Here is a 70,552-nt window from a genome sequence, read left to right as displayed (position 1 = left end):
GTTCCGACTTCACGCTGCAAGTCCTCCCTCCACACGCAGACCGGGCGCCGAGAAGCTAAGAGCATCAACCAAAGGCAACGTCGTGGTTGAGACGAGATCCATTCAGCGATGCCTTCAATAAGGGCATGACGTCGAGAACGCCACTGTCGCTCGTCCAAGATGGACCGGGTTTTCACCCTGTGGAAGGCAGTGCTGGAGAACACGACGCCCTCAACAGGGGATGTGGCGCCCACAGACATCGCCGTTGTCAAGGCTTTCGCCCAAGGGTTCCCCAGCACAAACGTCCGACCAAGACCCGGACCCTATCCTGTTGTCGCCACTGTCGTCACTGCCCCGCCATCCCAACGAAACCCTTCCAGAGAGGCATCGACGCGCCAGCTGCACACAGCAGTCGCATAGCTGCGTCGGCCGCCACCCCCTCGGTCGAGCAACACAGGATCGGGCTTACCCTGCCGCGTGCGTCACACTGCCGCACACCGAAGCCCGTTGCTGAACGACGTCGCCGGCTCTGGCACCTGCAGCCGATGCTGCCGGGCACCGCCGGTCGCGAGTGTCCCACCACGGTGGGCGCCGCCCCCAGCCCAAAGGGCGTCGGATCTAGCCGCTAGGGCAGAGAACCCGGTGCCCCAAGCTGTCGCTGCCGCCCCCAGCCATGGGTCGCCGGATCCGGCTTTCAGTGCACCGGATCTAGCCGCCCAGGCCCAAGAGCAGCCCAGAACGTCGCCGCCGACGCTGCCATACGAGGAGGAAGGGGACGGCGGAGGGGAAGAAGGAGATCCCGCGGCCGCCACCATCGAGCGCCTGCCTGGGCTCCGGCCGGCATTGCCGCAGCCGCGGCCAGGCGGCTCCCCCGAGCCCCATGCGGCTCAGGCGAGGCCACGCCCAGCCGGCCCGCTACAGCCTGCGCCGCTGCTCTGCCAAGGCGCGAGGATGAGAGGCCCCGCCGCCGCCATCCCGGCGAGCTGCACGGCCTTGTCGGCGGCCTGCTCCGGCGGCGGTGCAGCAAGGGAGGGGGGAGAGGGGAGGGGGGGGGGGGCGGCGGCTGTGGTTGGGCCACCCGAGTCGCCCGCGTGGGAGGGGCGACGCGGGGGCGAGACGACATGCCGTCCAGTACGGGGATTGCACAAGTGCACACAGATCACGTTCCTTTCGAGAGCTAGCCTGTTCGGTTGGCTGATTCGTATCGTTGCTGGTTCGTGAAGAAGTACTGCTGGCTGGTTTGTGTGAGAGAAAAATATTGTTCCAGCTGGAAATTTACGATTGTTTACGACAAGCCACAGCCAAACGAACAGGCTGTCAGTTTCTTCACTAGCATGCTCAGTCAACTGTTCTCGCCAGGTTCTCCGTATAAATCTCAACCTTTCAGCCACTTCTGACATTAATGGCCGTTCTTCCCCTTTCATACTCAAGCAACTCTTTGCAATTTGAGCGACTTCTTTTAGCAGCTCCATTCGGACACCCAATATATTTCTGTCCAAGATAGATTCAAGTCTGCTCCCTTTCAATGCCAGAAGGAAAGATGATGCCAGGCTTTTCTTTTCTTCAGTACCTTCAGAATAAATCGCTGTCTTCCTTGTAATTAGCTCTATAAGTCATTGTGGCTTTTTAGGAGGAAAATCAACTTGTAATGGAATGAGCAGCAAATTCCTCCATATGCATGGATCATGGTCGACATGGATATGATCATATGATGATATATTAATAACGGCGATGCAGATGAGGCGGCCAGAATTGGGGTGGGCACTGAAACTGAATTGTTTTCTTGCGGCGATGACAACAATCCAGAGATCAAATGCCTTTATAGGTGCATAATACGGCCGGGCCTCTGCAACAAGTGCTGCAAGAAAGCGGGCTTCGTCAGCGGCAAGTGCGTGCACGGTAGCTGCTATTGCTGCACCACTTGACAAATCCACACCTGCTTGTGCCGGCCTCTACTCTATGCATGTACTCCAAGTAAAATAATAATCGGTGTCTTCCCTCAAAAAACAATAATAATCGGTGTCTTCATGAATAGATGGATCGATGTGTGATTCTCCTTTTTAATTTTCCCCTTTGTGTGATGATCCTCTGGTCGGGGAGGTGGTAACACACACTTCTCGAGAAGTCAAATTATTTTAAATTTGATCAGATATATAAAAAAAATGCTAATACTACGTAGTAAGTATGATGAGATTGATCGCATCATACACTTTTACAATAAAACTTATTTAGAGATGCATATATTGATGCTACTTTCTATATATCTAACTATATTCTAAAAGGTTTGCTTTCTCGAGAAACGAGACCGTGCAGGATAGGATACCCTCTCTCCAAGAAAAATGTTATTCTAAATTTGAGCTAAATTAAATGTTCCTAAATTTGACTAGGTTTATATAAAATATTATCTCCAAATAGATTTATTATAAAGATATATTTTATAATTAATCTAATGATACTTATAAGCATCATAAATATTAATATATTTATATATATTTGGTTAAAATTAAGATGTAGTGACTCCTAAAAATGAGAATGAATTTTTTTTGAACATAGTGAGTACTTAATTAGCTGAAAATAAAATCTTACATACACCTCACTATTAGAAGCTCAGCGCACACAAATCCTATTTTTGATAATAAAGGAGTACTAGTTTGACATAGCACCAACAACTCGATCTCAACCATTCCTCGCTTGCCATGTGCCCTCCTCCAACTGCCTCCCATAAAGACCTATGTTTGGAGCAGTAGACTCCGATCCATTGCTAGCCGAGCATCTCCGGCAGTTTTTATAAAACTACTCTCTATTCGATGTTTTAGCAAAAAGAGAAAAGAGCGTCCCTCAAAAATTTGGTAAAAGAGCTTCTTAGAAATGAAAAGTTGTCAAATATCCTCTAACTCGTAAATTTCCATCGTCGAGAGGAACTCTGTATCCACTTCCTATACCCGACATTTTTCTCTCAAGATAGGAGTAAACTGGATGTATGTGTAAATTAAGAAAATAAAGGACTCCAGATGAGATAGCGGTAAGAGACAAAGAAACTATTAAAAAGATTTGGTTAGAGCATCTCCAAGAGTACCAAAAATTCTTTCCAAAACCATTGAGTTTTCCAAGTGGCCAAAAAATATTGGGAGCACCAAAAGAAAGGTTTATCCAACAGTTTCTAAAAAATCACTCTTAAAGGGTAGAAGGTAATTTTACATCAGGAATTCCAAACTATTTCTAAAGCACCCTAACCACTTTTATATTTTTTTCTCTTGTACATTTGTATTAGGAACCCTGTCCTACTTCTTATCCTTTCTCACGTCCTTCCACCTTGGATTGGCACGGTGGATACACGCACGTAACTATCCGCGTGAAGGGGTCGATTTTTTCCAGTGCCAAAAGATTTGGAGGTGAGATTGTGAGTTGTTGGAGATGTATTTTTTTCAATCTTTCCAAAATCATGGATTGGGAGATTGTTTTGAAAACTCTTGGAGATGCTCTTAGTTACAAATAGTTTGGGGTCCCAATGCAAAATCGTTTAGAAAGCTTAGGACAAAATTTAATGTTGTTATTTTTATGTTAACTTGCTAGATCTATTAGTTTAGCAAATAAATTATACTAAACTCCTAGAGATGCTCTAGAAATTAAACATCGTGGTTGAGAAGTCAACAAAATAGACTTACATGTCAATTCCATGTGATTCAATCTCATTTCTTCATGATAATTCTAAAGATTTTAAATCTTCCGTTATAGCTGCCACTACCTCCATCAATAGCTGTTTGAGAAGGATCTAGCTATTTGTTCTAATGTACAATTGAACCCTTACCTGTCGCTATAACCAACTATTTTCTGTTTTAGGAGGTAGATCATTAAATGCCTTAGTCGGCGAGGCCGCGGTGGATGATGATGATGTTGGCGTCGTTCTTGATGATGTTGGCGTCGGTGCCCACGAAGGTGCTATGCCGACAGAGGCCATAGCCACCTGAACTCTTGGTGGTGTTACGCAAACATCAGTGCCTCCACAAAGATCTAATCTGTCGGAATGCTCTGCTCGCATGCAGGGGACGGGCCCTAACATCCCATTGGGTGCATTGCTTTCGTTGCTGTTTGTGGAGGACCCACCGCTGGTAGAAATGGAGGACCTACCGCCACTGCTGGTAGATGGCTTTCTGCAGCAGGTGTTGGAGCAGTGGCAACACGTGGAGCTTACCTCTCGATCTCCTCCCTCTCTATTAACTATCTCTAGCGAGAAGGTGGGAGGGCTTGAGCCCCCACGGCCCTCTAGCCTCATTCGACGTCCGTTGGAGGGACGGTCGCTACGTCGCCTAATCAATGCATGTGTGAGCAAGCATAACACCAAAACGGTACAACCCCCCCCCCCCCCCCCCCCCAAGGCTCAACCGCCTCTGGAATTAATCTAAGAAAAGAAAAATAAAGAATATTTTGAAATCCCTCTTATGACGCGATCCTCTTAATTACTGCACCCTTAATATGACTAATCATATTAAATTTTATTACTTTACTACTTTAGTCTATCTCTATATTTTTTCTTAAAAGTGATAAAAAATTTATGATACCCAATTACATTAAAATTGTACAACAATCACATTATATAGTCAATTAAAAACATGTTATATGTACGAAAAAAAGTTCGACGGCTAACAAGTTAATTGAGACGTGAACTTCAATGATTTAACATAATCAAGTTTGTAAGTTATGCTAACTCGATTAAAACTAAGTCACATAATTAAAAGGGGCTTCTAAAACACAATAAATGTAGCCTCTCACAGACCGTTGGAACACACTAACCATTCGATCTAATTAAATGAACGGCTCACAGTTATTTAGAAGTAACAAAGCAAAAACTGCAATGAAAATGTGTCACCTTTAATTGTGATCGACATAGTCCAAGTCCAGCAAGGTAAGTTAGTCTACACTACTACTAGCCTTTTCTTAAGTCTAAAACGCATGTGTATACGGACCAAAGTCCTACCTGGTACGCATAAAGGTCAAGTGAGCCAAGTCCCTCCCTGTGGTCACATCACGACGACACAGGTAAGCAGCAGCAATGTACCCAGTCGTGAGTCGTTGCTGCATGAAAATAATCGTCGTCAGCCCTCCCTGGTATGCGTATAAAAGTCAAGAGAGCAAGACTATATATAGAGACGTTCCGGTAGTAAGATCGACACACATCAGTACCTGCATAGCACACTGCACTGTACGTACATCGATCGATCGAACAGCAAGCAAAATAAACTAGAGAACACAAACGGAGCTACTACTCTGACGAAGGTTTGGCCGTCCTTGTGCCCATTGTGGTGCACTGGGCGTATTGTGGCCTGCATGCAACGCTTGGCCAGTCCATGTATATGGACAAATACAGGTTGCACCCAAGCACTCATGAAGATAGCAAGAACCATGTGTCGAAGCGACAAGTCATCAGCAACGTCCTCAAGCAGCAGCTCGTGCAGGTTGCCATGGTGACCATGGTGATGATGTTCAAGGTACGTGCCTAGTATATATGCTTTAAGATCATTATTATTTCATTGCGTGTGCCAGCATGCAAGATTAATTGTATGGCTCTTTTTTGTACGGTTCCTTGCTACATATAATACGTTGCAATTGGACGTACAATTTATTATGCGGTGCTTGTGACAATGATAATGAGTTAGCTATTTCGTTGAATTTAATTGGGATACAGCAGGTCAAAGAAGCAGAGAGCGCCATAAGTACGAAGACCTCCTATCTGAAGTTAGCCAGCCAAATCGCAGTGGCTATGGTCTGGTTCGACTTGTGGCGGTACGCATGGCACCGAGCCCTACACATGCCAACAGGTTCCTCTACCGGAACCTCCACTCGTGGCACCACCGTCTCGTGGTTCCCTACTCGTTCGGAGCCTTGTACGGACACCCCCTCGAGAGCTTCATCACTGACACCATCGGTGGCACGGCCGCCTTCCTGGTGTCCGGCATGTCGCCGAGGGCTTCTATCTTCTTCTTCTCACTCTACAGCATTAAGGTCATTGACAACCACTGTGGCCTGTCGCTGCTACCCAGCTGGGATCGCCTGAGCTTCTGGAACAACACGGCGTATCACGACGTGCACCACCAGTTGCGTGGTGGCAAGTATAACTACTCTAAGCTCTTCATGGTGTGGGACAAGATTTTTGGGACGTACATGCCCTTCCTCATTGAGGACAGAGAAGGAGTACTCTAGGTCTGGGCACCTGGCCTTGACTACAGGAGAAGCAACAAGTAGCTATTCTCATACATGTGTATCTCAAGATTTAGACTGTATATGACCCAATAAAATATATGCATACTGAGTATATGATCATATTAGATCACCCGAAGTAGTATTATGTTATAATGTTATATGTGTAAGTATGCATAGAGTATGTGGGCATATTTTTTTATATACTACTGTGATGATATTATATATACTAAAATATATGGGTTTGTTTGAAATTTTTTGTCACGTAGTAAGATTTAAAATATTTTAAAATGAGTAATATGTTTAAAGTGATAAATAAGTATGCATCCATACGCAGGGTGGTTTATTGACGAGAGTCCTGAAAGCCTAGGCCATAATCCACGCGAGCTAGTTGGGTGGCACCAAACACATTAGCTGTCCCTGTTTGTGGTCATCACAAGCATCATGACATAGGGTTGATTACAAGGGTACAAGGTGTTGGCTCTGTCAGAAGGTCAACAATATCTGGATCTGGAGTTGCCTCAAGTCCATCGAGGTAATCTCTGTCGACTGCATCCGAGGTTGAGGCACAGCTGCTCTTCCTACCACCTACAAGGCTAGGGGTGTTGGAAGGTGACTTCAAATGCACTCCTTGGTCACATAGCATGGCCATGATATCATGTGTGACTTCTTAGTAACTTCTTCTATCACTTGGCTTCTAACTTCTTCTTTGATGGCTTCCACATCCACATCACTTGTTGATTTCTTCCTCTTTCTGTATATGTCGCCGTAGTCTGGCCAATGCTTCCAACCACTGTAACTAGACACACCACGCCCGTGCCCTGTCTGTTATGGGCTGCCCAAGACCTCTGTGAGCACATCCTTTTCCCTAACCAAAGTGAGCCCTGAAGACTCAAGGGCTCCTTGCTTCTCTAAAATTTGCTTAGATACACTTTCAGCTGAATCTTTCACCCAATGAATCTCAACACCCTTCTGACTTAACCAAAGTACTCCATGCACGTAGCCAATTCCTTGGGCGGCCACTTGGAAACTTGTCCCAAGGATTATTGATGCTTTGGGCAGCTAACTCTCTGTCCTCCTGCTCCCACTTTGTAGCCTTTCCTTCATACCCTGCTGTCCCTAGGCAGTGGTCATGCAAGTTCCTCTCCCGAAGCTTCTTGTACTTCTCACTTGTTGCGTTTGCTTCTTCATTGTTCTTCAGTTTCACAAACGCTGCCCAATCTTCTTTTCGGAATGTATGTGTGCTTCATCGTGGCATCCAACCCTTTGTTGACAAAATTGCATGTAAGGTCGCTTTTGTGGGTTCTCCAACTCTTGGCTACCATCTGCATTATCTTCTTACACGCAATAGCCTTCAATTCTTCTAGAAACTCCAACCAACGCTGGACACACTCATCAAATAAAGTCATCTTGTCTTGTTCACTTAGTGAATTAAATGAAGGCAGGACCAAGGAGATCCTTTGTCTAGCAATCAGACCAACCAACCTCCTCATTCTTATCTGGGTGACAACTAGCTTGTCCTCTGGCCACCGGGTGACTATGCTCTTTCTTCTCCAGGGTTGATGAGGAGGTTCAGATTGCTGCACCTCTGCATTAGCATCTCTCTCTTCATCCTCTACAGTAGCATCTCCCTCTTGGTCCCTTGCATCCGCATCTCTCTCTTCCTCCTCTTCATTAGCATCTCTGTTGTGTTCCTCCTCTCCACTGTTAGTTGGTTCTTTGTCTTCTCCTCCTAATGATGTCGTAGATGCGTGATCAGACACCTATCAAACAAAGGTGAGCAAGGTTGTTTGTGAACTTGATAGATGCTCGATGCTTCGTTGGTTCCTTGAGGTTTCTCCACTGTATGAAGATTCAATGGACATGTCTTCCATTGACTCGTACTCATATGCCTCATCACATTTGGACTTTCCATACAAATCAACAAGTTTACTCCAAATGAGATGAGCACTCTCTGGAGGTGTTTGCCCATTGAAGATTGCCTCATCTAGAACATCTGCACTCAATGTACTCAACATGACATTAATTGCTTAAGCATTGAGTTGCACACATCTCTCTTCCTCTTTTTGAATATTTTTGTAGTTGCTCTAATCAACTATAGGAAGAGGGATGCTTGCATCCATAATATGCTCAACAAGAGGACTAATAGCCCTAAAAGCATTGAGTACATGAATTGACCAAGATAGAAACTTTGAACCATCATTTTGGAGAAGCACCGGCTCTGACTCGTAGGTGTCGACATCCTTTTCTCACAGCAGTGAAGCTTTTAGTGAGTCCTTGTTTTGATACCAATTGAAAGAACCGAGGATGCCGCCTAGAGAGGGGTGAATAGGCGTTTCTAAAAAACAACCCTTTAAAATGCGGAAATGATTAGTAGTGGAATTTTCGATGACTCGGGAATTCCAAATCAGAGAAATAACCCCTCATGAGTTAGCCAATAGAATAAACAAGGTGTATAGAATATATATATAGGAGCTACAACCCTGCAACACAAAGTTAGACTAATAGTTAAACAAAAACAACTCTGTCCCCCAATATTGGACGTCTCTGGTATCAATACCAGACGTGTTCGATATACACGTGTTGTGCAAATCAGCTCCCAACTTTTTCCTTTCGATTTCTCCTTTTGCACCAAGTTGCTGGCACCTTTTGGTAACCTATTTACAAGCTCAAGCAACACAAAAGTATCACAAATACCAAATGAAAAGAGAGATCGAGACACGGTATTTGTTTTTACCAAAGTTTAGACTCCGTCGAGTCCTACTCTCCATTGAGCGGGTTGCGAGCGACCCAACAAAGGTCAGTCCTAGAGGACCACAAAGGTCACCCTAGCCGGAGTCTTTTCTAACTTCTTTTCATCCTTCCACTAGTTGATCCCTTCCCTTATGGTAGTGGAATTGAATCGTTACAAACTTCCTAAGTGAAAGGTCCTAATATGGCTAGAGGGGAGGTGAATAGCCTATTTAAATTCTACAAACCAACTAGAGCAATTTGATTAGTAAGACAAATAGCGAAATGTAAGCTTGCTCTAGCTCTACGAGGGTTGCAAGCCACATATCCAACAATTCTAGTTGCAATGATTACTAGACACACAACTTGCTATGATACTACTCACTAAGAGCTCTCAATCTTGCTACACTAAAGAGCTCCACAAGATGAACTTAAATAACAAATCAAGCTCTCAATTCTAATAACACTAAAGAGCTTGCCACAACTAGTTTGCAAGAATATAAAAGAGTGAGTATGGTGATTATACCGCCGTGTAGAGGGATGAACCAATCACAAGATGAAGATGAAATCAATCACCGAGAGAATGCCAAATAGCAAGAGACAACCGATTTTCTTTCGAGGTTCAGTGCTTGCCAACACGCTACGTCCTCGTTGTGTCGACCAACACTTGGTGGTTCGGTGGTTAAGAGGTGTTGCACAAACCTTATCCACACGATTGGACACCGCAAGAACCTACCCACAAGTGAGGTAACTCAATGACACGAGTAATCCACTAGAGTTACCTTTCGGTGCTTCACCGGGGAAGGTACAAATCCCCTCACAATCACTGGAGATGGCCACGAACAATCACCGACTCATGCCAATCCTCCACCGCTGCACCAAGCTATCTAGGTGGTGGCAACCACTAAGAGTAACAAGCGAATCCTGTGGTGAAACACAAATACCAAGTGCCTCTAGATGCAATCACTCAAGTAGTGCACTTGGATTCTCTGCCAATCTCACAATAATGATGAATCAATGATGGCAATGAGTGGGAGGGCTTTGGCTAAGCTCACAAGGTTGTCATATCAATGCAAATGGCCAAGAGAGTGAGCTTGAGCCGGCCATGGGGCTTAAATAGAAGGCCCCCACGAAATAGAGCCGTTGGGCTCCTTACTGCACTAAACATGGCCCGATCGGACGCTCTGGTCAGATTGACCGGATGCTGGACCTCAGCGTCCGGTCGTGCGATGTGCGCCATGTGTCATCGGCTTCAAATGTTGATCACCCAATTTCAACGGTCAGGTGATGACCGGACACGTCATTTAGAAAGTGACTGGACGCTGAACCTCAGCGTTCGGTCGTTTCCAGTAAGGTTCCAAACGCGAATTTTCATGACCGGACGCGTCCGGTCATGCTCGACCGGACTCACCCAGCGTCCGGTCACTCAATGTCTCTTCTGTGCGTCCCATGTCAGCGTACATCAGCACTGACCGGACACACCCTACCAGCGTCCGGTCACTTTTAGCGCCAGCGTCTGGTCGAAGACCAAAACACGTGCTCACTGCTGCTACTGACCGGACGCGCCGGTCCAATAGAGACCAGCGTCCGGTCACTTATAGTGACCTCCACCTTTTCTATCTAGGGCGCCAGTAAAGTTTCCTACCTTTGCTCAAATGTGCTAACCACCAAGTGTATCACCTTGTGCACATGTGTTAGCTTATTTTCACAAATATTTTCAAGGGTGTTAGCACTCCACTAGATCCTAAATGCATATGCAATGAGTTAGAGCATCTAATGGCACTTTGATAACCGCATTTCAATACAAGTTTCACCCCTCTTAATAGTACGGCTATCGATCCTAAATATGATCACACTCGCTAAGTGTCTCGATCACTAAAACAAAATGACTCCTACAATTTTTTACCTTTGCCTTGAGCCTTTTGTTTTTTCTCTTTCTTCTTTTCCAAGTTTAAGCATTTGATCATCACCATGCCATCACTATCGTCATTATCTTCGCCATTGCTTCATCACTTGGAGTAGTGCTACCTATCTCATAATCACTTTGATAAACTAGGTTAGCACTTAGGGTTTCATCAATTAACCAAAACCAAACTAGAGCTTTCATCAAGGCACACCATAATCTCTTGGGTGCCCTCCGTCGAGTCCTACTCTCCGTTGAGGGGGCTACGAGCGACCCAACGAAGGTTAGCTCTAGAGGACCACAAAGGTCACCCTAGCCGAAGTCTTTTCTAACTCCTTTTCCTCCTTTCACTAGTTGATCCCTTCCCTTGCAGCAGTGGAATCGAACCATTACAAACTTCTCGAGGCACAGCACAATCTCTTGGGTGCTCTTCATCGAGTCCTACTCTCCATTGAGGGGGCTACGAGCAACCCAACGAAAGTCAGCTCTAGAGGACCACAAAGGTCACCCTAGCCGAAGTCTTTTCTAACTCCTTTTTCTCCTTCCACTAGTTGATCCCTTCCCTTACGGTAGTAGAATCGAACCGTTATAAACTTTTTGAGGCACACCATAATCTCTTGGGTGCTCTTTGACGACGCCTAGCCATTTTGGACTGAAGAGTCCAAGAGTAACAAATGCAAATCACGAGATCGACAAATATGCACAAATGCTCAAGGGTGGCTTGCTCTCAATTTTGAATCTCACTCGACCCACAAGATGGATTTTGCAAATTGGCTCAATCACTCACTAAGAGAGGGTTGGAGAGTGTTCTCAAGGCTAAAAAATGTGGATGAATGTCAGCAGAATCAGCAGCATCCAAAAGTGGAGGCTAAGAGGGTATTTATAGCCCCTTTGAAAAACTAGCCATTATAGAGCCATTGGGATTCGGTATTCAGTATTGCCCGTACAGTCCCAACGGTCACTAAGTCAGTGGCGTTGTGAGGCTTCGGAACTCTCGACGATTGCCGGAACTTCCGACTCCTGGAACTCCCGATACTTGTCGAAACTCTCGACGAACCAACCTGAGAACAACGAAGAAGTCGCTACAAGCCAGCCAATACCGGACACGTCCGATATCATACCGAACACGTCCGGTATCTCTAGCTGCAGGAAAGTGAGTTAGCACTTGTATCACTCTTTCACTCAGTCCTCACATGGATTGGCTTGAGCACTTATGAATAATCATCTATCGACATAATGCATCTCTCTTAATAGTACGACAAACCTATTAACTCAAGATCAAATGAAAAACGGAGTTTGAACCGCTTGAGTTGATTTCCTTTGAACCACATGCCATAGCTTTCAATCTTCGACAAGTGAGGGTGCCAATCATGTTAACTTTGATTTTCTCCTTGAGCAAAGCCATATTGAGCATGTGACTTGATTCCATTCAACAAATATGAGTTGACTTCAAATGTATCAAGTCACTTCAACAATTCATCTAAGGTTTGATCCTTCACTTCAATGTGACCAATGTAGTTTAATTGGTACCTCAACTAAATGCAAGTACTTTCTTCTTCACCCTAGCTAGGTTCCTCGGTCGTTAAGCCGTCGCTTGCCCTTCACTCTTGCTTAGTACCTCGAAGTCTTTCCTTGCTATCTTCACCATCTCAAACCATCAAGTCACACTTGGTGTTAAATCATTCATTAAGATCATTTGTATAATTATCTTTCAATGTAGCAAGCTCTAGAAAGTGAGACCATTCCATATGTAATCTCTCATGTCTCATTAATTATTTTTCAACGTGCTTGCTTTCATATGAATCATCAAAATCCCACAATGAATAAGCCTTGCATGAGTTACATTTACATTGTTGTCTTGTGTTTGAAATAGATTGTTTATACAACAACACATCATTTTGGCTTTCATCAAGTACCTGTGAGATAACCCATTTCCTGTCCAACACTTAGCACATAGGTTAGACCTTTAATCATGTTATCATTCAATTATCCAAAACCCACTAAGGGGCTTGATGCATTTTCATATATTTACTACGACTTTGATCTTAATTTATATTATGTTTCTATTTATCATGCTTAAGTTTACTCTAGGTTGAGTAGCCAAACCTTGTGTAAGTGTGGTGCTTTTACATTGTTTTGCATGTGGATGCACCCTGCATTTCGAACGTGTGGTAGATCGCGGGAGTGACCGTCTCGTTGGTCCTCTATAGTACACCTCCTGTCTGTAGGCTTAGTAGGACCTGTGTCACGACGGAGAAAGTATATTTTGCTATGTTCTGCCTTAGAGATGTCCCTTATGCATAGATCAGTGACGGACCTAGGTTTTTACCTCTGGTTATGCGCAGTAAAAAAAATTCTTATGCAATTCGATGAACCAAAAAAAAATTTATGCAATTTTTTTTACATTGAAAATTTCTACCTATCTCTATGACTGACGCACCCCATGGTATACGGTGGCCCACCCTGCATACCCTGTAGGTCCGTCCCTGGCATAGATGGAGAGTTAACTATAGCTGTAAAGAGTATATATATGCTTGTGTATGCTTTGACATGTTGAGTAGAAATAACTTAGGAATCTTTCTCTCTCGATTGTTACTTAGTCTAGCTATGCTACATTTATGAACATTTATCTCTACCTCTGAATTGTCATATATTTATCATATACATATTTTTTTTGTTTATCTCTGCTCAGAGTAAGTGTTTAGTTAGTGATTTATAATAAGTATATATTATCAATCTTTCCCTTGCCATCGTTATCTCCTCTCTTCTACAGCTAAAAAACGTCCAATGGACCCGTCTACCACCCGTGGTGAAGCCGAGCGCCAAAGCTCCCGGCGATACTTTTTACGCCGACATGTGGCCCCACGCCCACTAACCCCGCACGCCTCCCAGTCCGTGAATCCCCTTCCCCCTATCCCTCGCTCCTGCCGCGCCGAGCGCCCCGCCCGAGACCACCCGCGCCTCCTCCGGCGCCGCCTGCCGCGGCTGCCCCTCGACATCCAATCCATGGTCTCACCACCACCGCCGCCACCTCTCCAATCCGCCCGGGACAGGGGACCGCAGGTGGGGACAGGAGATGGGTGGGGGTAGGGGCAGGGGAGGTGCCGCCAATGCCCTCCTCCGACTCCCTCGCCAGCAACCGCGGATGATGCCACCTGCTGCCGACTATGCCCTCACTCTCCATGCCGGATCTGGGCTTCTCCTGGATGAATCCCGACGAGTTTGTCCGTGTGTCCTTCTTCCCCTCCGCGCTTCTCTCGCGCTAGTTGGGCGTGCAGGTGGCGGTGGCGATGACGAGGACGTCGACATGGGCGGGGATTACCTCCAGGGTGTCGAGATCATTGACAGTTCGTATGGCATGATCGAGCAGAGCATCTCTTCCACGGGTCACTACTCACTAGGTACGTTCACGCCGTCTTCTTGTTCCCACCTGTTGGAATCCTATCGATGCCTTGCCTTTGGCGGCTATGTTTGGTTCAGGCTAAAAAGGATTGTTTTTTTTTTTTGGTCTTATACTCGTTGTTAGTCACTCACTTGGATGTTGCAAAGGCCGGTATTTTACTTCATCTTTGTATGCAGTATGACTGTCCTAAATAAGTGGATGGTGTCCTAATTGTTGTCCGATTTCTTTCTTCGAACAGCATATGCAGAGAGGTGGTTTGTAGCAGAGAACGTGGTATGAGCCTAATTACTGATTATTATACGTGTGCATCTACTGTGGGTTTCTATTAAATACAAGCATACAAATAAATTGCAGCACAACGAGGAACTGGAGTCAGGAATGAGCTCCAGAGACCTGAATTGCCACCTTCTTCATACCACACAACATGGGTTTCTGTGGTGCCATATGGGGGCTCTCATCAGACTCCCTGCCTCCCAAATGTGTTGACTGGATATTGTAGAACCAGCATGACGATGGATCTTGGGGCGTCATCCAGTCTGACTCATCAGTCAACAAGGATGTTCTCTTATCCATGTTTTTAAGCTATCTCGCATTCAGGAGATGGAACCGTTGACAGAGGTAACATGTTGAGAGGTATAATTGAGGTTCCAAGTGAGAGAAGGTATTTTTAATTTTTTATTTCAGCGAAAGTTGATGCCGACCAGTCACCTTTTTTCTTTTGCATTTTGATTCTTGAACAGGACTATATTTTTAGTTGATCTTTGTATTCAGCGTCAACAATTGTCTGTTGTGGTAGATGGCTTAATCTGCAACTTCACAGAGTGTTGCTGGCAAGAGGTGATCGACCAGTCATGACTTATGTTTTCAAGACATTGCTTTTATTGGTAGCATTTCTAAATTTCAGGTTATTTCATTAACCTAGTGATTCACTCCTTGATTATTTATAGGCTTTGAATTGAATATATTTCTAAATCTAGGAGAAAGCTAGCTGCACATCAATACATTGTTCGGTCTGAGTGTGTGATGAAGTTCCTTCCCGGACCTTCGAATTGTCTCTATATTTTTGTGCAGCTAGCTTTCTCCTAGATTTAAAAATATATTCAATTCAAAGCTGTTACAGCAGTACTAATCCCTTCTAATAGAAACTAATCACTAACAGCATCCATTCAATGCAGTAGGTAACTGTTCCAGAGAGTTGTTTGAGCTGCTAAGAGCAGAGGCTACACCAAAATCTGAAATATTAAGTTTCTGTGGCCCATATGGTTTGGCACATATGTTCAGAGATTTTCTATTATTCCAATCATTTTGGGTTCCATATATAGTTGTCTGTTTCCAATTTCTTTAGGCACTACTGGAAAGTGGAAGATGCTTCAGCAAGCAGTTCAATATCTTTTATCTTTGGTCCAAGAACTCAGGTATTGTATGTTCTCCCTTGCGTCAGACTTGCAGTACAAGCAGATTTGTAGTGTCATTTTGGGAATTATAAAGGGCAGAGATACTCTTATGTGTCTTCACTTGTCATTTTTCCCTGCTATACTTCTGGGGAATAATGGTGGCAATACATAATGAAATTCAACACCAGGCTTAGAGAATTATTGCAACAGGTGGAGCTGTGCTATTTTTTAAACAAAGAGATTAGCACATGTGCAGTTGTGAGTTATTCTAAATGAATTCCTTGCTGCATGGGTTTACATACTTCCTTTTGCCCTCTTCCCATTTGTACAATGTTAATGCCTTCATGCTTTGAATATTTCATCTTTTTCTGATAAAAAATCATGGGTATGTTTGATTACATTTGACTATTGAATTGGATGCATCACCAGATTCACTCTTCACTTGTAGCTATTTTTTTCTTTGTTCAGGGAATGGATATGGCACTTTCAAAGCTTAATAGTGGTGGATGGGTTCATATATTTCCTGAAGGAAGTCATTCAACGGATGAAGGGAAAATCATTGCTCCTGCCAAGAGAGGTGTTGCAAGGTTAGAAAATTATTTTCCTCTCATACTGTCCTTTTTCTAAAGAATACTAGACAACTGATCGCCATCAGTTTGTTTCTGTCTGCATGGCAAAACCTCCGCTCTGCTTATGCATATGCGTTATAGACTTGAGTTTTAAGGTTCTTACTTATTGATCAGTTCTGAGTTATACTCAGTTTGATTGCCTCTTGTTTTACCAGATGCTGACAGACTGACAGCACTCCAGTTGTAATACCCTTTGTCAATACTGGGATGCTGGATACAATGCCTGTTGGAAAACACATCCCCAGAGCAGGAAGAAAACAGGGGTGGAGCTAGGCCACTTTGTTGGGGTCAGCCGACCCCGATGGAATTTACCAAAATTAGTGAAAAAATACTGTTTTGCATTGTTAACAACACTAATGCTGTAATGTTGAAGACTCCATCGATTCTTTCGGCTAGCTTCACCCCCGAAAAGGGGTGTGTGCTCCTAACCTATACGACTCATCAAATTCTGTCAAAATATTTGCACAACTCTAGACTATTTAATTGATTTCTAGGTGATTTTGGTTGTGGATGATGACACCAAACATATCTCTAGAGGGATCTTGTACGACAGAGCAAGACAAAGAATTGGGCAGCGATTGCAGGATCAAGGTAGAAGTTCATAGACTGGCTGCAGAGCAGCAGTCTGAACTCCAAAACCACAACGTGTGATGATGGATACCAGCTGTGGCAGTTGGTTGATTGGGAAGGATTTGGCATAGGGAGTTTATCAAACAGTTACTGCAGATTTTTTTTTTTGAGAGTTACTGTCACTACAAAATTGATGTCATTACAATTTTTGTTGCGAGTTTTGGGTGCAGTCTTACATGGAAGGGGTTCTGAACAAGCTGTTCATTTTGGCTCCATCTCTTGCATTATTGTACCCTATAACATTTGTTTTTTAAGATAAAAAACTGAAGGTAAAACGTGATGTACATGGACCTTACAAAATATGACATACCTCTTATTTCCATCATCTTTGCCTTTTTTTTCCTGAAACCGTATCCACTGAAATGTATGTTCTGTTCCACTATTTCTCATTCGAATTTTACTTGCACTTAGCAAAGTTTTGGAGCAATATTTTGTTCCTTGATGACAATGGATGATCTTTCGTGTACTTTTTTATTCTTCATCATGTTAACGACTTTTGTACCCGGCGAAGTGCCGCAAGAGTCTGGAATTGCAAGTGTATCCTTAGTGTCAGGTAACCCACTTACCAATGTAATCAGGAGAAGTGCTGCAATTGCACAAAACATGGCGTTCACAGGTTAATACAAGTTTAAACTTAAAATTAGTTTGTTTCCGTTGCAACGCACGGGTATGATCTTAGCGTGGTAAAAATATAAATAACGATACCTAAAATACTTTTGGTGAAATGCTACGATGGTAATCTGTATGCTTGCAGAATTCTTATTTTCTAATTTGTACTTACAAATACCAACAGATGTCGAAGGTGTCGACAAAGGTCTTGAGCCGTTGTAGTGGTCGAAGATGATGTCGAAGCCCATGTTGCAAAGTGTTGGCAGAGTTGAGTCATAGTGCTTCACCAAAGGTGTTGGCAAAGTCCCTCACGCAAAGGTGTTTGGCGGAGGCGATGTTGGCGTAGACGCTGAAGGTGTCGACAAAGCCCCTCGTGCCCAATGTGTTGAAGGAGGCAAGTTGTTTCGGTTTGGCGAAGATGTCGTTGAAGTTCCTCTTGCCAAGGATGGATAAGTAGCATGAAACTGCACCACACCTGAGTTGATAGGGTGCATTTTTTAGGGACTTAAGTTAAGCGTTGTAGCTTTATCGAATATCAACTTGCTGGTAAGTTTGTCAACACTAAAAAGACATTGGCTTTCTACTTGCTACAAAAGATAGTTAATCGTTTCATATAATATGTGAGGGTAGTGCGAAGGCTTTAGCTTCACCTCCTGGTGCCCATGTATGTTCGTGACTTCTTCTAGGTTTCTGTTGAGTCCTAGTGCCTATGTATACTCAGGATTTCTTCTAGGTGGCTCGGGCCATGCAGTGCAATGCATGTATGTAGTGTATGTATGCATGTGATGATGCAAATGAATGCATTTGCATGAAAATATTAAGAAGATTAAACATACCACGCACTCTGCAAGAAATGATGGTTGTGCTTGTGCAAAAGATAAACTCTGCACATAAAGAATAATACCCTCAAATAAAAGGGTCATAGTTTCGGATGGCTGGTGAAGGCTGTTATTTAAGAACCTGCATGATTATAGATATGACTTATAGTATTGAAAGTAATAAATATTAGTTTCCTACAAAGGTTAGCTTAAATCAATAAGCTTTGGCTAATTGCGTATTATGAAAGTGTAAAATTATTAAACAATACATCCAGAAAAAAAGATACAAAGTGTTAGTGTTAGAGGGATGAGAGGTTTAATACCTACCAATGGTTGATAGTTGATGGAGTTTGATGGTTCATGAAGAACACTAGCGACCGTTGCACTGAAGAGCAATCATTGACAGATTCTGATAATTTCCAACGACTTGGCACTTGATGAAAACCCAATGCGAAGGCCAATATTTGTGAAATCTGAATGCCATTAGACCAAAATCTTAGACCAACTGCCCAATGAAGGTAACTTGAGTGATGAAAACCCCAGAGCCATTTGAGAAAGATATAGCGAAGACCAAGTATTCTATGAAGACCACTGACTAATGATAACCACTGACCGATGAAAACTACAGTGATGAAAACCATTGATTGATCAAGACCATTGACTGATGAGATCCACTAACTCATGAAAACCACTGACGGATGAAAATCCACTAATTGGTGAAAGCCACTTACTAACAAATGCCATCGACTAATGAAAACCGTTGACTGATGAAAACCACTGACTGATGAGATCAACTCACTGGTGAAATCCACTAACTAACGAGAACCACTGACTGACGAGGAGGTGGAAACCTGCATACAACAAGGCAAATATATTCTATCGGATGGTTAGCTTGGGAGAGTATGAAACACTCACAGTGGTGGTAACCAGCATGTTAGTAACAAAAAGAGATTCAACATAAAAAAAAATATAGGTGTTTTAGTTAGCCAATTGAGGACAAGCATGTATAGTCACTTAGGTCACGCTTTTGGTGTATTGGCGGTTACAACAGCTTTTCTAGTCACCTTGGTGACTTGTTTTGAGCGAAGGTTATTAATTTTTGAAATTTGCCTTGAGAGTTGTGATAAAATAAATCACAAGAAAAAAAATTGTTAAGCATTATAGGTTTGTGAGAAATATTCACTTGAATTGGTTTGGTTCCTGCAATGGGGCATTTCTAACATGTGTGTAAAAGGTTAGTAGCAGTCCATTCTTTGTAGTGGCCGCAGTAGTATGGTATGGTATGCAATAAATAAATAAATAATCCTAGCTTGTTTACGATATGCAGATGTTTTAAGTGGTCATGAGATTAATGAGATTGGTATTTTTTAACAATAATAACAAATGATGGTCTTACGAACTATGTATGACTCTTATAATCTACTTCTTTGTACAATTAAATGTCCATTTATACCCATTATTTATGATATATATGCTTAAATTTACATGTAATTATCATATGCCGCTATTGAAACTTAGTGTCTACAATAGCAACCGTTATCCGTGATCCGCTACCTTAGCACTAATTTGCTACCGACCCACTGTACGCTATTTAGTACCTTGAATATGACATGCAAAACATGTTGGCATGCCAAATTTAAAGAGAAAAATAAGCATTAGTCCCGAGCATACCTATTTTGGGTGCCAACAAGAAGACGTTGCTACATCCTTGCTTGTTTGCGTGGCTTGACATAGATCGGAGCATAGTAAAAGGCAGTGGTGCCTCTCTACTCTCTTCCCGCTTCCTCTTTGTTTCTCCTCGAGCTCTTGTCTCCCCCAACCGCTCTCTCGCCAAGCACCAAGGCGGCAAGCATGCCACACCGTGTTGGCCCCTGGTCACCGATCACGATCAGTTCCTCCGGTCGAGGGTCCACTTTCCCCTCCCACCGCTCCACATACCGCGCACCATCCACCTACAAGGATCACCACCGAGACGAGCAAGAAATCGATCAACAACAAGGTGAGAACAATCCAAGGATTGGACAATCAGCACCAACAATGGATCGAGTAAACAAATGCCCAACAAGTCGTAATCAAGAAATCACCATGGTGCTCACAAGCCTCTAAAATGCGCACGGACAGGAGGATGAAGAAGGCAGATCAGTATATCATAAATTCTAGCATTTTTTTATATAGGTTTGGTTAAATTTGAAATTAGTTGACTTAAAAAAGCAAGATGCGGACTGTTTTTTTTTTCGAACCAAGAACAAGAAGTACATGATATAGAAGCTCAACCTGTAATTCCGTGTTACACTACTAGTAATACAGATTTTTCCCAAGCCTTGTTCATATATATTCAAGTGCGGGAGATCGATACAACACCACCCCTGCTTTTACAACCGGACGCGGCTAGTGCCCGTGCGCGTGCGCATCCCCCGACTGCTTGACGACGACGGCGATGTTGAGGACGTTGTCCACGAGGCGCCAGACGTTCCGTTGCATGGCCAAGAAGGGGTCCTTCATCTCCGGGAAGTCCTGGAAGGCGTTGTCGCAGTCACCGGCGCTCGTGACGGCGTCCGACAGCTGGGTGTTCATGTCGACCTGGGTGCCCTGCTTGGCGACGATCTTCTGCGTCTCCTCGAGCGTCTGCACCACGTTGTCGTACCCGGTGCTGCAGGCCCCGAGGATGGACTCCATCGGCCGGCCCTCGTGGGACCTCGCCGCGTACACGTCCACCCGGCTCTTGGCCTCCTTCGCCTTCTCCGCCGCGACGCGCATCGACGCCAGCAGGAGCTCGCGCGGCGTGGTCACCTTCGGGAGCTTCGTCAAGCTCTGGCACATCTTCTTGAAGCGCACCTACATGCGCGCGATGCGGCACAAAAGAAACCGCAGCATCGATCAGCAAATCCCGTGCCATCCACAGACTGACAACCAGATCGATCGACCTATGCAAAAATTCTCATGCATTGCACAGCACAATAAAAAGGGGATGTAGTGCGGCGGTGCCTACCTGGTTGCATGTCTGCCGGCATGCGTCCTCGCCAATCAGCTCGCGGACCACGCGGGCCTCGGCGGTGGTCGCGAAGGCCAGGAGGAGGAGGAGGGAGGCGACGATGATCCTCGAGCTCTCCATGGTGTCTGCCGTTCTCGTTTATCTTGACCGCCCTCGATTGTTATGACGAGAAGTGTAGAGGGCGGTGGTCTAAGAAACAGACGCGAAGGCCGAGAGAATGTACAGGCTGATGGTTCTACTTCCAAACGGCGTGTAGTTTATATAGGAGAGGCGAATGGGCGAGGCCACAGGTTTGACCATGGCTTTTCGGCTTTTCCTTGGGTTTCGTGGTTCCCCGCCATGGTCTCTCACCTTGGTTTTATTTAGCCTCCCCCTAAACATAGCTGCTTGCGTTGCCAACTTGACAACAGAAAGATGTGTATTCATGCAATGATCGGTCCATCGAAGCCTACTGAGCTAGTCCGATATGCTCTGAACGTGTATTCATGCCCTATCACAAGAATCTGAATCGTACACAAAAATGGTACTCCTAGCAGTCTTAGCTGGAATTGTATAGGAATACTGAAAACCACAGTTGGCAGCAACATGGTTCTTCAGTTCACACAGATCTGCACTAGAGGACTAGTCCTAGGGTAGGGGTAGGGGGGGGGGGGGCGGGGGTAACGAACATCTATAGTTCCAAAATCCAAAGCAACTAGCATCAGAGATCCCGTGACAAAATTACGTATCTCTTTTTTTTTTTTAACGAACTGGAGGGGCCGAAGCCCCTACAGAGAAATTTTACTAAACCAAAAGAGTCACGAAACAACGAGATTTACAAAGGAGCAGAAGGAGGGGAGCAGGTAGCAAGAAACAGAACATAAGAAACAAAAAAAGACACAAAGAAAATGAGGGCTGCCAAGCAGGAACTGCCACAGATTCACGAATCTGAATCTTCTTCTCGGTCTTCTTCAGAACGCTGCGGGACGTCGTGCTGGACGAAGTCCTCCTTGGAGAGGCAGGACTCCGGGATGACGGTGCCGATGCTCCTCCCGAACGCCTTGCGGCAGTAGGACGACGCCTTGTTCCCGTCCACCCGGCTAAGGTTCACGTTGACGAGCGACAGGTGCCTGCACGGCTTGGCGTCGCTGCACTAGAACTTGACCGCATGCTTCGACGCTGACGTGCCCGTGATGTCAATGTAGTTGATCTTCTCTACCTGCACTGCCGTCGCTGCAGCCTGGGCGGTGCAAGATTTCCAACGTGTAAGTTCAGAGATACTGGATACTCGTATGCTGCCCATCATCGTAGCTATGAAAACAGACAGTGATAGAAGTTTGATCAGCGTGTGTACCGGTGCTACTGCTTCAGATGAAGCTGGCAGATGGTCGGAGTTCCCCTGATCGACGATGATGGGGTTGGTGACGTTCCTCTTCACGATGCTCTCGAACTTCACCCCTTACGGGCGAAGCCGCCACCGCCACTCTGAAAACGACATGAACCGCACAGGTTTTACAGAGTTTTCACCTGAGTTCCTCACACATATGAGTAGACTGTTCTGGTTCAGGTGGAGTAACGGTCAGTTGCTGTTGCTGTTACCTTGATGGTGCGTACGCGTACACCGTTCTCGTCGTTTGAGATGAACAAGGTGTCAACTTTGATCTTCTCCACATAATCAACGGAGTTGTTTACTCCTAGGGTTCCAATACTGGTCGCAATCCGACACTGTTAGTTGTGCTAGCAATCGAAGAACATGTGGAGAAATGAAAATCTGAAGAGGCAACCGTCAGTTAGTTACCTGATACCATGGCCAGGTCCACATGAGATGGCTCTTAGACGAGCATCCTCGCATTTGCCCACTATGGAGACACAATCTTCACCTGTGGAAAAAAAAAGTAGAAAACATGGACAAATCATATGACATGCTTAACGAATTAGCAGCACAGTTTGTCCGTTTGTGCAATGCGCAAGTGTTTTCAGTTTCCACTCTCCAGTGTTCATTCTACTGAATTTTCTGGCCACTTGACACATCCACTTTTCCGAAATTGTGTTCTGAAAATTAAGCTCCTATTGCTGAACTCCCGTGATGACGCAGGGCTAACAGAAAGGGCACGTACCTGTGGAGATGAGGTTATCCATGACGTGGACATTGAACGAATCAACGAGGTGAATGCCCTTGGTGTCGATGCTGTCCTCCGGTGAGGTCACCCTCAGGTAATTCGCCTCGACGTCGGAGCTCCGGGTGAACGTCAGGTGGTACGACTGGCTGTTCTGCAAGGTGATGCCCTTCACGCTGATCCCCTGGCAGTCCTCGAAGTGAACAGCCTGCAGATGACACGGCGGTGAGTTGCTCCCAACTCTGTGAGTGGCGCATAAGCTCACCTTGGGAGCGGGCTGCGCGCGCATAAGCGACGACTGCGCCCACCACTGCTGCCCTCTGCCGTCGATGATGCCCCCGCCGGTGATCTTGAGGTCCTGAACCTTGTGGAAGTGGAGCCACTGGCTGCGCTGGCCGTGCCCCCAGTCGCTGGGGCTCTCCGGCGCAACGATGTCCCCGGCAATCTGAGCAACCGCAAGTCAAGAACGGAAGAACCAGTGCGCGTGAGCAGAGAGACGATAGCGGATGGCGGTTAATAAGCGTGCTTACGAGCAGCTTGATCTCGCTCCTGCAGGGTCCGGCGAGCGTGAGCGGCCAGATTTGGAAGGTCCCGCCGGCGGGCACGTTGAGGATGACGTTGTCCGCGGCCGTCCACGCGTCGGCGAAGGCGTTGGGAAAGAGCCGAGGCGTTGGTGGTCAGTCGCAGTCGCATTGGGGTGGCACTGTAGCAGGCAAACGAAAACGTACGTACGGCAGTGCTGCGGGAGTACCTACCTTGGATTGGTGTCATCCGCGACGCCGTCGCCGACGGCGCCGAAGTCGTGGAGCGTGAGGAGGATGCGGGACTCGGCGGCGTCCGGAAGGAGAGCCGCAGCGAAGGCGCCCGCGAGCAGAAGCAGCACGGTCCCCCGCGCCATCGTCGAACAGAGCGTCCGGCACTAGTAGCAGAGCAGAGTGACACTTGTACACCACTCACTTGACTACTTGATCGGCGCACGGGCAGGGTACTTGAAGCACGCAGACGACAGCCTCGAAGTGGGGCGCGGACGGATAGGTGCGCGCGCGCGTGTACAGGGCGCCAGGGAGGAGCGCGTACGGAGGCCGGATGGGCGTGCTAGAAGCTCAGAACGGCCAGAGGTCCCCAGAGCAGGTAGGTGCAGGTGCGCCATCGAGCAAGGTTTCTGAATCTACATTCTCATTCCGTCAGGGATGAGATCCGGTTTTACAGGGAGTCTCTCGAGTCTGGAACGTGCACCGAGCTCATCCAGTCATCCCATCGTGCCATCTGACAAAATGAAATTGGTATTAACAAGGTCAGCGCTACTGCTGCACTGCAGATGATCCATCGTGTTCGTGTCAGAACAGGTGGTTTTAGTGACATTTTCTAAGCGATCCGTTAATTTTCTTTGCTCACACGACGAGCTCACGTGTTTTTTTTTAATTGTACTTCCATTGCATCAACATATAATTAAGAAATGGAGATGAAAACATCCAATTCGAAATGTTTAAGCATATATTGCCTAACGTTACAACTCGGCTAAAGCCTCCCAAGAGAAAAAAGAACAAGTGATTGGTATCATCAATAACCACGCCCTTAGCAAGAGAAGCATCCAGCTTGTTTGAATGTCTTCTTATTTTGCGCACCAGCAGTCTCCTCACTTCAGTAAGTACTTGCAATTCTGAGACGAGAGGTCCCAAGGACCAATGTTCAGGGTGAGTACGGAAATCCTGCAAGCATAACACTAGCAACGATAAGCAGGGTCCTCTCTTAGAAGGCCATCGCCAACTTTGCACCAAGAATGAGGGCTTGTGCTTCTGCCTCTGAGAGCAAGGCTAATAATACAGTCGGCTTGCTGGCTGTAAGGTTTTTTGTAGCCTTCTCTCAGCCCACTCATATAGTAGTTAGCTTTTTACAGTTAATACATGGTCCACTTGTCTCTCTCACAGACTTTCTTGGTTCTTATGCCCAAGCCGGCTGTAAGCTTACAGCCCGTTTCTCCTTTCTCTCCCCCCTTCTCTCCTCCACCTCCGCATTTAGTCAGCTTACATCCTGCTATTATACTTGCTCTGAGGGATCCAAAACTTTTGGAATAGTCATGTGAAAAAAAAGAAAGCATGGCCTCGTGGGAGGCTTCTAGCATGTTGAGTTAGAATTAAAACATCAATGCATGTTTTGCTGTTTGGATTGGTGTCTTTAATAGCCATCGAGGCATCACAAAAAGTTTAGACCTAGACATTATTAACCTTGACACACAATGTCAGACACAGGAAGATCTTTTTTTTTTAACCTAGACACATGAAGATCTTGTGTCTAAGAATTTGAACCAGAGTCAGCCTCAGCAACTAAAGAGTAGCCCCAATCAATTGCTTTAGTCTGATGCAAGACCTTTTGCACCGGCAAATCTCTGTTATTGAATCTTATATCATTTTGTTAGCCTTCCAAATGCACCACGTAATGGAAAAGATCAAACCTGCTGAAACCTTTTTTAGAAAATCAGGAGGGGCAAGCTTGCAATAACTTGAGATGGTGATAACGGCCTACGAAGCCAGTTGACAGTTACGTGGGCCAACGAAGCCTTCTCAACAAGCAAACGGCCCAATTATTCTCTATGGCCCACGCCATCTAAGAAACAGTTGTTGCGGGTGTTTGGAGTTCGCCACTTGACGTGCTAGATCATTTCCAATGGTTTCTAAAAATATAATTGGTATAATTTTTCAAGTGGCTAAAAAAGTTGGGAGCATATTTGTTAAGTTCATCCAACTGTTTCAAAAATCTCATTCCCAAAAGATAGAAGACAATTTTGCATCAAAAGAATCTCAGACTATTTTTAAACCACCTCAACCATTTTTATACTTTATTTCTCTCTTGTATATTTGCGTTGAGAACCCTGTCCTTACTTCATATTCTTACTCACGCCCTTCCTCCCTCCAAATGGCCTACTCGATCTGCGCGTGTATATTTCCGCACGATTGGATCAAATTTTTTTAAGTGCGGAAAGATCGAGAGTTGAGATGAGAAGTCGTTGGAGAGCATTTTTAATCTTAAAAAAATCAAGATTGGAAGCGGGTTTTGAAAACATTGGAGATCCTCTTAGGCATGGCGGCCCCGCGTAGGTTCTCTTTCTCTCCATGGCCACGTCTCCCTATTCTCTTGTGACCTCACCAACAGTCAGAGAAGTGGAACTCGTTCTCTTCATCGATAGTTTCTTGTAGGTTCTTTTTAAACTACGATTCAGTTTCCCAACGGCATTGATTTTATTTCTTGCATTTTCAACTGGTATTCGGTTTCTAGGTGGCATTGAATTAGTATCTTGTATGTTCTTTTTCAACTAGGATTTGGTTTCCGGCGGTATGGACAAAGTGGTGGGAGCGATAGTACTGAAATAAAATCTCTTCGGTCTCTCCACCTCAATGATATTCAATTTTGTGTTGGCAAAGGCCTAGAGAGAGTACGTTCTGTTAAATACATTGGTTCTCTTTAAATTTGGGCAGTTTGTTATGAGAAACAGTGGGTTAGCTTTGGATGTGGTGATTTTGACATCTCTTTTTAGTCTATTATCTGGTAAGGTCTCATTTTCTCCAATACTCTGCTTTGGCTGTGAGGCCGTATTCCTTAGAGGTTCCCTAGACCGATGTTCTTTCTATAAGTAGATTTTACATCTTGTTGCTAGCGGTGAGTGTCTTCTTATGGTCTTTAAAGCTTTGTATGTTGAGGATGTTTGCCTGTGTGTATTTCCCTTGCCCATGCAAAATGTTGTGTGCTATGATGTACTCTTATTTCTCCGTAGATCGTTCGGTGACAAGTTATTCTACCTACTACAGTTTTTATTGGGTACCTTTTAAGTGTCTTTTATATTAAAAAAGAAACTTTTCCTATTCTTTCTGGAAACAACAATGCAGGGAAGCGGGCGTCCGTCCACCCGGACGTCCTGTTGGTGGGCCGTGCGACACCAGCTGAAGACCCCCGCTCATTCGTTTCTAAATAAAAAAATCCGTTCGTTCATGTACTCATTCATATCCGCTCGCCTACCGCCTCTAGCACTCAGCGACTGGCCCAGCCAGGTGCGACGCGACCGTCTTGGAGGCGCAGTGCTCGGCCGCCGACCCTGCCAGGCATGACGCGCGGTCACCTCCGAGTCGCGATGCTCGGCTGTCGGCCCTGCCAGAAGCCGCATGCGGTTGCCTCTCCTAGTCGTGTGGCCAATGCCTTCCCGCCACGTCGTGCAGCCGCCTACAAGCGTCACCAGGCCGCTGGCTCTGGTGGACTCTACACGCTGACGAGACTCTATTCTCCCAAGCAGCAAGGAGATGTTACGCTGAAGCTGTTGACACCGTTTTTTACACGTGTCAAAATGATCAGAGTGGGCTAATCGGCAGGAGGAAAGTTACTGTATACGCTGACAGTCGATGAAAATCAGCTTGTAAAGATGGTTGCCGATGAATGGTGGTGATCGATGGAAAGGTTGATTTAGACTCGGGCGTTGCCGATAAGGTTGGAGATGTTATTGTCGATGCCGATGAAGGAAGGCTTGAAAACTACTGCCGATGAAACAGGAAGTATGCCGATGGAAAGGAGGTCGGTGAGAATTTCATTGTAATTGAGGCGGACAGGGAAATAGATAGGAGTTGATTTCCTTTTCTATATTTGTTAGAGTATGATTCATGTAAGAGTCACGTGTTTCCTTAGATATGGACTTGGTGTCCTAGTCGTATTTGGTTATGTCTCTTTAGATCAGGGTATAAATATAGATTGAGGGACAATGTAATAAAAATCAATCAATATCAAAACCAATTTTTACTCCTATTTGCATCTACTTACTTTTCGGCGACTTCGTCAATTTGCATATTTTTTTCCTTTTTACGAGTTCTCATTGATTCGGCGAGTTGCATCGCTTCAGTGCGACCTTCGGCGATTCTCGAGTTCCGCGTGAGTACCTCTTGGCCGTGACTTCCGGGCGTATCGCTGTTGTCGGGACCAAAGTGCTCGTATCTTCATCCTTGTCGATTAACAGATCAAATCGACTGGCACGCTTTGGATATCGATTCGGGTATTAGCCCTTTGTGTTTGCAGATCTACTTTTGCATCAACAGAAGCGCATGTTGTAAGCATACATTTCAATTGTTTAAGATGTTTTAGAAGTATGTTGCAAGTGTTTTATATGGATGTTGTAAAAGTAGATCGAGATGTTGCACATGTTACGGTGATTATACACGTATATTGCAAGCATCTGTTCCAAATGTTTCATCTGTTTTTTTTCAGACTACGTCGCAAGTGTGTTTCTTTGGATGTTGCATATGTTTCACACATAATATGTTGCAAATGTTTTATGTGGATGTTTCATATGTTTTGCAATGACTTTTTTAAATGTTTTTGTGTTTTTTTTAAATGTTTCAGACGTATATTTTAAGTTTTTTATCTGTCTTCAGACGCATGTTGTAAATATTTAATCTGGATGTTTCGTAGATTGGGTGTTGTTGCTGGAGACTCACCTGCCGCAGTCCGCCTACTACGGGGCGCCGCCGAGCGGGCGTAAGCATGGCCCCTGTGGGCGCGGGCCCCTGTGGGCGTGCGAAATAGACTGCATGCACAGATGTCCGGGCGCGTGCGTCCGTTCGGACGTCCATGTGGAGCAGCACGGGCGACATCGAGCGACGAGGGCCCGTGTGGGCATGCGAAACAGAGTGCAGGCACAGCCGGACGCTAGCACCGGAAAACAGAGAGAGAGAGAGAGACAAATAGCTCTCCTTCTCTAGCACACAACATTATGCACGTAAACTCCAATATTTCTTCTCTGTGTTTCCTTGTCGTCAACAACGGCGTGTACAATCGACAAGCTCGTTTGGGTATGACAACAGCTCCAAATCGACAATCATGTGTGTGTACATGTGCTTCCGCCACTGCTTCGCTAGCTGACTCTCATGACTTGGCGAGGCAGGACGGCGGGACCACGGTGCCAACGCTCTTCCCCGACGCCCGGTAGCAGAGAGCGGTGGCCCGACCGCCGCCCTCCACCGTCAGGTTGACGTTCGCCAGCTCCAGCTCCCGGCACGGCACGGTGTCGCTGCACGCGATGCTGATCGCCTGCGCCGTCGCCGACGTGCCCCGGATGTTCGTGAACTCCACCTTGCGCACCTCCACCGCCTGCGTCTGCAGCACATGCAGAGCTAGTTGTTCAGAGTTCAGATACCACCCGAGATAGGAGACGACGAACGGACGATGCAAGGAATGTGCTCTGAATATTCAGAGAAAACGTGAAATGGTGGCGGGCCGGGCGTGCCTGGTTGGCGCAGGGCGTGGGCTGGTCGCAGTAGTACTGGTCGACGATGATGGGGTTGGAGACGTTCTTCATCACGATGTTCTCGAACCGCAGGTCCCGCGCGAAGCCCATGCCTCCCTGAAAGCACACGACAAGTAGCACGTGTTGGAGTAAACGCTGAAACGCAGGTGTGGTTCTGACAGAGTGAAGGCTTACGTGCAGTGTTTGTCACGGTGTCAGGTGTTTACCTGCCAGCTCTTGATCCGTACGCCGTTGGTCGTGTTGGTGAGCAAGCAGGTGTCGACCCTCACGTTCTCCACCATGTCGGCGGTCCGGTTCTTTCCGAGGCTTCCAATGCTGACACGAGTGACACGCACGTGCCGTGTGTGTGGCATTGTTAGTCCCAGTGTCAGAGATCAGATCTGGAATAGAAGCTGGAAGAGCTGGTAGAGATTTTCTTTCACCTGATACCATGGCCAGGCCCACATGAGATGTCTTTCACGTGGACGTCAGAGCAATTGCCGACCATGGAGACGCAATCATCCCCTGCAATGCAAAGTGTGAACTGTTTAGTCAAATACTGCTAGTTGCAGCCACGAATATTCTTGAATAATTGATTTTGGAAATTTCTGCGATGCAAGGAGCCAATCGAATATTTATCAGCAGCAGCCAGCGGCAATTTTAGACTTGGGTCACATCAGCATTAGTGTCAGTTCGCCGCTACGATCTTGTCCAAACTTTGTCCGGTCAACTAGTCGCCGGCGGCTTTGATCTTATCGCATGCCAGGAAATGCAATCAAACAGCTGAGAAACAAAACTGCGTCACGGAACGGAGACGTTCATCTCATCATCACATGATCACTCAACACCCAAAATATAAGATCCATTCGTTCTTTGGTAGCACTACAGACAAAAGGTTCAATACCTATTCGTCATCTTCTCCAACAACAAGATCTAAAAAAGAATTCTTTCTGCAAATAAGTTTTCAGGAGAGATGATACCCATATTTAGGTTGTGCCTCTCAGAGAGCCCAAAATAGATCTTCCGTATAGGTATTATGTTGAAGACTGATTTTGAATCTCTTGCTATGTATTTTAAATTTGGCTGCCCGTATGAATTCCTTCGTGGAGACAGTCTAAGCGTCACCGTCTACCGTAACAACGAAAGCTTACGTACGCTTACTAATCAGTGCCTGTGCCTGCGAATAATCGGGCAAAGTGTGGACGAGGACGACGACGGACCTGTGGAGATGAGGTTGTCCGTGATGTGGACGTGGGAGGTGTCGTTGAGGTGGATGCCGTCGGTGTTGGGGCTGTCCGCCGGCGCGATCACCCGGAGGAAGCTGGCCTTCACGCTGGAGCAGCGCGTGAACGTCAGCTGGAACTGCTGCGCGTTCTGCAGCGTCACGCCCTGCACGCTCACCCCGCGGCACTCCTCGAAGTGCACCGCCTGCATGGCATCATGCAATGCAAAGAGAGAAGAGAATTGAACCCAAAAGAATAAGGATCATTCCCCGGCGTACCCTCGCCGCCGGCCGGCGTCGAGCTGGCATGTCTGAACGAACCCGTAACGGAGAGGGAGCACAGAAAGGCGTTGTTCACCTTTGGACGAGGCCCCGAGTAGCACGGCTGCAAGAGTAGTACGAGCAGAGCAAAGACGACAGAGAATTCAGGTGGCTTCATTGCGAAAGGTGCAGTGCAGGGCTCAGACGGGTTGGGTGGTTGGTGGTTAAACCGGCCCACAAGCTATTACCTGGGTCTTCTTGCGCTTGCAGGTGCTGGCCCACCACTGCTGCCCCATGCCGTCGATGGTGCCGCCGCCGCTGACGGACAGCCCGTCTACGCCGTAGATGTAGAGCCACTTCATCGGGTCCCGCCCGTCCCACTCGTCGGGGCTCGACGGCGCCACGATCGCGCCGGAAATCTAGCGCGCACACAACGGCCGACGGCACCACACCAGCGTGAGTGTGAGCGAGCAACGAGTACGTAACGCACGGCACGCGACACAGGGATCGATCGACAGGACGGGGCAGGGCACGTGACGTACCAGCAGCTTGAGCTTCTTCTTGCAGGGCCCGGAGAGCTGCACGGGCCAGATCCGGTAGGCCTTGCCGACCGGCACGGCGAGGACGGCCTCCTCGCTGGAGGTGCACGCGGCGGTCCACGCGTCCAAGAGAGCCTGGGTGTCGTTGGCAATGCCGTCGCCGACGGCGCCGAAGTCGTCGAGCGTGAGGAGGACGCGGGCCTCGGCACCGCCGCGGCATAGGAGAAGCAGCTGCGCCGCTGCCACAGCCGCGAGCGCGAGCGGCAAGCGCACGGCCATCGTTGCCCGACCAGCTCCAGCCGCCGCCGCTGCTGCGCACAGGCGGTCACTCGGGGGTCGGGGAGGTCAGAGGTTGACGAGAGGAGAGGAGAGGACGGGAGAATGAAGCGCCAGCTTGTGCTGGAAAAAGCAGGTGGTGGGGTGGTGCACTGTGGCAGTAGTAGCAGTACGACACCTAGCAGGTAGCATGCATGTGCGGCCGGCCTTTGTACTACCGGCGGGTCTCTGCCTTTTCCCGGAGGAAGCTGGTGAGTTATGCGCGACGAAAACGAGATTTCTGCATGTGGCAAAGAGGGGAAACAGTAGCCATCTACGGATTGGGCAAGGCGCCCGTGATTGTCGATGGAAACACCTCTCGTCGATTCATGCTGGTAGGCCAGTGTGGCATCTGGTAGAATGGGATCACGGCAGCTAAATCTGACTACGCCGGAACTCGGAAAGGAGCCTTTCCTTTGCCGTTGCCGGTTACTGGATGGTAGTAACAGACGTGCCATGAAGTCTGGAAGAGTTTCTCCAAATAAACGGGAATGAATTCAGGGGGGTTGGGTGCTCAAAGGTATGTTCTCAAGGACAAATTAAATGGGTATCAATGTATCATAGATTGGTACAGGCAAAACTGTTACTACTAGCCTTCCCATTTGCAGCAGAGTAAAAGGCTGTTGTTTCGTTTAGTTTTTTTTTTTTCCTAGACCGGGAGAGATAAGGACCGGCACATTGAACCTGAGGACCGGAAATGTCCATCAATTCTGGTTTCAGGTACGGTCAGGGATTCATTTTAGTCTAGGGTACGTTTAGGTTGGGTCTTTATTATCCTCAATCTAAAACCCGAATAGATACATCCAACAAGTACTGGAGTGATCATACAACATGCTCACCTTTGTGTTTTTCCTTTTTGTCTCTCATCCAAAGTTTTCAAACTACATCAGGATTGCTACCTGGACTGGACATGTTTGGTGTGGTTGAAGTAGAAGAGGCTAGGGGAAAAATGACATACACTTACCGATAGGTTTGAGGAGTATATGAAAAAATGTTCCTTCATCTAGATGTTTTTGTAAAACCTAAAACATGATCTCTAGTATAGAACTAGCATGTCTACTTGCACTTGGATAAACTATGAGTCTAGAACTTCTACTAGTGCAGTAACAGTAGATAGAACGAGAGAAAGAGAGGGTGAAAGGTGCAAACCATCGGCTGCCTTGGAGGAAGATGGGCTCGCCATCGCAATGCTTGACGATAACCCGGTGGCAGTGCAGTAGCGGTGTCGTCCGGGGTCGGTGTAGACGTCGTAGGGCAGCCCGGCGTCGTAGCAGTCCTCTGGCGTGATACAGAGGCGGTGGCGGCGCTTCACGTCGCTGGCAGTGCCCCCTCTGTGATCGACTAGGGTTTAGGACTGTAGGTGGGGTGCCAGGCAGCTTAGGCGAACCTCGTGACTCGAGCGCCCCAGCCCCCACCTATTATTTATGGCGTTGTGCGACGGGGGCCCACCAACCATATTAGGGTTGGGCGCCCCCGATCAGGGCGCGGATCCAAGGGCGTTGGACATGTTGGTGGAGATCAACTAACATTCTCCCCCTTCATCTCACTTATATCTTAAACTTAACTTACTTACTTTCTCTTGTTCCTATTCCATCACAGATCAGTGCATAGAGCGTGCCTCATCGTCATGGTCTTTTGCCATTAGATTAAACAGTTACAATGCACCTCTCTGTTTTAAAACAGATTCTTAACTAGGCCCTTATTGTTCATGAATCATAGGCTTTCCCTTAAACCCATGCCAGCTACGTGTTCTCTGAACACACTTGGTGGTAAGCCTTTTGTAAGCGGATCCGTGAGCATCTTTTCTATTTTTATATGCTCAAGACTAATTATATGATCCCGAACTTTATCTTTCACAACATAATACTTTATATCAATGTGTTTGGCAGCACCACTTGACTTATTGTTGTGAGCATAACATATTACTGGATTATTATCATAGTATAACTTAAGTGGTTTATGTATGTCGTCTACCACTTTCAACCCGGGCATGAATTTCTTTAACCAATTCACCTGCCCTGTGGCCTCAAAACATGCTACAAACTCGGCATACATTGTGGACGATGTAGTGACGATTTGCTTTGAGTTTTTCCACGATATAGCTCCTCCTACGAGAGTGAATATATACCCTAACGTGGACTTTCTTTCATCTCCCGCATAATCAAAATCTATGTACCCCTCTATGTGCAGGGAATCAGATCTTCTATACGTTAGCATGAGACCCTTCGTACCTTGCAGGATTACTCTGATATCTGCCAAGCAACCCGGTAACAAATGCTAAGTCAGGGCGAGTACACACTTGAGCATACTGTAAACTTTCGATAGATGAACTATATGGAACCGCTTTTATTTGATCGATCTCATATTGGTTCCTAGGACATTAAAATTCCCCATATCTATCGCCCTTGACTATGGGAGCAGGTGATGACTTACAATTTTGCATACTGTATCTCTTTAGAAATTTTTCTAAGTATACCTTTTGTGATAATCCTAAAACCTCTTTTCTCTATCTCGATGAATCTCCATTCCTAGGACGAACGAAGCTTCACCGAGATCCTTCATATCAAACTTTGAGGACATAAACTTTTTTGTTTCTAGTAGTAGACCAACATCACTGCTAGCGAGCAAGATGTCATCCACATATAAGACTAGGAAAATGTATTTCCCATTCTTGAACTTTGCATAAATGCAATTGTCCTCTACATTTTCTTGAAACCCAAACTTTCTTATTGTACTATCAAACTTCAAATACCACTGTCTTGAAGCTTGTTTTAATCCATAAATGGATTTCTTCAGGTAGCATCCCATGCGTTCTTTTCCTTCACAACAAAACCTTTCGGTTGTGCCATGTAAACGTTTTCCTCCAAATCCCCATTTAGGAATGCCGTCTTTACATCCATCTAATGTAATTCTAAGTCATAATATGCTACAAGCGTCATTATGATTCTAAAAGAATCCTTACATGAGACTAGAGAAAATGTCTCATTATAATCTATGCCTTCTCTTTGCGTGAAATCTTTCGCCACAAGTCGCGCTTTAAACCTTTCTATATTCCCTTTGGAGTCATGTTTAGTTTTGTAGACCCATTTACAACCTACTGTCTTGGCTCCTTTAGAAATTATTTCTAATTTCCAAACTTCGTTGGTTTTCATTGATTTTATTTCATCTTCCATGGCTTCAAGCCACTTGGATGAGTGAGCACTTCTCATGACTTCTTCACTTTGAGACCTTCTAGGGGCCTCGCTAGATGACGCTTGTTCTATTTGAGGCTGTTGTTGCTCTTCCTCATGTGTAACAATAGGTTTTTGGAGATCCTGAAGGACAGATTCCTCATGCTCATTCATTGTTGTCACAGGAGAACTAACAACATGTGTTGTTACTATTGTGTCTTGCACTATTGGTACAGCAACAACAGGTAGCGTGAAAAATGATTCCTAAACCATAGGAGTGGGCACGTATACCCGCTTCTCTTTAAAACTAATTTCTCGCGCTACATGCTCCCCCTGATCATATCATCCTCCAAGAAGACAGCATGTCTTGTTTCTATAAACTTCGTTTGTCTGTCAGGACAATAGAAGCGATAACCTTTTGACTTTTTTGGATAGCCAATGAAATGGCAGCTGACTGTCTTGGAGTCCAGCTTCCTTATATTTGGGTTAAATACTTTTGCCTTAGCAGGACAACCCTACACACATAAATAGTTTAGTGAGGGTTCATTTCCTGTCCACAACTCATACGGTGCCTTGGGCACCGACTTACTTGGCACTCGATTAAGAATATGAATGGTGGTTTTTAACCCCTCCATCCATAAACTTATCGGTAAGGTAGAGTAACTTATCTTGCTTCTCATCATATCCATTAAGGTATGATTGCGTCTTTCAGCTACTTTATTCTACTGAGGCTCGCCCGGTGTAGAATACTGGGCTACTATATCATTTTCCTATAAGTACCTTACAAAGGGTCTAGAAACTTGGCCATATGGGGTGTGTCGACTGTAGTACTCTCCCCCGTGGTCGAACCTTACTACCTTAATCTTTAAGTTGTGTTGATTCCATACTTCAGCCTTGAATATTTTAAATTTATCCAATGCTTTCGATCTTTCTTTAATTGGATAAATATAGCTAAAACGAGAATAGTCATCTGTGAATGTTATAAATGAATCATAACCATCCACACTCTTCACAGGAAAAGGACCACAGATGTCTGTGTGAATTATTTCTAAAATTCCTGCGCTTCGTTTGGCATCTTTCTTTATTTTCTTAACATACTTTCCTTTTATGCAATCTATGCATTATTCTAAATCTGAAAATTCTAAGGGCGGAAGAATTGATTTCTTAATCAATCGCTCTATTCTCCCCTTGAAATATGGCCTAAATGATAGTGCCATAATTTCAAAGATACATCATGCACTCTCTTCCGCTTATTTGTCGCATTCATAGACGAGGAAGCATTCTCATTACTTACATCATTCACATTCTCATAAAGTGATAATAAATAAAGCTTGTCTTATCGGAAGGCAAGACCAACATATTTATTATTATAAACAATCTGACATTTGCCATTACCAAAATGGCAATCATATCCATCGTCATCTAAATGTGACACACTTATTAAGTTTCTTCACAAAGAGGGTACAAATAGAACATCTGAAAGCTTAAGTAGAAAAACATCAACTAATTCTCGAGAAAGATCTCCAATGGCTTCAACTTGAGCTTTAACTCTATTTGCTACTTTAATTCTTCTTTATCCTCTTTGCAGGGTCCTCCTCATATGGAATCCCTATAATGAATTTGCAACATGAATAGTTGCACCTGAATCAATCCACCAAGTAGATTTTGCATAACTTAAATACAAGGATTCATCTATGAATGTAATAAAATCCTCACATCTCTTTAGCAGGCTCATCAGGAAGTCTGGATAATCTCTCTGGTAGTGTCCATGCTTCTTGCACCATTTGCACTGATCCTTCTCAACTTGAGCATTGAAGTTCTTCTAATGGTGCTCAGTCTGAGGGGGTTTCCCTTGAGATTTGGCATTCTTATTGAAGTTCTTTTTCTTATCCTTGACAAGGTTAGCAGAGTCACCCTGTAAGGACTTTAGCCTTTCCTCTTCCTGAACACACATTGCGATGAACTTTTTTATGTCCCACTTGTCAGGCTGCATGTTGTAGTTAACAACAAATATTTCATATTCTTTTGGCAAGGAAGCAAAAACCAAATGAATCAAGAACTCATCCTTGAGCCCCAAATCCATTGGTTTTAGCTTTGAAGCCGTGTTGCTCATCTTCAAAATGTGCTCTTTAATACCGCCACCAGTATATTTTTCATTGAACAATTTCTTGATCAATGTACTAGCATAAGCCTTTAAAGAGTCAGTGAACTGACTCTCCACCTTCTTTAGGTACTCAGTGGCGGTATCACAGTCTAGGATAGACCCCCTTATAGCATCTAAGATTGTGGACTTAGCCACCATCAAGCACTTGTGGTTCGAGATGTCCCACTTCTTGTGCTCGAGATCATACTTCATGCACACTTCTGCATGATCTCCCTGCCGAGCAGTGAAATTAGCATCAGACTCATTTTCTTCCCTCACTAGGTCTACTAGCTCAGTAGGACATGGGGAGGTGAGCGCTAAGTCATTCTTGGTGTAAGAAAAATGGATCCTTGGCCCATTTACTTTGGTTTTTAGTGTTTGATGACCAACACAACCAAATTGGACTAATAAATTTGCAAGTGATTATTTTGTAGTTCAATAGGATATAAGACGTGACTTGGACAAAGGCGACATGATGATCCAATGATCAACACCTCAAGCAAGACCTCAGAAGCACAAGAGAAGACCCAAGATATCAAGCAAAGTCCAAGCATGAAGATAGGAACCAAGCCATACGCAAGATTGCGAATAAATGAGCTCACAAAGGTGACCGGATGCTGGACCGGATGCTGGAGGAAAGTGATCGAATGCTCCGATCAAGAGGCTCGACAACAAGCGTGACCGGACGTTGGACCGAATGCTGGTGGCAAGTCGACTAGACATAGGACAGTAGAGTCCGATCGAGTACAGAGAGGTTCCAGAGTGGCGAAATTGCGACCGGACGCGTCTGGTGGCAGGTGATCGGACGCTGGCAGCATCCGATCAAGTGTTCGCAGCTCCAATGGTCGGGACGACCGGACTCGTCCGGTCAGGATGAGTTCAGCGTCCGGTCAGTAGCAGAAAAGCAGGATTTCATCTCCAACGGCTACTTTCTCAGTGGGGCTTATAAATAGACCCCTCAACCGGCCATTTGGAGTGGGTGGAGCTGAGGAAATATACCAAGGGTGTTGATACACCATTTTAGTGATCTCCACTTGCATAGTGCTTAATGATTCATTAGGTGATTGGTGTAGGTACTTTGCGAAGTGCTTAGGTTGATTAGACCACTGCTCATACGCTTGCTCTTGGTTTAGGCCTAGTGTTTAGTGAGGTCTGTATACCTCTTACCACACAGTGCTTGCGAGCACCATTATTGTACATCGGAGGGGCTTGTAGTCTTGCGAGATCATACCAACCGCGTTTGTGGTGTGGCCGCCACCGTGTACCGGAGGGAACAAGGCCCGTGGCGTTTTGGCCGAAAGCTTGATAGTGAAGACAGTGGGGAGCATCCGGGAGAGCTTGCCAGAAGGCATGTCGGAGACCCACTTGCACGTGGGGAAGGCCCGAGGCTATTCACGGAGTTACCCGACCGGGAGCTTGGCCCTTGCGAGGGATTCCTTGTGAGGGGCTCCAACGAGGACTAGGAGGAAGCTTACGTGTTTCTCGATACCTCGATAAAAATACCATAGTCGTCGATGGGAGTTTGCATATCTCTACCTTGCTCTTTACCTTCTGCATTTACATTTATTGTATTGCTCCTTTTGCGGTAGAGATAGCAACACTCTTACGAAACCGTAGTTACACTTTTAGATAGTTTATCTTTTGCATAGGTTTTGCTAAGGTTAGAAAAAGAGGCCATAGTTTAGAATTGAAGTAATTAAGTTGCCTAATTCACCCCCCTCTTAGGCATCATGGTCTCTTCAATTGGTATCAGAGACGGTTGGCTCAATTTGGACCTTTGGCTTAACCGTCGTTGAGCCAACGCTACTTAGAGTGGTTGGGATGGATACTTCTAGGCCTCCACACTTTGACGGCACTAACTTCCTCTATTATAAAGCTAGAATGGCTTGCCACCTTAAAGCGGTTGATTTGGGTGTATGGAGAGTCACTCGTGATGGGATAAAACCCATCAAGAATCCCAAAAACCCCACAAAGAGTGATAAAAAAGAAATGCATTTTAATGCTAGAGCTAAAAATTGCTTGTTTGAATTATTTAGCATGGATATGTTTAACCAAGTGTTCACTTTAAATACGGCACATGAAATTTGGTTAAAACTCCAAGAGCTCCATGATGGCACAAGTAATGTCCATGAGCAAAAACATTGTCTAGCTAAATAAAATTATGATTCCTTTACAATGAATTATGATGAGCTTGTTCATGATATGTATTCTTGTTTGAATCTAATTATCAATGAGCTACATTCAATAGGATTAATAAAGCTAGATGATGCGAACATCGTGAGGAAGATCATCTCTGTGCTACCACAAAAGAAATATACAAGCATCATCACCATCCTTCACAATATGGAGGACTTGAGCACCATGACCCTAGGGATAGTCATTGGCAAGATAGTGGCATTTGAAATATCACGTAAGATGGGTCAAGAAGAAGTTTCTTCATCAAGCAAAGGCAAAGCTCTCGCATGTAGCGAGAAAAAGAAGATGAAGGGCAAGCAAGTTGAGACAAGCTCAACCTCAAGCTCCTCAAGTGAAGATGAAGAAGAAGATGAGGACGACGACGATGATGATGATGATTCAAGTGATGATGATTAATCTTCCTCCTCCACCTCCGACCTTAATGAAGAATCAATCAAATTAATCAACAAGGTGGAGAAGATGATCCAAAGGCTCAATGTCAAGGGTGTGCCCATCCAAATTCAAGATCTCATTTTCACCAATCAAAGAAATGAGCAAAGAAAGAGAGGATGCTATGGATGCGGTGAGTTGGGGCACTTTATGGAAGTTTGTCCAAACAAGCCCACACCCAAGACAAAGAAGAAGGCATGCAAGAACCAAGCCCTCACATCAATAAGATCATGGGATGATTCTTTAAGTGAGGAAGAACCCCATCACAAAAGGCAAGGCCACAAGCACTCATCATCACGCTCTTCTCATGTGTGCCTTATGGCACAAGGTAACGAAAGCTCATCCTCCAGTGAGAGTGATAGTGATGATGATATGCCTTCTTATCATGAAATTATGCAACAAAATCTTAAATATGCTAAAGTTTGCACTAGTCAACAAAAGAAGCTCCAAAGTTTAAAAGAAAAGCTAGATAGTTCACAAGAAGCTTACAAAACTTTGCTTGAACAATATAAAAACTTTGCTAATCTAAATGTTGAACTATCTACTAAAGTTGAGCAACTTGAGGCTAGTACAACAAAAAATGAATGCACAAACAATGATGAGCAACTTGTAACGAAAAATGAAAAATTAAAAGAAAAGTTAGCTAGCTCACAAGATGCTTATAAAAGTTTGCTTGCTAAAATGGAAACCATGTGCAAACATTATGATGAACTAGTTAATAAAGTTGCTAATCTTGAAGCCGCTAGTAACACCCCCGCAAAGGCATCTAAAAAGAAAAGTTCTATTTCTAAAAAGGATACCTCTACTTCTTGCAATGATTTATGTTTAGACTCATCTTTATGCAACCAAGTTTATGTTGAGAAAGTTATTGTAGATACATGCACACAAGAGGTCGCAAAGGAGAATGAGCAACTCAAGCAAGAAGTAGCTCGCATCACCAAGGACTTGACTCAAGTGAAAGGCAAGGCGAAGCAAGCCCAACTTCATCAAGATAACACCGTCAAGAGAGTGAAAAAGCTTGATGAAGGACAAACCGTGGTTTGCTACGTGTGCCATAAGGAAGGCCACAAGTCCTATGAGTGTAAGATAAAGAATGGGGGAGGAGCAAAGAAGAAAGAGAAGAAACCAACAAGCAAGCTCTCCAACACCTACACCAACAAGGTGGATAAGAAGGCCTCCACACCTTATCTCTTGAAGAAGAAGAAAAATGACAAGGTGGTGGCCATTAAGGTAAACAAGCAAGCCAATAATTAGGTCAAACGCTTTTGGGTGCCAAAGGAAATTATTTCCAACATGAAGAGCACCAAGAAGGTTTGGATCCCAAAAGGGAAGTGAGAAGTCCGATGAACCTTGGGGAATTTAGAGACTTGGCAAAGTATGGATGTATTTCATGGGGTGCATCATGATGGACAAAATCATTGCCAAGTGGGTTAGTGAATACTATGGATCCAAATTCCTCTTTCCATGTTAGGTAACTAGATTTAATTTATTTCAATTGGCATTTGATTTAAATTTTCCTACAATTGGTATCTTTAAGCATCTAGTTACTATTCATGCCTAGGTTTGCATTTGCATACTTATATCTTTTTTCATGTATACACTAGGTATTTCATATGGTAGGCTTGCTTAGTTTTATTCTTATTCCTTGGAGCAATCCTACATGGTTTAAAATTGTTTAGGAGCACGGCACTTAGCTTGTCCTTCAAGTGTTCATCTAATATGTGCCAAAGTTTAAATTGTAGATAATTTCTCCCGAATATCATCTTCGAAAATGATTCTCACATTCATGAGATATCATCTTTCAAGTGGTATTATTGATTCTAAAATCAATGTGCATGTTTCTAACAAGTATTCCATACTTGTGTGCACAAATTTAGGGGGAGGTTACTCTACAAGTTGGATGCTTTGAGACTAATACCCTTTTCAAGCTTATCATGTGTGTAGTAGTCTCATTGCAAGAAAAATGGAGTCCCTGGAGTTAAGCATCTCACTTCAAATATTCACCACTCATTGCAAGTGGTAGAAATCAATTTGGTTTCCACATGTGGTATTTCTAAACCGATATTATCATGTTGATTTTATTTTGATATTTATATGCTTTCTCCATGCATTATATAGATTAAATTCCCTTGGGCAAAAATTTGCCAATTATGCATATGCTTTGTCTTCTACCATATGTATACATATATTTAGGGGGAGTTTAGTCTATATAATATAAGAGTCAAAATTTGTGATCTATTCCACTATACACATAAAAGATCACAAAGTTTGACCCTCCCTTGTGCTACTAATGTCTTCCTTTTCGGTGTTTGATTCCAAAGGGGGAGAATTTAGAGGACCAAAAGCAAGCATTAATTTGTAGTAATGGTTCGAGAAAGTGAGGATAGTGGATTATGGATTAGCCTATGTAATGGGAAAATGTATAGGAAGCAAGGCTTAAATCCATAATACCACATGGAGATTTTGCAAGGGCAAGATAAGTTTTTATATAGTCTTACAAGTAGTATCTTTTAGCATCATATAATCTTACCCCTTGCATTGTATCCTAGCAAGTAGGTAGTTTTTAAATTTCAAAATTTTATTATTTGCTTGCTTTGGTCATGTTGTCATCAATCACCAAAAATGGGGAGATTGTAAGGAAAATGAACCCTTGGCCCATTTACTTTGGTTTTTGGTGTTTGATGACCAACACAATTAAATTAGACTAATATATTTGCAAGTGATTGTTTTGTAGTTCAATAAGATGCAAGACATGACTTGGACAAAGGTGACATGATGATCCGATGATCAACACCTCAAGCAAGACCTCAGAAGCACAAGAGAAGACCCAAGATATCAAGCAAAGTCCAAGCATGAAGATAGGAACCAAGCCGTACGCAAGATCGCGAAGAAATGAGCTCACAAAGGTGATCGGACGCTGGACCGGACGCTGGAGGAAAGTGACTGGACGCTCTGATCAAGAGGCTCGACAACAAGCGTGATCGGACGCTGGACCGGAAGCTGGCGGCAAGTCGACCGGACGTAGGATAGCAGAGTCCAGTCGAGTATAGAGAGGTTCCAGAGCGGCAAAACTATGACCGGATGCGTCTGGTGGTAGGTGACCGAACGCTGACAGCGTCCGATCAAGTGTTCACGGCTCCAACGGTCGGGACGACCGGACGCGTCTGGTTAGGACGAGTTCAGTGTCCGATCAGTAGCAGAAAAGCGGGATTTCATTCCCAACGGCTATTTTCTTAGTGGGGCTTATAAATAGACCCCCCAACCGGCCATTTGGAGTGGGTGGAGCTGAGGAAACATACCAAGGGTGTTGATACACCATTTTAGTGATCTCCACTTGCATAGTGCTTAATGATTCATTAGGTGATTAGTGTAGGTGCTTTGCGAAGTGCTTAGGTTGATTAGACCACCGCTCATGTGCTTGCTCTAGGTTTAGGTCTAGTGTTTAGTGAGGTTTGTATACCTCTTACCACACGGTGCTTGCGAGCACCATTGTTGTATATCGGAGGGGCTTGTAGTCTTGCGAGATCACATCAACCGCGTTTGTGGTGTGGTCGCCACCATATACCGGAGGGAACAAGGCCCACGGCGTTTTGGCCAAAAGCTTGATAGTGAAGACGGCGGGGAGCATTCGGGAGAGGCTTGCCGGAAGGCATGTCGGAGACCCACTTGCGCGTGGGGAAGGCTTGAGGCTATCCACAGAGTTACCCGACCAGGAGCTTGGCCCTTGCGAGGGGCTCCAACGAGGACTAGGGGGAAGCTTGCGTGCTTCTCGATACCTTGGTAAAAATACCAAAGTCGTCGACAGGAGTTTACATATCTCTACCTTATTCTTTACCTTCCGCATTTATATTTATTGTATTACTCCTTTTGCGGTAGAGATAGCAATACTCCTGCAAAACCATAGTTACACTTTTAGATAGTTTATCTTTTACATAGGTTTTGCTAAAGTTAGAAAAAGAGGCCATAGTTTAGAATTGAGGTAATTAAGTTGCCTAATTCACCCCCCTCTTAGGCGTCATTGTCCCTTCACTCGGACAGCGCAAGTGAGAGCTCATACTTCTCTCGCCATACACTGTAGTTGTCCCCTTCTAGAGGTGGTATGTGCGAGATGAATGCCATTGGGTTGAGTCCTGAAAAACATCGTCCGAGATAGTGAGAAAATATATCACTATAATTGCATGCTTTAATTTAACGTTAGTCAACATTAAAATATACAATATTCTTATACACTAATTCTATATCACCGTTGGGCAGAAATAGAATTAATGCATGAAAAACTTATGATTAAACATTATAATATTGCTATTATCAACATTGGTCAGAAAAATAACAATATTATAATTTATTGATTAAAATTTGACTACCCTTCAAATTAAATTCTCCCGTTTGTTCGAATTTAATTAGAAGATTATTAACTTTAATATTGTGGCGGAAACATGAAAAATTCATTATCTATTTTTTAGAAGCATTGAACTTTTCTCAACTATTCTCTGAAAATTATCCCCTTGTTCAAATTTTAACAGAGATATTAAACTAGACAAATATTATCAAAATTGCTTCTGAAAAATAAAACTTAAAGTCGTATGAACACTGTTCATTTGGCCCAAACCAGTTGAAACATCGAAAATCGACCCAACCTGTACTGTTCGCGCTGGCGCTGTAGCTTCCCAGGCCGTAACCTGGGCCTGGGCCGGCAAACTCGTCCGCCGTGCGCGTCCGCCTGGGCCGAATGTTGGCCTATTCGCTCTCGTCCGTTGATCTACATCGGACGGTCACGCGCGCACGTCGGTCGATCAAAACCCCCCGGCGTGGCAGCCTACCCGGAACCCTAACGCATTCGTTGCCTCCCTTCCTCTCTCTTCACCGCTCTCCTTCTTCCTCAGCGCAGCAGCAGCAAGCGGTGACCGAGCGAAAAAAGGAAGAGAACATGGCGCCGTTGCCGGCCCCTTCACTGGCACTCGCGCTCCCCATGCGGGTGAGTGCGCCACCATCGAACGGACTAGTGGCGGCACCCTTGGCCGGACTCGCACGTCTTGGCCGTCTTCCCGCGCGTCGGCAGCGCGGTGCACGGCGAGGTAGGCCCCTTCCCCTCTTCCCTTTTCTCCTTTTCGTCGTCTCCTTTTGGATTTTCTTCTCTATTCTTCTCGGATTTCATCCAATTGGGGATTAGGGTTAGGGTTAAGTGAAGTTAGGGTTAGGGTTTGACTCACTGAAGTCACTATTCATCTTCCCCAGTGAGTTCTTCATGGGTTTGAGCTCAGATTTGGGTTCTTCTTGAAGCTGAGTCCTTCTTCTTACTTGTTTCTTTCACCCTATTAGGGTTAGGGTTCGATGACCCTCTTTTAGATCCGAAAACTGAATCTCTCACCTCCTTCTAGCTACTACTCGTTTTTCTCATCCTATAGGCCAGATCTATACCCAGTGAGGCGCTCTGATACCATTGTTAAACATAAAATAGGATATCTAGGTATAGAACTAGCATGACTACTTGCACTTGGATAAACCATGAGTCCTAGAACTTCTACTAGTGTAGTAACAGTAGATAGAACGAGAGAAAGAGAGGGATGAAGGGTGCAAACCATCAGCTGCCTTGGAGGAAGATGGGCTCACCATCACAATACTTGGCGATAACCCAGTGGCAGTGTAGTAGCGGTGTCGTCCGGGGTCGGTGTAGACGCCACAAGGTAGCCCGACGTCGTAGCAGTCCTTCGGCGTGATGCAGAGGCGGTGGTGGCGCTTACCGTCGCTAGCAGTGCCCCCTCTGTGATCGTCTAGGGTTTAGGACTATAGGTGGGGTGCTAGGCGGCTTAGGCGAACCTCGTGACTCGAGCGCCCCGGCCCCCACCTCCTATTTATGACGATGTGCGACGAGGGCCACCAACCATATTAGGGTTGAGCGCCCCCAATCAAGATGCAGATCAAAGGGCCCAATAGGCCGTTGAGTCTATTGGTTGAGATCAACTAACAATTTTGACTTTTGTAGATGCATAGTGTATATCTAAGTACTCCCACCGTTCTAAATTATAAGTCGCTTTGACTTTTTGGTTCATCTATTTTGCTATATATCTGGATATATTATTATATCTAGATGCATAGCAAAATGAATATACCAAAAAAGTCAAAGCAACTTATAATTTGGAATAAAAGAAGATACGTATATAGAAAAGTCCAAACATATGATAATTTAAAATTGAGGGAGTATACATTATTGTTTCGTCAATTCGGTGGACCGAATAGATCTAACCGAATTGTTCTATTTTTTCTATTTGGTTCTAGTTTTTCTTTCCCTATAGGATCTCTTGGTCAAAACCTAAATTTCCAAAGACCAGAGCTAACCAAAGTAGCCGAAAAAGACCGAATGCGAGCGCTAGAACTTACGCCATGCATCCACCTGAGGCAATCCCCAACACGAGTATCTTTTGTTCTGCCCTTTTCAACCTTGTCCCAGGTAGTTCAACCCCTTTTTCTGACCTTTGGCAAGCATCGCTACCATCAGACATACTGCCTGCCTTTTGCCTATCGAAATCAAGTACCTCACACTTTTCCGTCTCTAGATAAAAATGTGGCCATTGGTCATCATCGACAGGATTAAAGATAAACGGCATTTGTTTTAAGTTTTATGACTTTTTTCTTTGATTAGCATAAGTCAGTTTTTATCCGTATAAACTGACTGCGACCTGACAAGTGAAAAAAATTCTGAATGAAAATGTTTATCGGAAGCATGGTAACCCAGACGTCGGACGCTCCTGAAAATATGGGACATAATCCACGCTCGTTTATGGGAAAAGTTGTAGCCTGAGCATCCGACGCTCCTGAAAACATCGGATGCTCCACGCTCATCTGTCCCACAGATAGCCACTCCCTGATTAATTCTTATCCACTCATTTCTCAGCCTCCACCGACACCGCCTTCTGCTCTGCTTCTTCTTCAAACTCCTTTCATCCTCATCAGGTGAACGACACAACGAGCTAGCATCCTTGTTGGGGTTATAACCCCAGGATGTCTCAAGACATCGATTAGTTAGCAGGCAATGCGGCCCACAATACACCAGCTAGCGAAGGCCCGAGCGACCGAGACCCAGCTAAGCCAAGTAAACTAGGTCGGACGCTAAGGCCAAGGTTAGCCATGACCCCTTCTTTCAACCTTAGTCGCACGACGCATGAAAGACGCATGACCTCTCCACCATCCTGACCCCTGGAAGGAATGGGGAGGGGTCGAGCCCAGCCAAGTGTGCCTACTCTGATAAGAACAAGCACGCTGCACTAACCCCACAAGGACCAAGGGGACAGCGGTCACCTCAGTTTGGTCAAATGCCACCCATGTGCCACGCTACGTAGACAAGACAACACCACACGACGGTGACTACCAGTATGGTGACCCAGCGTCCAAATACGGTCTAACAAGACGCATGTACGATCTCAACCACTATGGGATGGGATCCACGAAGAAGGCCTTGACTTAGAGGCCACCTAGACCGGCGGGAGCCACGACCCCAATGATCAGGATCGTGGCCCTCAGCACCACAAGCCAACATGGCGATCGACAACCCGAGGACGGCTACCAACTCCTGTACGATGTCCTAGGAAACTAGGAGGTGATGACGAAGACCACGGCACAGACCACGTCGCACAGGACGGTTGGCGAACCACCACCGTGCCTACAGTGCCGCCACGGCAAGCATAGTAACACCACTCCACACCATGCCGCGACGTGGTCACAAGACCATGACGACAACCATGCCCGGACGTACACCACAAGACGGCATAGCTTGCAACCAAGTTAGCTAGGTCCTCCTCAGGCTCATGACCCTTTGGTCGGAAGAACCTTCCTCTTTGTACATGCCCTGTCCCCAAACTATATATAAGGACAGCTAGGGCATCATTCCCGTTCATCCTCTACTATTTCACACATTCTTCATTATAGTAGGGCTCCTGGAGCTTCCCTTCAAGTAGTCCATCTCCCAGCTCTAGCTCTCCTATGTCTTCCACCATTCTTGCACCCCATTGTAATAACTTCAGAGCATTTAAGCGAGGAACACGCAATCGATCATCTCTGAAACTGGACATAGGGCTTCGGCCTGAATCGGTATAAATCCTCGTGTTCTTTGGATGCTACCATCGTCTTCCTAGAGCAGCACGGCAATCGTTTAAATTTACTAGTCCGGTTTACAAAACACCGATAATCCTCCTCTCACATTCACCAGGTAGACACCACAACAAGCTCCTCATCAATACCCCCATTTTGAGCTCCTCTCACCCTCACCACCTAAGCAGTTGAGCGCCCCCCAGCGGCAGAGCATCATGACGCGTGGGTGGCGCCCAGTGAGCTGCAGTAGGCATGGCTGAGCCTGACAAGCCACATCACATGAAGTCGAGCCCCTCAAGACGAGCGGCACGACGAGTTGATCTTCCACCCGATGCATTAGCCTCTCCACATCCGAACTCATGACCTGCGCTGCTGACGACCTCTCTCTCTCATGTGTACGGACTGCAGCCGAGCGCCGCTTACTGGCTACCGTAGTTCCCCGCCAGGTAGGCCATGGTTGTCGGCAATGCCGTGTTCCAAGTGTTTTAGGTGTTTTAGACGTATGTTTTAAGTGTTTCATCTAGATGTTGCGAATGTTGCAGTGGCCATATACGCATGTTGCAAGCTTATGTTTCATGTTATAAACATATGTTTCAAGTGTTTTAGACGTATGTTTCATCTGGATGTTGCAAGAGTATATCTGGATGTTACATAACATGCATGTTGCAAGTGTATGTTTCAAGTGTTTCATATGTATGTTGCAAGTGTTTCATCTGGATGTGGCATGTGTTTGCAATGGCTTTCAAGTGTTTTTGCAAGTGTTTCAGTCGTATGTTGCAAGTGTTTTAGCTGTTTCGAACATATGACGCAAGTGTTTTATTTGGATATTACAAAAGTAGATGTGGTGTTGCATATGTTGCAATGGGACCCACCAGCCACTGTCGCGTGCTGCAGCAGCTGGGGCACCACCGAGCAGGTGCAGACGTCCGGACGAGGGAAGTGGAAGGGTAGCGAGCGTTCCCTGTGTGGGGGTCGAGCGGTGTGGGCGACGTCTAGGGTGATGCGGGTCCCCGTGTTGGCGCGGGAAGCGGAGTGCAGTCGGCAGGGGAAATGGGGTGCATGTAAGGGTGTCAGGCCAGATGCTAGCGATGCAGGACATTTATTGGTGAAGATTTGAGTTTTGGCCCAAGTGATTGAGCCAATGGCTTTTACCAAAGGATTTTCCTTTTGGTACCAAGTTTCATGTATGATGTATGACTCGTTTCAGAAAAAAAGTTTCATGTACGAATATGATGATGTCAAATCTAATCTACGGGTATAAATATAAATCAAGACGAGAAACACGAACTTCCGGGGGGTATTCCAGCGATTTTAATTGTGGGCACTGTATCTGTATGTACGGGCTTGGGGCTTTCATTATTCCCGTTGAGACCAGCTTCCCCAGCAGCCACCAACTAATAGAGTGCGCTAGATTTTTTTTTCAGTACTGAATTACTGATGCAGGAATTGGAAAGTTTGAATATGCAGAAAAGGGAATCATATTTTTTTTTGCCTTTTCTGCCTTTTCTACTACGTTGGAATTGGAAAGTTTGAATATGCTGCCTTCTGAACTCGATCCCGCTGCAGATAGAGAAATAACGCTGAACGAATTTTGAGCTGGAGTCCATTTTTCAACTCGTCAAAGAAAGCATGCCACCGACCCACACCGTGATCGTCAATGGCATGCGGCCCCAGAAGAGTGTGGAAGGCGACGATTCCTTGCGTAACGAAGAAACGGAAGAAGCGTGAAGAAACATCTGTTCGTGATTCCAAATTGAAGAATCAGCCAAACAAGCTTATCTGGAAATTGCATGTCATCTTCTCCCTCATATGTGCAGAAGTAACTAAAGCCATTCAACTAAACAGGTAGCAAACTTTTCCGAACTCCAGCAGGAATCGAACTGCTTTGCGTGAAAATTTGTGTCCCAAAGTCCAAACCTTGTGTTTGGTTCATGGAAGGAAGAACAGAAACCACACAGCACGATCAAATTCAAACCACAGAGCAGGATCAAATTCATGGGAGTTGGCACTGACAGCCTGACACCTCTATTCACTTGTGCAGTTGTACTCTACACAATCATCTCAAATGTAATTCTGTCTTCTACGATAGTAGTATAAATTGCACCCAGGACATGAGATACATACATACATGATCACAAAGAGGATGGAGAGGGGGAAAAAAACTAACAGACAAAAGCTACCAAATTCGGAGCGCGTTCCGAACTTCCGATTGCCGATGGTACCGAGGTACGCACAAGATCAGTGGCGCCTCCCCTTGGCTTTGGCGCTGCCGCCGTCCCTGCCCTTGCCCTTGCCGTTGCCGCCGCCGCCGAAGAGCCTGCAGAAGCCGCAGACGGCGACGCGCGGCGACGGCGGGTCGAGCGCGGGCGGCACGCGCCCCGTGGCCCTGTACCCGGCGTGCGCGTGCCCAGCCGAGCGGCTGCGCTCCACCGCCCGCGCCGCGTCGTCCTCCGCCGCCGGCTTGATCTCCCCCGAGAAGTTCTTGTCGTCCCACACCAGCCCCGACGAGCCCGACCGCCGGAACGTCTCGCTGGACCGCTGCAGCCCCGCCATGCACCAGAGAGAGAGAGAGAGAGAGAGCCCCCGGCCGGCTCCTAGCTCGCCCGCGCGCGTCTGTGGATGCCGAGGCGAGGGCGAGGCGAGCCGGCGTTGAACTTCTGTGCAGCGGTGCAGGTAGATGTAGATAGATATACGGCGGCGGTACTGTATAACTGTAGACGCCGTCGTCGCCGGGGGCGGTTGCGAATGCGATCAAAAAGAAAATCTTTTATGGAGGGCACGAAGGAGGGAACTGGAAGCGACGTGTGCGTTTGACCCAGACGAATGAACTAGAAAAAGAAAATGCCCGCGGCGTCCTTGCGATAATGCTACTCTGATGGCCTGCTGACCGAATGATCCCACCTGCTCCGTTTCCTTGTGACGTCGGGCGTCCGTTGCGTGCGATTCGCGGGGCGGCGGCGGGGGTGGCCCAAGCAGAGCAGCGGGCCAGCGGCGACGCGTTCGGGGAAGGAGAGGTCGGACGCCCCGCGCGGGGCCTGATGAGCCTGACGCTCTTCTGGTTGCGCGTGTGTTTCACCAACCGTGCAAGGAAGGTAGCAGCCGGGAGGGGCCGAGGGAGTGGGCGAGTCAGCGAGTGGCGGCACCGGTACGTTACGCGTACACGGGGCTGCTGGTCCAAGGAGGTGGACCAGCTCCATGGAAGGGAGAAGGGACAGGTCAAGGAACGGATATCCTTAGTTTTGGTCACGGTCAACCTGACCATATGTTGTTTACTCCGGTTACCTACAATAGCTGCTGGTTCTTGACGACAAGCTAGCGAGTCCACTCGTGGGATTGGGCAAACAGAACCAATCATGCCCCTTGCATTGCATACGATGGCGACGAAATGGCACTAGGCCTACGTACGTACATGATGCTAAACATACCCGAATCCAATCAACACGCGTCCCATGAGCCGATCAGGCATAGCTTGTGCCATGTCGATTTCAAGGGTCCATCGTTGTCATACGGGAACGGGGATTGCACAAGTGCACACAGATCACGTTCCTCTCGAGAGCTAGAGCGCTCGCGGGCTCAACGGCACGGCCACTTCACTGCTAGTCCATTTCGTTGAGAATAGGAGAATTTGTACTGATTCACAGCTAATCAGCTCAAAATTTCTTGGGTGATCCACTTGTTTTCAATACACATCAGCATGCCTCGTTATCAAGGCTGCCAAAAAAAAAACACCGGCTCCGGCGACGACGAGGACGAGGACGTCGCCAGCGACCATCGCCGGCTCGCCGCTGCTCCCGCTCCCGCTCCCGCTCCTGCAGCCGCGTCGCGGCGGCGCTCATCGTGTTCGCGCTCGGGCTTGTGCTCTGTTTCGTGCGTGACCCGGATCGTGCGAGGCCTTCGCTTCGGGCCGGCGCCTCTGCGGCTCGTCAACATCACTCGGTACGATTTCAAGATGTACAGATATACGTACCAAGGTACCAGGCCTTGAATACGACCATTTCACATGCAGTATTCACAAAAAGAATATATTATCTTAGATTACTGAATCCAGCAATGTAAATTTTGTACGGTTAATATAACAACGTTCGGCTGATGGTTTCTACGGCTGATAAGTCGATTGAGGTTGTTTTATTGTGAGAAAAAATAATGTACAATAGCTGATAAGTTCAAGCGAACAGTTCAATTATCCCATTTTTTTAAGCCTTTAATGATGCTGTTTTGTCTGACAAAATGCAAATTTATAAATGTTTATTATATATTTTTGGTTCGTTGGGCTTCAGAATTGTTTACTGGTTATAATTATAATATATATAGGTGGATCATTGTTCATTTCTAACTAGAAAGGAAAATCATGTTTAGTTTTCTTTGTAATGAACAATTTGCAAAAAAAAAATCTTCAGCAAAAAATAATATATTCGCTAAAAAAGCATTGTCCCAATTGTTTTTCATGAGGCGTCTCTCAAGAGTCAAGAGCATGAAGATCATGTAATGTACTACACCCTCCTAAATAGTAAGACATTTTTTACTTGTATAGGTACATTGATTTTTACTATGTATTTAAAAGGCACTCTTTATTCCAAATTATAAGACATTCGGCCTGTTCGCTGGTTGGATTCTGGGCTGGTTTGGACTGGCTGGTGCTGGTTTGTTGTGAGAGGAAAACACTGTTGGCTGGCTGGTTTGGGCTGGCTGAAACCAACAAGCGAACATGCTGATTGTTTTTACTTTTGTAGGTGCATTGATTTTTTACTTATATATCTAGGCATAGCGTATATCTATTATTTTTGTAAAAAAAAAACTAAAATGTCTTACAGTCTTACAATTTTGAATGGAGTACGCTAGGTTACTGTTTTCCATACAGATAAGATCTCAACAGTAAAGATGGCAACGGCCTCCCGATATCCGATACCCGACGGATATTTGATCCATTAGGGGACGGGGATGTGATTATATCTTTACCCGCAGGTATCTAAATGGGCAAGAATCCATCTCCGACGGGTATAGCGGGTACGGGAACGTTCCCTGTTTACCCGTCCCCATTACCCATTGGGGAACCCGACTATTTAAGCTGTCATGCGAGTATTAGGCCAAAAGAAGCTAAACATAGGTATTTTGGTCCAAATCTGAACAATCATATATATAATTTATGTGTTCTAGGAACCCTAGTTTAATTTTTCCTCATTATCTCCGCCAGCAGCACAAGCACGTCTGCCTCACGAGTGCTCGTGCCCCTCGCTTCCTCAGTTCGGTCTCTCTGCCACCTTTACTCGTCCTTCTCGCAACCTCACTCCTTCTCCTCGGCATCTCCGAGACTCCGACACTTATACCCGGGTAAAGAAGAAACGTCTCCGATTGTAAAGCTGCGACCCCAAGTGTCCTTGTTTATCAGGTATGCAGTACCCGTCGGGTATCTGTTACCCGACTGATGCCTGACGGGTATGGAGATGGGCAAGAATCTATACCCGAGACAGTTAATAGGGACGGGGACGGGATGAATTCTTCGTAGCGGGGAAGAGAACATTCCGACGATACCCGACAGGTACATCCCCGTTACCATCCTTACTCAACAGGCCACTGCATGCATCGCACTTGAAAGAGAGCTTTGGCACCATCGAAGCAAGGTGTGGCTGCAGCTTAGGGGTTGTTTGAATCGAGTGACTAAAATTTAGAAGGTACGTTGAGAGAATATTGCATGGGGTATTCAGATATTAATAAAAAAAACAAATTACATAATCCGTCAGTACTTCACGAGACGAATTTTTTAAGCCTAATTAATCCATCATTAGCAAATGTTACTGTAGCAAAACATTATCAAGTCGTAGACTAATTAGGCTTAAAAGATTCGTCTCGCAAATTAGTCGTAAACTATGCAATTAGTTTCGTAATTAGTCTATATTTAATACTCCATACATGTGTCTAAATATTCAATAGGACAACGACTAAAATTTAGAATGAACAACCAAATACCCCCTTAGAGCTATAGCATTTCAAGAAAATGGATTGCTACCGAAGTCGTTTTTTTTCCAATTACAAAGCAAAGCCAACCTTCATCTTTGCTTATGCCCGGGAACATCACATCTTAGCAGCGGCAGTTCAGCCTTTCAGGAAAACCTTAGTACAGAGTCTACAGTATACAGGCTATAAGGTCAGGCCAACCATGAACCGGATAAGGAACCCCAATACTACAAAGCAAAATGAGACCGTTGGGGTTCCACAACAGCACAGCGCTGAACGGCAATGGGTATGTACAGGTACAGTGCTATTGTCTGGGCACTTCGTCCATCAAATCTGGGGTTTCAGGAAGCACACCACGGACAATATTCATCAACGCATCAGGCGGAACAGGATCATCAACAAGCCCTCCTCCGGCTGCCACCTCTCGGGCTTCTAGGGCTCCCTTGGTTGGAGAAAGGATGCCTGCTCTGAGCCATAGGTGAACTGTTGCCACCAGCTCCATGATTCATGAGGTGACGAGGAGAATCATTTCTCATGCTTTGGGTATCAGCCTCAAGTTGCTTAGCCTCCTCTTGTAACATAGATAGCTGACGCATGTAGGTTCCATGTTAGTGCCTTACAAGGCCAAGAGTTGTCCAAAGATGCAAGCTAGTCTACTCACCCGAAGTTCATTTTCCTTCAGACGATCCTGAAGCGTAGTAACAGCTGGACTCAAACTATTGAACAAAATGTGAACCACATAAATTAACTGACATTATGCAGTATATTTAGCTAAAATGAGACAAGGAGACTGTGCTCTCACCAATACTCCATTAGTTTGCAGAGAGAGGAGTTGTATGTAGACGTATGGTGAATGGATGTATGAGGGTGAATTTTCCCATCACTGCAACAGACGCATAAACATATTACCACACAAGAAAGCATGGGATTTTGTTTATAGTATTGTCAAGAAGGAACTTGAGTTACCAAATATTTTGTTGCATAGCTTGATTATATGCTGATTGCTCCTCTTCAAAGAGGACTCGTTGCATATCACAGTAAGAGGTCATCGTGGTGTCCAGCTTGAGGAGATACCTTGTAGGGAGCACAAAAAGTGGCACCTCTTTCCCTCTATACTCTGCACCACTGTTGGCAAAAAAAAAGACTGGATTAGAAACTAGATGGTTGTATTAAACCACACTGCCTTTGGTAAACCATCCATGAATATTTATCAAATATGAGGACCTTTAAGACATTTCATCTTGGACTTATCGTACACAATGAACTTAAATACCCTTGATCTCATGAGATACATCATAAGGTTTCAAGGAAATGACATGACACTACAACAAGTGTATACGGAACATAGAACAGCAGTACAACACTAGGGCACATCCTGTTTGCTCATATTTAGTGTATTCAATGGTATAGACGTGCAGTGTCAAAAAAAGCATCATGGAGTCAATAAGATGAATGCTGGGAAAAACACAAGGCACTACACCAATAGTTTCATTAGAGAAGGCACTTGTGACGATAACCATCTAAGTGAGGTTTCTTTATTTTCTTTTTTGAAAAGCCATGAAGAGAATTTTTTTTTTAAAAAAAGGCATGAACATGTAGGAGGAAGTCAAGGTATCTTTGCATTGACAAGAAGGCCGCTGAATTGGAGCCAAAGAGGGGTAAAACCTGGTTAACATGAAAGTACATTTTTAATTAATATTAAAGCACAGAAAGCCACCCATGTTTGAGCCAAAGAGGACTAGAACCTTGGGTGATGAGGGCATGCATACTTCCAATGTCATGTTTCATTCGAAGAAAAAAAGAAATGAAAAGCTCAAAGAGTCCTTAGGGAAGTAAAGTTGCATAAAATTGAGTTAAATGATATTACAAGGTAATCCCAAGACTACAAGGTAGTGTACAACTACACATTGCTTACTAGTTGAGATTCTAAATATATATACATCAATTGTTACGGTAACAACTCCACTTATGGTGGGGCACCTTTGGTATCCCAACATAGCAGGTCCCAAGCCCTGGTAAAGGAGGATGGTTGTGTTAGACGCGGCGAGCCAATGTAAAAACTTAGCCACTTTAATGGAGATGAAACCCAAAAGAATCCCGTTGGGGCGTAACCCTCTTAGCGACACGCCATGTCGGAACCCGGGTATGGTGTTAAATGAGCAAGGGCTGGGTCGTCACTCCCCGTGACACGCCATGTCGCGATCTGGACATGGTGTCAAGTGAGCAAGGATCGGATCGTCACATCCTTAGTGGCGCGCCACATCGGCGCCCAGGTGTGGTGCAAAATGAGTAAGGGTCTTCACACCTACCTCGGCGGGTGCGAAGGGTAAGGAAGCTAGTTGAGCCAACTAGGATCCGTTTAGGTAGCTGAAATGTAGGGTCCCTTACAGGTAAGTTAAGAGAGTTAGTGGACACAACGGTTAGGAGGCATGTAAATATCTTATGCGTCCAAGAGACTAAATGGAAGGGGCAGAAGGCGAAGGAGATGGACAATACCGGCTTCAAGCTCTGGTACACAGGGACAACTTCAAATAAAAATAGAGTAGGAGTTTTGATTGATAAGAGCCTCAAGGATGGTGTGGTGGAGGTGAGAAGGCAAGGGAATAGGATCATCTTAGTTAAACTTGTCATTAGTGATATGGTCTTAAACGTAATTAGTGCGTATGCTCCCCAAGTAGGCCATGATGAGAGTGCTCAGCGGCTTTTCTGGGAAGACTTAGATCGTTTGGTTAGAGCTGTCCCTAGTAGCGAGAAGCTCTTTATAGGAGGTGATCTTAATGGCCATGTAGGTACATCAAGTGTAGGTTTCGAGGTGGCTCATGGGGGTTTCGGATATGGTAGTAGAAACCAGGAGGGAGAGGAAGTCTTAGACTTCGCCATAGCTTTTGATCTGATGATAGCTAACACTTTCTTCCGTAAAAGACAATCTCATTTAGTGACCTTTAGTAGCGGCCAGTACTTTAGTCAAATCAACTTTGTCCTTACAAGGAGGGATAAACGAACATGCGTGGACTGTAAGGTGATACCTGGAGAATGTGTGGTCGCTCAACACAAGCTGGTGGTTGCTGACTTCCGCTTTTCGGTGCAAGCTCGTGGGAACAAACAAGCTAGGGTTGCTAGAACGAAGTGGTGGAAATTAGAAGGGAAGGCATCAAAGGTCTTTAAGGAAAAGGACATTAAAGAGGGCCCTTGGAATGATGAAGGCGATGCAAACAACATGTGGGAGAAGATGACAACATGCGTTCGGAAGGTTGCTTCAGAGGTGCTTGGAGTGACCAAAGGGAGCGGATGCGACTCGAAAGACACTTGGTGGTGGAATGAAGATGTGCAAAAGGCTATTAAGAAAAAGGAGTGCTATAAGCGCTTGTATCATGACAGGTGTGTAAACAACATAGAGAAGTACAAGGTGGCAAAGAAGACTGTAAAACGAGCGGTGAGTGAGGCAAAGGGACGGGCCTATGAGGACCTTTACCGATGTTTGAGTACGAAGGAAGGAGAGAAGGACATTTATAGGATGGCTAGGACTCGCGATAGGAAGACAAGGGACTTCAACCAAGTCGAGTGCATAAAGGATTAGAGGGAGCAGCTCTTGGTGAAGGAGGATGAGATCAGACATAGATGGCACAAGTATTTTGATAAATTGTTCAATGGTGAGAACGAGAACACCACCGTTCAGCTGAACGACTCGTTTGATGACACTAACAGGCGCTTTGTGCGGAGGATTCAAGAATCGGAGGTCAGAGAAGCCTTGAAAAGGATGAAAGGGGGCAAAGCTATGGGCCCTGATGGTATCACAATCAATGTGTGGAGATGTTTCGGGGATATAGTTATAGTATGGCTAACCAAGATGTTCAACAGTATCTTTCGATCGAACAAGATGCCTGAGGAGTGGAGAAGAAGCATATTGGTACCAATCTATAAGAACAAGAGAGATATCCAAAGTTGTACTAATTATTGGAGAATTAAGTTGATGAACCACACTATGAAGTTATGGGAGAAAGTCATCGAGCAACGCCTACGAGGAACGACGTAGATATCAACAAACCAATTTGGTTTCATGCCCGAAAGGTCAATCACAGAAGCAATCTTCTTAATAAGACAGGTTATGGAGCGGTTTAGAGAGCAGAAGGACATCCTCTTGGTTTTCATTGACTTGGAGAAGGCTTATGACAAGATATCAAGAAATGTTATGTGGTTTCCACTTGGTTTTCATTGACTTGGAGAAGGCTTATGACAAAATACCAAAAAATGTTATGTGGTGATCTTTGGATAAACATAAAGTCCCATCAAAGTACGTGACCCTCATCAAAGACATGTACAACAATGTTGTGACTAGTGTTCGAACAAACGATAGTAACACAGATTACTTCCCGATTAAAATTGGACTTCATCAAGGGTCAGCCTTAAGCCCGTATCTCTTTGCCTTAATAATGGATGAGGTTACCAGGAACATACAAGGGGATATCCCTTGGTGTATGTTGTTCACTGATGATGTAGTGTCAATAGACGAAAGCCAGACGGGAGTAAATAGAAAACTAGAGTTATGGCGGCAGACCCTTGAGTCTAAAGGTTTTAGATTGAGCAGAACTAAAACCGAATACATGAGATGTGACTTTGGCGAAGTTGTACAGGAGGAGGGAGATGTGAGTTAGGAAGGTCAAGTAGTGCCTAAGAAGAATACCTTTCGGTATCTAGGATCGATGCTACAGAGGGATGGAGATATTGATGCGGACGTTAGCCATACAATCAAAGCAGAGTGGATCAAGTGGCGACAAGCTTTGGCATTCTCTGTGACAAGAGAGTACCACAAAAGCTAAAAGGCAAGTTCTATAGAACGGCGATTAGACCGGCTATGTTGTATGGAGCAAAATGTTGACCTACAAAGATTCGACATGTTCAACAACTGAGTGTTGCAGAAATGCGTATGTTGCGATGAATTTACGGTCACACAAGAATGGACCGAGTTCAGAACGATGATATACGTGATCGCCTAGAGGTAGCACCAATTGAAGAAAAGCTTGTCCAACATCAGTGGAGGTGGTTTGCCCATGTCCAAAGGAGACCTCCAGAGGCACCAGTGCATTGTGGAGTCCTAAGCCAAGCTAATAATATAAGGAGAGGTAGAGGAAGACCGAAATTGACAGGGGGGGGGGGGGGCAATAAAAAGAGATTTAAAAGCTTGGGATATACATAGAGATCTATGTTTAAATAGAAGTACTTGGAAAGCAGCTATTGAAGTGCCTGAACCATGACTTGGGGCTCTTGGTGGATTTCAACTCTAGCCTACCCCAACTTACTTGGGACTGAAAGGCTATGTTGTTGTTGTAATTGTTACTATAACCTTTTCAAGAAACAAAATGATTTAGATTACTCATTATTTGGATACCTCATTATTTGGATACCTTATGTCCATAGTTGACCGGTGCAAAGCCTCCTGGAGGCTTGGAGTCATATCTGAATCATATGGATCAACAGACGCTTCTTGTGTGTTATCAGGATTGTACAGAATGAGGGGGTTTTCTCTGGGTTGATAATTTGTGGAATGGTTTGTGTCAGGATGAGAGTAGAAATCCATAGATCTTTTCCAGGCCTATCACAATCAGAAATAAGTTCAGTTAGTTTGCCAGTATATTGTATACCAGTAAGTAAGTAGGCACATACATAGAACTGCATGAACTATAGCCTAAGGGCTCAGGCATGAAAACAAGCACCATGAATAATTGAAATGCGTCGATTAGCAGTGTTGAACCCAATTGAGCCATTTGACAACTCAACAAAGATTTACTACATAAACTAGTAAAAACACAGTGCTAATAACATACTGTGTATACAAAATCTCTTTTCTTATGAGAAACAAGCTTACTCCACAATTATCACAGCACAAGGTATTACATATTCTCATTAAATGATACTTGTGGGATACACAAATTCAACTAAGCAACATGGCCCCAGCAAATATCAGAACAGGCAACAAAATGCCCCATTGATAGAATCAGCAGACAAGCTTGCCTCTCAAAAGATATGTCACAATATGTTCTTAATCACAGACAAATTATTCACCTGTGTTTATACTCTACTCTGGAATGTGAAAGCATTAATGAAATTAGACTACACATGATGGTTAGAAGTAATGAAGCCCACTTTTCAACTGCAATCTGACACTCCGCTTCTAAAGGTGCCTATAAAAAAGGCACTTAAGTTTTTTTTCCAACAGGCCCCATGTCTAAAAATGTGGAAGGGTACATACTTGGTCTCACATGGTTGTATTTTATCAAGATGAAATAATATGAAATATGAGTGCTTATCACTTCCTATTGCAAACCCTTCCATTAGGAAGGCATGGCATTTTATCTACTAGTAAATACCTTCAGCGAATTGGAATCTAAAAATGTACAGTTGTAGGCTTGTAGCCAAACCAAAGACACAATATAAAATGATGGTAAGTAGTTATTAGCAATATGATTTACGATTTACCAAACCAATTGAAATGGAGCAAAAAAAAGATAACCATGGAGGGCATTAATTACTCTCATGCGATGGTAGCATCCAAACAAGCGAGTGAAAGCATATTATAAAATTTGACAAGATAAAAGAACATTTCAGTAATTTATTTTTGTAAGCCTACAGTTAAAATTTTCTTAATCAGCAGTGAATAGTTTTCGAGTGGTGGTGCCATCTAAGCACCATAAGATGCTTCTTAATTAATCGAACTGAACCAGATCATTTAAGTAGAAGGGAATCTGCCTGGAGCTTCAGGACACAAACAGCACGGTTACTTAACTGATTAACGTGGGTCAATGTTTAAAGCTGGAACTAACTTCCATATCTAAAATAGTTTCAAACAAAAAAAGATCCCTAAACAAAATGCTTACAAAAGACCAGACATATTCAATTCAACAACCAGCTATGCATTAACTAACTGTTATGACTTGGGCGATGCGTTGCAAACTTAATCTTTTCCCCCAGCTTTCCAGCATCATTTATTGTTTTAGGCATTCTCCTTCTAGCAAGCAAAATATGCAGTTTCTTGTATCATGCAGAAAATATAGGTGTACCAGAAAAGGCCATGAAATAAATGCTGTAAGTACATGTGGTATCGGACTAAACCTTGTTATTCTTTGAGGCCCTGGAATCCCCTGTATCCTGTTCCATGCCCTCAACCGATGCAGAATGTGAAGCGAACGCATTATCTGATGAACTAAAGGATGAATCAAGGTCAATGACTGGAGCGATGGTGGAAAGAGGAAGCGCATGCTGTTGTCCACCCTCTGACTGAAAGGCAGTCACTTGGATTTTTCCAACCTGCGTGAATATCAAAATCCAAGCAATACTAATAAATGATACATGTACTCCAAACAGGATATGAACATGTTGTTCATATGGAGTTTATAAGCATTATACCTTTTGAGCATCTTCACTAAAACAAGAAAATATCAGGCCCACAAAGCCTGTATCCAGCAACTGAAACATTGCTTGGGTACGAACATCTGGAAAATACGACTCATGGGGGTTATACAAAATATAGTTTGAATTTATTGTATATGGGCAGCATCTCACAAGAGAATGAAGAGAAAAGCCCATAAAAGCAGATACACTAGCAAATTCTCAAGACCTCCATACTCCATAGTACCATAGCCACCATCAAATGGTCAACAAATGGACCCTCTACCTTTGTAATGAAGGAAATTATATGTCACTGTCATCTTGAACCTCTGGAGCAAAGCTAATGTCTATTTTTAGCATGTTCCCAAGTCCGAGTACTCAAAAGCAAAGCTACTTAGTGCCAACGGCAGCTATCATACTTGATATCCATTATAAGAAATGGCAAGTGGACATCAGTTGGGACCTAGTAAGGGATAAATCACTTAAAAGAGTGTGCTCGCAAATAACAACATCATCAGGAAATTCCTAAATCATGTATGCGAACCGACACATATTTGACAGCATTACAGCTATTCTGTGAGACAAATGCCAACATCAAACCGAGGGCACTTGAGCTAGTTGAAGCACGAATGTGCAACCCTGGGCACAAAATGATTCGCCGGTGGAGGAAATGTGAATTGCTTACCTACATGGGACGGCAGAACGGTGATATGTGGGTGCGAGTGGTACCATCCGATCACCCTCGTAGTCCTCTTGATGGTGGCCGTCATTTTGTGCGAACAGGAGTTAAGTCCAGCCCCCAGAAAAATCAATACCACTCCACACAGAACCAAAGGGGGAGGAACAAGCAAAATCTCAGAAAAGAAAAAGGGAGCGGAGAAAAGGATATCTCGGCTTGAGCGGATGCGGCGGCGAGAAGCTCGGGGTTGACCTCGACGCGGTCCTTCTTCCGCTCGCACCTCATCTGCGGCGACGCCCCCCATATCAGGGCGGTGGCGCCCTTGCTGGAAAGCTACAGGTAGGCAAGTAAAACCAACCACAACCACGATCCCGTCAGAGGAGAAAACCAAAACATCCACCCAAGCATTCCTGAGATGGGGAAACTGAAAGGATCAGGTGGTGTGCGACGGACCTCGATGTCGCCCAGGAGGAGGCCCATGACCTCCTCGGTCTCGGTGGTGAGGGCGTGGGAGAGGCATGTGAGCCACACCTCCTCACCGATCTTCACCGAGGACAGCGACATCTCCGCCACCGCCGGTCGGCTGGGGTTTCGGGCGGCGATGGACTGGTTGGTGCGGGGGGTGAGCTCGAGCCTCTTTTGGGGAACGGCTGCGTGCTGCGTCGCGTCGCTGGCGTGGCTTGTGCGGCGTGTTCCACTGCGGGGTTGGGCCCAGAACACGCTGTCCAGTGTGGGGTCCGGTCGAAGGCACTGCAGGTGGAGCCAGGACCAGGAATTTGGATGGGGAAAAGAATCATTTCTGCCTTCGTTTGCTGAAGTTTTCTCTTTTTTACTCTAAAATCGGACAAACTATATCTCTATCAAATCTCAAAACCGTTTAAGTTACCTCTCTGCCTATTTTTTTCTAATAAAAAATGGTAAACACCTCACAATAAGTTTTTAAAACTATAAATAATAACATGAATAGGAATACTAATCCAAATAGAAAAGATAAGAGTAGAAATTATACAAATATTATCTTAGATCTTTGTTCTCTATCTCTATTTTTTAATACTAAAGTGCGAAGCATTTTTTTCAACCTAATTTTTCATTCTCAATAATTCCCTTGTAAAGAGTTTCATGTCACTGTTCGTGATCTGGTTGTCTCATTCATGATCCGGTATTGGCTTCATGTGAAATCTCTGATTCGAGTTGCGTTTTTTGTGTGCCTTGTTCGCATCGCACATTGTAGCCTTCCTCCCTTCGCCCTCCGGTACCTCGCCCCCATGCCGGTGACGGGTCTTGAGTAAGGCATCTCACGGTCATGATGCGCTACTCGCGCCATGCCGCGCTCACAACACGTGCCTCCAGGTCGTGCTCAAGAGGAAGTAGCTAGCGGGGATGAGGAAGTTGAACTCGTGGAGACTTGAGAGCGAGTAGTCGAGAGCACGACAAAAGGGGAACACAGAGGTCATGGAAGAAATCTCGTGGAGCGGGAGAGAGAGGGTGCCAGGGTGGGTGGACACAAGGGCGGTGGATAGAGAGGGAGTTTAGGGAGAATCGACATGGCATGAGATAGATGGTTCAGAGACTTTGAACTAACGCGTGGGATGTAGTAGTTGGGTAAGTTGAGTTTCTAGTTTTATAAATAAATTTCTTTTAGAGACTGTTTGCCCAAAATGATGCATTATGTGAATAGCCATACTATGATAAAGCTTCAATTTAGCTACCTCTAGCCTCTAAAAAATTATATCATGGCTCCACCACAAATTTATTTCTTCTTCTATTGTTTCTAGAAACTTACTTCGAGTTCATCCTCCACATGCCAATAAACATAATCCAACTCCAATACTACCCTTACGTCCTTGTTAACGCACATGTAATCCAAACTCACAATCTGTGCTCATATTAATTAGAACAATTCGTTGAATAAAGTACGGTTTCTAAGACCTATTGGATTCCGTTGCAACGTACAAGCATATTTGCTAGTCTCTCTCAAATGTCAAATCTCAAAACCGTTTAAGTTGCCTCACCGCCTCGTTATAGGTGGCCTCATTCCTTTTCTAAAAAAAAACGGTAAACACCTTGTGCGAACACACCTAATAATAAGATTTTAAAACAATGAAAAATATCTCTAATTGTATAGAAATTTCGAGAAAAAACATAAAGGTAGAATATGAAATGAGGATCCAAATAAAATATTTTGACCTCATCAAAATATCTTTAGGAGTCTCCAAAATTTGAATTGAGCTACAGAAAATTCAAAATTCTAATTGTTGTATAATTGCATATTGAAAACCATCCACAACAAAAATGAGATGCAATCAATATGAATGCATTGACATTAATGTATGTATACATTCGTGTTGATTGTATCACATATCTTCGTGGTGGAAAGTTTTTAGAACACGTGTAGACATTGATTAGAATGTTTCAAGAATTTCCAACTTTTTTATTTTTTGTACTTTAGAGATAAATCAAATTTCTAGAAGCTTTTGGATATGTTTTCACAAGATTGAAATATTTTTTTTGGGTTTCTCGTGTTCTAATTTATCTCTAGTATTTTTAGCTTACATCAAAGATATTTTCCATGCTCCATAAAGTGTTTACCTAATTTGCTAATTGAAAATGATGATACCCCATTAAAAATCACTTCTATTTGGGGGTAGGGATGCAATTTAAAAGGTTTTGAAAATTAAGGGAGATAGTTTGTTCTATTTTAGATTTTGAGGAAAAAACATGGATAATGATGATAGTTTAGGTAGTAAAAAAGGACTCTTTTCCAAATTAGATCTCAACAAGTTAGGCCAACCCATCTAGGCTCCTATGGGCTAGGGAATGGCACGAAATTCATTACATAGGTTGGCCTTGGGCAAAGCTTTTATTTACCAAGCTTTTGTATCGACATTTGCCTTGTTGAATAACAAATGGGGAATCACGGCCATTTATCTCTTTTTTGTCCGTAATATATACCTATAGTATTAAAGGATGAAGTTATTTTTTCCTCCATCTTTTTTAAATCTTAGAATGCCCTCACGTTCTCCATGTCTTGTATATGACTTGGGCTCACGATCCATGCTTACACGAGTTGGAACAACTCACGCCCAATGATGGTGAGAGTTCGATCCCAAAACATATTGGGTTCACCGTCAACATCGGTGTCATATACTTCACCTATGCCAACCTTTTGCCTTCAGAGGCTTTGTGATCAACTTCGGTGTCGTTGACTTCACCTACGCCAACATTTTGGCTCGAGGGCTTTGCAATCAACTTTTGTGTCATCGACTTCACCTATGCCAACTTTTTGGCTCGGGGGGCTCGTTGGCATCATCATCTTCGTCTTCAGTTGCAATTTAGCTTGAAGGGCTTGCCATCAACATCGACATATTCATCTTCACCTTCTCTACCAAATTAGAGCAGGCTAATTGCCTACATCATCTACGAAAATATCCATGTCTACATCATCTATTTCAAGTGTGCAAAGAATCTCTCACAAACACCAGTCAAGAGGGCTAGTGAGGGATGCATTGGAGAAGCAATTTGCCCATGGACGCAAGCTACCTAGCGCCCGTGTGCGAGGTCCTGAATGCATGACAATGATCGTCCATGACTACTTCATTTACTTCGATTACATCGACTATATTGGAGAAGGCTCACTTACGAAGTAAAACTATCAAGGGCCTAAGGCCACACGAAGGGTCAAGCCATCCAAAGCATAATCATGAAGACTCCATCGGAGTTTTCTACCAAAGACCCATTGGAGACAAATGCATCTCTAGTTGACCTTTGTATACACACACACAAGAATCATTTGTGTGCTCTTTTCTCAATACCCCTTTTTCCATTGGATTTTTGGGATGGAGTTTTCAGCAAGTCTCACATGTGTAGGTTGTGAAGGATGATCCTCGCAACCAAGTCTAGGTTGCATTGGGCCTCATATAGTATTAGGTTTTGTACTACCAAACAAAACTAGCTGAGGACTACTGTTAGGGTGTGACATATGTTAGAACCCCCACTATTGTGTTAAAAGGCTCAATTACTAAGCTAAGGGCTAAGGTCTTATTTTTGAGTGGTTAAGATCCCGCTGTAATTTGTAGGCACACATTTGTAATTGTAAGCCCCACTAGGAGAATAAATAAAAAATCTCCACCTCCCATCTCCCCTATAAAGGTGGAGACATGGAGGGGACTCTTGGCCAATCTCTCAATTATTCACTCCATCACTCCCCTCTCCCCTATCACTCTTGTTCGATCTTGGACCAACACTTACTTTCAGAGCAAGCTAGCTCATCTATTAGGCTTGTAGTGCAACAAGCTTATCTATTTGTTACTTCTATGAGATTATTGCTCACTTATTTAGATAAAACTTCGGTTGTAGTTCCTACTAGTTAGAGCAAGCATCATATATGTGATGAGAACATCACTCCTTCGAATGTACCCGCTGATCCTCCAACCGTTATGCAAGGTCCAATGACCCGAGCTCGAATGCGTCAACTCAATTTAGAGGTGAGCTCATTCTTAAGCAATTCTTTTTCATACTTTTGAGAATAGACTACTACCTAACAATGTTATCTTGCTTAGGAACATAGGAGAGGGTCATGAGGAACTTGGAGAAAGGTATAGAGGTAGAGAAGACCAGCAAGGATGACCAACACAAGCTAGAGGCCTAGTCATAAAACTGGTCACACGAGTGCGTTCGGGCTCCATTTTCGATGATCCACATATGGATAGAAAGCTAGTTAGATAAGGAAGCCAATGCAAGTGGTCTCACATCAAAAGCCCTTTGGAATCAATAGGAATTGTTGAAATAAGTCAACGTCCAGAATCTGCCAGGGTGCTGCTACACCGTCTTTTGATCCGTTGGACTGTGTATCATGTTTGGGCCCATTAGGGGGCGTGTCCAGGGGTCTTGGCACGACCCTAGAGTCTTCATAAATAGTCGTCACCCCTCCATTAGGGTTGGGGGTTTTTCTTAGATTAATCTATCAAGAACAGTTTCATCGTTCATCGGTTTATGTGACCCCAACATCATGAGATTAATCATTCATCTATAATTTGGTTGTTTTCTTTCTTGTTCTTGCTTGTGTTCTTCGTTGCGCAGGCAGGGGTTAGCCTTCTTGGTGAGGTCAACTAGATCCGTGTCTCGATTGATAACCAGAGGAGTTGTGGTGCTAAGATTGCAGGGTTCGATCTTTCGATCTGAAGCTGGATCAGTGTGTCATTCTCCACCACAATGATAGTTACCTCAACCTGACAGAAGATCGGGATCCCTATCCCCATTAAGTGATATTCAGAGCTAAGGTATACTGTCAGGTTCACATTTATCCCCTAGTTTTGAGTGTTTCATATTTATCCCATAGTTTAGTGCTATACTCGTTTTTTCCTGTCCTAGAACCTTCTGCGCCATAGCCTTTGCATATTTTAGTTTCAAAGTCCGTCATATTGAGTTTGTGTCCTGATCGAGGTCTTATTGCTGGTTAGGTCATGTTAGAGTCCAGTTCATGTGTTTTTCCCATCGTTTCTATCAAATCCTTGCTACCGTGATCAATTTTACGCGTATTATTCCCGTTTTGTCCTCTAATTCGGAGTCAGTTCTCAAAACTGGTCTAGTTTTCGCATACGAACTCGGATTTCGACGTTTCATATATTAAAATCGATTAGAAAAAATTTTTGGATCCGCTCGTCTCCTGCTTCATTAGGTTCAGAAAATTTTATTTTGGCCAAAAACTGGTCACAAGATCTTCTTTTCGTGGTCATAAGCTTTTTGTCAATTTTGAGCACGTCTTCTGAATTTTTCACATGCCACACCTTTCACTTGTTTAAGCTCATATTTTCTATGGTTACTTCTTTTGTGCTCCTAAGTGAAAAAAATATCAAAAAAATTAAAAGAAAAAGTCAGAGTTTCCCCAAAAAAACAATGACAATCCAAAAAATAGAAAAAAGAGAGGGGCAAAAGAGGAACAATATCTAAAAGAGCACATACAGAAGGCCAAAGTGAGCTGTGTTAGCGTGTGCTGTATGGTTCCTTATTTGTGTTGCTTTTGCTATTCACCATACTTGTTTGTCACACACCTGGCACCTTGCTATCCACCATACTTGTTTATCACACACCTAGCACTTGGAATATTTTAGACCAGCAACGAGAACAAGTATTTTGGACTATAATTCAATATTACTTTCTGTTACTGACTTATGTGCTAAATATACATATTATTTTTGTGTGCCTTCCAATCTCCACAAACTCTTTAGATTAGTATATAAAAAGACCCTTGCAATCTCGGTACCACTACCTCATAGGTTTCACGAACCAGCCGCCGGTTGTACCGCCCACTGCTTGCGTTGGTAAGAACTTTGTAAGAGCTTGGTATGACGCTTCCTCTTGCTGTGAAAAGTGACACCACTGCAACCACGTAGTTATTTGATAGGGATAACTTTCATCATTTGTTTCTATTTTTTGTGTTTACAATGGCAGGAGATGATCAGACTGGAGATAACAATCCCAAGGATTTCAATGAGTGTGTCAGCCAAGAGCAACTACAAGCTGCTATAGAGAATGCCCAAAAAAGGATGAATGAGGCCATCAGGAAGGCCGTCACTGACGCACTCATTGAACTCAACATTGGTAACAACATGGAGAGATTGGACAAACGAATTTCCATGCTAACCGACAAGGTTACTGAGTTGGAAACCTTTGTGGCGGTCAACAACGACGTCTCCGACAGCAACACCGATGGTCTCTTGCTAGAAGACATGGTGTATGATGCCAATGGGAACATAGATCGAGCAGCCTTCCGACAAGCCAGATTACGATGATGTCTTCTCTGCAACACGACAGGTATGGGTGGTGTCCACCACCATCAAGGTAATAATCAACGTGTGCCCGATGATCCTTATGCTAAGATTAAGTTCACAATACCATCTTTTTCGGGTCATTTTGATGCTGAGGGATATCTTGATTGGGAGATGATGGTAGAACAAAAGTTTAGTACCCACCTTGTGCCTAAGCAACATAGAGGTCGATAAGTTACTAGTGAGTTTAAGGACTTTGCCATTATTTGGTAGAATGAGCTAGCTGCAAAGGATGCTTTATCTGGTACGTGAGAAGAACTTAAGATGGCAATGCGTGATCATTTTGTTCCTCCTTCTTATCATAGAGACTTGCGTAAGAAATTGATGCGTTTAGAACAAGGAGAGAAATATGTATAGGATTACTATGGTGAGCTCCAAAAGTGATTGATGCGTTGTAGTGTTATGGAGGGGAACAAAGATTCCATTTGTCATTTTTATTCGGATTTGAGGCATGAGATTCAGGACATTGTTGATTATAAAGAATTTCACACTGTCAACCAATTGTTTCAGTTCGCTATGCTTGTAGAAAAGGAATTGAAAGGGCATGAACAACAGAGCAAGAGCAAGGTCAGCACCACATACATGCCATGCTCGGCGCCATCTTCAGGGCTGACCAAGCTAACCACTTTTTGGGCACCTCCACTAGCGAGCAAGCGACCAGCAGCCTTTGAAGTTACCGCTACACCTAAGGCACCTCCCGCACGACCTTTAGATTCAATTAAAATTCTTTGCAGGTGCCTGCCAAGAGTGCCTCATCCGTTGCATCGACGGGACGCACTTCGGGCATTCAGTGCCTCCGCTGCCATAGAATTGGCTATGTGTAGAAGGACTACCCAAGTCAGCGGGCATACATTGCTACAGAAGATGGTTACATCAGTACCTCTAACATTGAAGATGAAGAAGACAAAGATACAGATGAGGAGGGCGGTGAAGTCCTTGGTGATGAGGTCACGACGGCCTATAGGAGCATCATTGTACAGCAGGTGCTCAGCTCATAAGTATAGCAACCTGAGAAGCTACAACGCCATAACTTGTTCTATATTTTCTTCATCATCAACAACCATCGAGCACGTGTCATTATTGATGGAGGTAGCTGCAATAATTTGGTGAGTTCTGATTTGGTCAAGAAGCTTGGCTTGACCATACACCCGCACCCACATCCATACCATATTCAGTGGCTAAATGATTCTGGAAAAGCAAAGGCAACACAAACTTGCAGAGTTTTATTCTCCATTGGTTCTTATGTTGATTCTGTTAATTGTGATGTGGTACCTATGCAAGCCTATTCACTCTTATTGAATCATCCTTGGGAATATGATAATGATGCTACACCCCATGGTAGAAGTAATAAATACACTTTTGTTCATAAAGAAAAGAAAATTACTTTGGTACCTTTGACCCCTGCTCAAATTGTACAAGCTGATAGAGAACACGCTGCTAGTTTGAATGATGCTCAATCTGAAAATCAGCAACTTGCTAATTCTATTCTTCCACCTAAAAAGGATAAGTCTACATCTATTTCTAAGGCCGAGGAGATTAAATTGAAGGGTGGTGTTATGCTTGCAACAAAATATGACTTTGCTAAAATTTCTGATGATGATATTTGTTATGCTTTGGTATGCAAACAAGCTATGTTTTTGCTTGATGACATTGTTAGTTCGGTGCCTCCTGCTATCACTAACCTTTTGCAGGAGTATGAGGAAATTTTTCCAGC

General features: G+C 44.7%; 6 protein-coding genes and 2 pseudogenes across 6 annotated transcripts; 2 read left to right on the top strand and 6 right to left on the bottom strand.

Moving 5' to 3' along the window:
• Positions 1-930: 930 nt before the first annotated feature.
• On the top strand, positions 931-6,219 carry LOC136516092 (sphinganine C4-monooxygenase 1-like; annotated as a pseudogene).
• A 7,505-nt stretch (positions 6,220-13,724) lies between these two features.
• On the top strand, positions 13,725-17,038 carry LOC136516503 (uncharacterized). Its single transcript, XM_066509905.1, has 7 exons — positions 13,725-14,208; positions 14,449-14,483; positions 14,565-14,843; positions 14,951-15,114; positions 15,386-15,625; positions 16,073-16,191; positions 16,389-17,038. Exons 1-3 carry the CDS (start codon positions 13,884-13,886, stop codon positions 14,694-14,696), a joined length of 492 nt encoding a protein of 163 aa, XP_066366002.1. The 5' UTR covers positions 13,725-13,883; the 3' UTR covers positions 14,697-14,843; positions 14,951-15,114; positions 15,386-15,625; positions 16,073-16,191; positions 16,389-17,038.
• Positions 17,039-20,552: 3,514 nt separating this feature from the next.
• On the bottom strand, positions 20,553-21,534 carry LOC136518511 (uncharacterized). The gene is made up of 2 exons (XM_066512176.1): positions 21,280-21,534; positions 20,553-21,125 (listed from the first exon to the last, which is right to left on the bottom strand). Exons 1-2 carry the CDS (start codon positions 21,400-21,402, stop codon positions 20,679-20,681), a joined length of 570 nt encoding a protein of 189 aa, XP_066368273.1. The 5' UTR covers positions 21,403-21,534; the 3' UTR covers positions 20,553-20,678.
• A 476-nt stretch (positions 21,535-22,010) lies between these two features.
• On the bottom strand, positions 22,011-24,353 carry LOC136518512 (probable polygalacturonase At1g80170; annotated as a pseudogene).
• A 4,760-nt stretch (positions 24,354-29,113) lies between these two features.
• LOC136518380 (probable polygalacturonase At1g80170) lies at positions 29,114-32,121 on the bottom strand. Its single transcript, XM_066512028.1, has 8 exons — positions 31,663-32,121; positions 31,369-31,539; positions 31,218-31,244; positions 30,858-31,065; positions 30,081-30,162; positions 29,865-29,973; positions 29,638-29,754; positions 29,114-29,507 (listed from the first exon to the last, which is right to left on the bottom strand). The coding sequence occupies exons 1-8, from the start codon at positions 31,936-31,938 to the stop codon at positions 29,277-29,279; spliced, it is 1,221 nt and encodes a 406-aa protein (XP_066368125.1). The 5' UTR covers positions 31,939-32,121; the 3' UTR covers positions 29,114-29,276.
• A 4,845-nt stretch (positions 32,122-36,966) lies between these two features.
• On the bottom strand, positions 36,967-37,500 carry LOC136516090 (uncharacterized). The gene has a single exon (XM_066509491.1). The coding sequence runs from the start codon at positions 37,498-37,500 to the stop codon at positions 36,967-36,969; it is 534 nt and encodes a 177-aa protein (XP_066365588.1).
• A 12,558-nt stretch (positions 37,501-50,058) lies between these two features.
• Positions 50,059-50,905, bottom strand: LOC136518266 (uncharacterized protein At1g15400-like). Its single transcript, XM_066511904.1, has one exon. It carries the CDS (start codon positions 50,548-50,550, stop codon positions 50,236-50,238), a length of 315 nt encoding a protein of 104 aa, XP_066368001.1. The 5' UTR covers positions 50,551-50,905; the 3' UTR covers positions 50,059-50,235.
• Positions 50,906-54,196: 3,291 nt separating this feature from the next.
• On the bottom strand, positions 54,197-62,674 carry LOC136517919 (uncharacterized). The gene is made up of 10 exons (XM_066511574.1): positions 62,465-62,674; positions 62,222-62,344; positions 62,018-62,105; positions 61,351-61,436; positions 61,057-61,251; positions 59,352-59,539; positions 54,916-55,074; positions 54,752-54,832; positions 54,611-54,665; positions 54,197-54,536 (listed from the first exon to the last, which is right to left on the bottom strand). Exons 1-10 carry the CDS (start codon positions 62,573-62,575, stop codon positions 54,345-54,347), a joined length of 1,278 nt encoding a protein of 425 aa, XP_066367671.1. The 5' UTR covers positions 62,576-62,674; the 3' UTR covers positions 54,197-54,344.
• Positions 62,675-70,552: the final 7,878 nt, after the last annotated feature.

This window comes from Miscanthus floridulus, chromosome 17 (genome assembly GCF_019320115.1).
Source record: "Miscanthus floridulus cultivar M001 chromosome 17, ASM1932011v1, whole genome shotgun sequence".
In the NCBI taxonomy this organism is placed as follows: Eukaryota; Viridiplantae; Streptophyta; class Magnoliopsida; order Poales; family Poaceae; genus Miscanthus; species Miscanthus floridulus.
The sequence above is the reverse complement of the archived record's forward strand: the minus strand, read 5'-3'. Positions and strand labels throughout refer to the sequence as shown.

Bases quoted from the DNA above. Each gene is read 5' to 3' on its own strand.
- LOC136516503 (XM_066509905.1), top strand. From the start codon at position 13,884: ATGGGTGGGGGTAGGGGCAGGGGAGGTGCCGCCAATGCCCTCCTCCGA. The intron at 14,209-14,448 runs GTACGTTCACGC...TTCTTCGAACAG, and splicing joins CACGGGTCACTACTCACTAG to CATATGCAGAGAGGTGGTTT. The intron at 14,484-14,564 runs GTATGAGCCTAA...AATAAATTGCAG, and splicing joins GGTTTGTAGCAGAGAACGTG to CACAACGAGGAACTGGAGTC.
- LOC136518511 (XM_066512176.1), bottom strand. From the start codon at position 21,402: ATGGAGAGCTCGAGGATCATCGTCGCCTCCCTCCTCCTCCTCCTGGCC. The intron at 21,126-21,279 runs GTAGGCACCGCC...GCGCGCATGTAG, and splicing joins GCCGGCAGACATGCAACCAG to GTGCGCTTCAAGAAGATGTG.
- LOC136518380 (XM_066512028.1), bottom strand. From the start codon at position 31,938: ATGGCCGTGCGCTTGCCGCTCGCGCTCGCGGCTGTGGCAGCGGCGCAG. The intron at 31,245-31,368 runs GTAATAGCTTGT...CTACTCTTGCAG, and splicing joins GCAAGCGCAAGAAGACCCAG to CCGTGCTACTCGGGGCCTCG. The intron at 29,508-29,637 runs GCACGCCCGGCC...CATGTGCTGCAG, and splicing joins CCACGCCCTGCGCCAACCAG to ACGCAGGCGGTGGAGGTGCG.
- LOC136516090 (XM_066509491.1), bottom strand. From the start codon at position 37,500: ATGAAGTATGATCTCGAGCACAAGAAGTGGGACATCTCGAACCACAAG.
- LOC136518266 (XM_066511904.1), bottom strand. From the start codon at position 50,550: ATGGCGGGGCTGCAGCGGTCCAGCGAGACGTTCCGGCGGTCGGGCTCG.
- LOC136517919 (XM_066511574.1), bottom strand. From the start codon at position 62,575: ATGTCGCTGTCCTCGGTGAAGATCGGTGAGGAGGTGTGGCTCACATGC. The intron at 61,252-61,350 runs GTATAATGCTTA...ATATTCACGCAG, and splicing joins TTAGTGAAGATGCTCAAAAG to GTTGGAAAAATCCAAGTGAC. The intron at 55,075-59,351 runs GTATCCAAATAA...TTTTGCCAACAG, and splicing joins CGGTCAACTATGGACATAAG to TGGTGCAGAGTATAGAGGGA.